We start from the raw sequence: 72,089 nt of genomic DNA, 5'->3' as shown, positions 1-72,089 counted from the left end.
TGACCGCTGCCCTATACTGCAGCAGTCCTTCAGCGGTATAGGGACTGACGCACAGTCTGCTAAACACTAACACACAACCTGCTTGGTCCACAAAAGTTTTTATAAGGACTGGTAACTTGGTATAGGGTGCTACGGTACATAGGCCTGAGTGCGTTACAGTCTGCTGTTCTGTAAGGACCGCTATCGGTCCACAATACATAGGGTTGCCGTGCACTACTGCTGACCGCTGCCCTATACTGCAGCAGTCCTTCATTGGTATAGGGACTGACGTACAGTCTGCTAATCACTAACACACAACCTGCTTGGTCCACAAAAGTTCTTATAAGGACTGGTAACTTGGTATAGGGTGCTACGGTACATAGGCCTGAGTGCGTTACAGTCTGCTGTTCTGTAAGGACCGCTATCGGTCCACAATACATAGGGTTGCCGTGCACTACTGCTGACCGCTGCCCTATACTGCAGCAGTCCTTCAGCGGTATAGGGACTGACGCACAGTCTGCTAAACACTAACACACAACCTGCTTGGTCCACAAAAGTTCTTATAAGGACTGGTAACTTGGTATAGGGTGCTACGGTACATAGGCCTGAGTGCAGTACAGTCTGCTGTTCTGTAAGGACCGCTATCGGTCCACAATACATAGGGTTGCCGTGCACTACTGCTGACCGCTGCCCTATACTGCAGCAGTCCTTCATTGGTATAGGGACTGACGTACAGTCTGCTAATCACTAACACACAACCTGCTTGTTCCACAAAAGTTCTTATAAGGACTGGTAACTTGGTATAGGGTGCTACGGTACATAGGCTTGAGTGCGGTACAGTCTGCTGTTCTGTAAGGACCGCTATCGGTCCACAATAGATAGGGTTGACGTGCACCACTGCTGACCGCTGCCCTATACTGCAGCAGTCCTTCAGCGGTATAGGGACTGACGTACAGTCTGCTAAACACTAATACACAACCTGCTTGGTCCACAAAAGTTCTTATAAGGACTGGTAACTTGGTATAGGGTGCTACGGTACATAGGCTTGAGTGCGGTACAGTCTGCTGTTCTGTAAGGACCGCTATCGGTCCACAATAGATAGGGTTGACGTGCACCACTGCTGACCGCTGCCCTATACTGCAGCAGTCCTTCAGCGGTATAGGGACTGACGCACAGTCTGCTAAACACTAACACACAACCTGCTTGGTCCACAAAAGTTTTTATAAGGACTGGTAACTTGGTATAGGGTGCTACGGTACATAGGCCTGAGTGCGTTACAGTCTGCTGTTCTGTAAGGACCGCTATCGGTCCACAATACATAGGGTTGCCGTGCACTACTGCTGACCGCTGCCCTATACTGCAGCAGTCCTTCATTGGTATAGGGACTGACGTACAGTCTGCTAATCACTAACACACAACCTGCTTGGTCCACAAAAGTTCTTATAAGGACTGGTAACTTGGTATAGGGTGCTACGGTACATAGGCCTGAGTGCGTTACAGTCTGCTGTTCTGTAAGGACCGCTATCGGTCCACAATACATAGGGTTGCCGTGCACTACTGCTGACCGCTGCCCTATACTGCAGCAGTCCTTCAGCGGTATAGGGACTGACGCACAGTCTGCTAAACACTAACACACAACCTGCTTGGTCCACAAAAGTTCTTATAAGGACTGGTAACTTGGTATAGGGTGCTACGGTACATAGGCTTGAGTGCGGTACAGTCTGCTGTTCTGTAAGGACCGCTATCGGTCCACAATAGATAGGGTTGACGTGCACCACTGCTGACCGCTGCCCTATACTGCAGCAGTCCTTCAGCGGTATAGGGACTGACGTACAGTCTGCTAAACACTAATACACAACCTGCTTGGTCCACAAAAGTTCTTATAAGGACTGGTAACTTGGTATAGGGTGCTACGGTACATAGGCTTGAGTGCGGTACAGTCTGCTGTTCTGTAAGGACCGCTATAGGTCCACAATAGATAGGGTTGACGTGCACCACTGCTGACCGCTCACCTATACTGCAGCAGTCCTTCAGCGGTATAGGGACTAAGAGTTTTGTCACAGGGTCATTTAAAAAATGACATGCAGAGGAAGAGGCAGGCCCTTCCGCAGGGGTGGTAGGGGTAGGGCAGGAGCAACAGGCTTGAGCCAAAGTGGGAAGTTGCAGAAGGTGCGTTCAATTACTTTAAAGGATGCACCAGACTTGGTTGAGTGGCTCGCTCAGCCTTACTCTTCTGCACCCTCCTCATCCTCTCGATCTGCACCCTCTTCTTCACTCTCTGCTATGTGCACCCCCAAAGACACTACCACCAACAACACGACCACCACCACCACCACCACATACCTTCCGCTTGAGTCACTGGAATTATTTTCCGATCCATATCAAGAGGACATTTCTGATGCGCAGCCACTCTTGGTATTGGATCAGGAAGAGGAGGTAGCAACAAGCGCTACTCAGCAGTCTGACGCCAGTACCCAGATCAGCCCAAGGAGGAGGTTGGTCCCCGGTGTTGCTGCCTACTCTACTTATAGCGGTGGGGAAGGTGACGTTGATGATGACGTGTCTAGTGATGTCACGTGGGTGCCCACAAGAGAGGAAGAGGAGGGGAGTTCAGAGGGAGATATGGACCAGCAGATAGGGAGGAGAAGCAGCAATGACTTACATTGCACAGCAGGGACAAAGCAGACTGCAAATGTATCAGGAGCGAGTCATCGACCATGTACGGTCACATCTGGCGCTCCCAGGACACCGGCACATGGCTCCGCAGTGTGGGCTTTTTTTAACGTGTCCGCTGCTGACAATAGCGTTGCCATCTGCAATCTTTGCAGTCAACGCGTTAGTCGCGGTAAGCCCAATACTCACCTAGGGACGACCGCCTTAAGAAGGCACATGAGCAGCCATCACCGAGCCCAGTGGGAGCAACGGAACACACAAAGCCACACTGCAGGCTCTCACCGTCCAGCCTCGTCTTCTACTTCTCCTTCTCCTCTCTCCTCACAATTGTCCTCCACTCCACCTTCCATCACGCCAAGCTCACATTTTTCTGCAAAAAGGCAGGCTTCCGTGGGCCTAATGTTTGAGCGTAAAAAAATGATGACGCCGGATAACCCTCTTGCCCAACGGTTGGCGGCTGGCTTGTCAGAACTCATAGCCCGCCAACTACTGCCATATAAACTGGTGGACTCGGAGGCCTTTCGCAAATTTGTGGCCATTGGAACACCACAATGGAAGGTCCCAGGAAGGAAGTATTTCTCAGAGAAGGGCATCCCAGAGCTATATGGCCATGTTCAGCGGCAAGTGAATGTATCTCTGGCACACAGTGTCGGTGCCAAGATACATCTGACCACAGACACGTGGTCTAGCAAACACGGGCAGGGAAGGTATATCAGTTTTACTGCCCACTGGGTGAACCTTCTGACGGCCGTCAAGCATGTAACCCGTGGCACCCGTGTAGATTTGGTTTTACCGCCACGGATTGCATGCAGGCCTGACTCTTCTTCTCCTCCTCCTACTCCATCCTCCTCCCTCTCCTCCTCAGCTGCCTCCTCCTTTTCCGCTGCTAGCGTCTCTTCCACTGCACCGCCCAAGCTCCCCAGAACCTATTCCACATGCCAGGTGAGACGTTGCCATGCCGTGCTGCGTCTGTTGTGCCTGGAAGCAAAGAGCCACACTGGCCCGGCACTCCTTTCAGCTTTGCGTTCACAGGCAGATGAGTGGCTAACACCGCTCAATTTGACAGTTGGTAAAGTGGTGTGTGACAACGGTGCCAATCTGCTTAGCGCATTGAAACAGGGCAAAATCACGCACGTGCCGTGCATGGCACACGTCTTAAACTTGGTCGTGCAGCGATTCCTTGTCAAATACCCTGGGGTCCAGGACATCTTGCGGCAGGCAAGGAAAATCTCGGCCCATTTCAGAAGATCTTACACGGCCATGGCTCGCCTTGCTGACATTCAGCGGCGACACCATCTGCCGGTCAGACGTCTTATTTGCGATTGCCCGACGCGATGGAACTCAACCTTCTATATGCTTGATAGGCTGCTCCAGCAGAAACGTGCAGTTAACGTCTACCTGTATGAACTCTGCGAAAGAAACGGTTCTGGGGAGCTGGGTTTTTTTTCACCGCGCCAGTGGCTGCTCATGCGCGACACATGCAGACTTCTGCGGCCATTTGAGGAGATCACCAAACTGGTCAGTCGCAGCCATGGCGCCATCAGTGACATGGTACCTTATGCCTTCTTTCTGGAGCGTGCATTGCGTCGTGTCATTGATCAGGCTGTGGAGGAGCAGGAGCGGGAAGATGAGGAAGTCGCAATGCTGGATGAATTCCCAGGGGGGGCTACTCTATCTGAGACAAGTCAACAACAGGAGTCTGATGAGGAGTCAGAGGAGGATGGTGCCGGGGCGGATGAGCAGGAGCAAGAAGAGCATGCTTTAAACCTTTCTGGGATCCCTGTTGTGCGAGGATGGGGAGAGGAGAATGAAGAGGACGACATTATCCTGGATGATGAGCAGGAGCCAGGCCACCACACCGCTTCCACTTTAGTGCAAATGGGGGCCTTCATGCTCCAGTGTTTTAATAGGGACCCCCGTATAAAAAGCATGAGGGTCAAGGACCAGTACTGGGTGGCAACGTACTTAGACCCCCGGTACAAACACAAAATGGCGGAAATGTTACCGCCGTCGCAGAGGGCTGTCAGAATGCAGCACTTCCAGGCCTTGCTTCGAGAAATGCTGCATTCTGCTTTTGCGTGCGCTGGCAGAGGAGCAATTCCCACTCCCAGAGAAGGATTTGCGGGTACCAATCCAACAGCGCCTGCAAGAAGAGGCCGGTTTGAAGATGTGTTGGTGACTTCGGATATGAGGTCATTCTTTCAGCCGACCCATCGACAGGTGTCATCCGGATCCAGCATCAGGGAACGCCTAGACCGTCAGGTGTCCGACTACATTGGGTTAACGGCCGATGTGGACGCTCTGAGGAGTGATGAACCCCTAGACTACTGGGTGGGCAGGCTTGACCTCTGGCCAGAGCTTGCCCAATTTGCAATCGAACTGTTGGCTTGCCCCTCATCCAGTGTCCTGTCCGAAAGGACGTTCAGCGCAGCAGGGGGGATTGTGACCGATAAGCGTACTCGCCTAGCTCACCACAGTGTTAACTACCTCACATTTCTAAAAATGAATGAGGCATGGATCTCGGAGGAATTCAACACATGTGATCAGTAGACCATGTATATGTCTATAAACAATTTTTGGAATCAAGCACACAGACCTTCTTAATTCATTTGGCTCACTTCCCTGACCCAAAAAAGCACACCGTACTATATGCCCCTACCCTCCTCTTTGAAGAGGTTGAGCGGTGTCATATTTCTACTGGGGCTGCTTATTATGAGGGGTTCCCACCATCCCTGTGCTGTGCTGACTTCCTCCTGGGTGTTCTTATTATGAGGGGCTCCCACCATCCCTGTGCTGTGCTGACTTCCTCCTGGGGGTTCTTATTATGAGGGGATCACACCATCCCTGTGCTGTGCTGACTTCCTCCTGGGGCTGCTTACGGTGCTGCTGTCAGCGCTGTATGTCACGGAGCTGCTGTCAGCGCTGTATGTCACGGAGCTGCTGTCAGCGCTGTATGTCACGGAGCTGCTGTCAGCGCTGTATGTCACGGAGCTGCTGTCAGCGCTGTATGTCACGGAGCTGCTGTCAGCGCTGTATGTCACGGAGCTGCTGTCAGCGCTGTATGTCACGGAGCTGCTGTCAGCGCTGTATGTCACGGAGCTGCTGTCAGCGCTGTATGTCACGGAGCTGCTGTCAGCGCTGTATGTCACGGAGCTGCTGTCAGCGCTGTATGTCACGGTGCTGCTGTCAGCGCTGTATGTCACGGAGCTGCTGTCAGCGCTGTATGTCACGGAGCTGCTGTCAGTGCTGTATGTCACGGAGCTGCTGTCAGCGCTGTATGTCACGGAGCTGCTGTCAGCGCTGTATGTCACGGAGCTGCTGTCAGCGCTGTATGTCACGGTGCTGCTGTCAGCGCTGTATGTCACGGAGCTGCTGTCAGCGCTGTATGTCACGGAGCTGCTGTCAGCGCTGTATGTCACGGAGCTGCTGTCAGCGCTGTATGTCACGGAGCTGCTGTCAGCGCTGTATGTCACGGAGCTGCTGTCAGCGCTGTATGTCACGGTGCTGATGTCAGTGCTCTGTATTACGGTGCTGCTGTCAGTGCTCTGTATCTCCTGCACCCTCTTGTTTGCCTACCCTGGTCCCTGACCTTCCCTCTCCTCCATTGCCTTCATTAGCTCCATAGTCCTGAATTGTCAGAACAATTTCCCAAATAAAAAAAAAATGCTTGTAGTTATCGATCCCAAATTCACCTCATACATGTATTATGCTATTGTCCAGGTGGTGGGACTACGTGCTACCCCCTAATAATTACCCCGTGGCCGCAAATTCGACCTAAAGGTTTGCGAAATTCGCCTCCCATTGAAGTCAATGGAGCCCGCGGCGAACGGTCGTTTTCGCGAACGTTTGTGTCCGTTCGCGTTTCGCGTTCGCGAAACGTCCCGTCGGAAGTTCGTCCATCACTAATCCTTTCAGGTTCAAGTAGTATTCTACTGTACATATGTGTATATAATATACTGTTTATCTACACATTATCTTGCCTTGTTCTAGGGAGGGATGAGGGATTCCTCTGTTGAGCTATTACCCAAAGCTCAGTAGATCTGTTGCCTCATCTGTGTAACAATATCCTCTTTGAATTGTTCCAGTAAATGTTAATAGAATATAAACACACTGAGTTGTTTGCTTTATTACTTTAAGGTGGTGCAAAGATGTCTGAACCCAGAGTGTCAGGTGGGTTGGAATGTTCACAAGGTCATGGGGGTGTAGATGAGCAGGTAAATACAAACAGTCCCCAAGGGGGCCATGCTACAATACAATTTTATTGTACAATCTTCCTTAGATCTACCAACAGTTATGTAGTATAAGGGCCTACATGTTTGGATGCCATATGAATATTGTCTAGGTTTGTCCTTATATAACATAGTTTTGATAAATTTAAAGCAAATTGTATAAATATTGCATAATCCGATAGTAAGGTGTATATTCATCCTAAAAGAGCTTGTCTAATCAGATTGCAATGTGTGTGGTCAGCTTTGGAAATGTCTCAGACCCACAATTCAGAATCAAATCAGTCTTATTGTGCAATCTACTGTATATACAGTCTCTTTTAAATTTACCAGAACTGTAAACTCCTATCCTCATATGTAATATGAGGATAAACTTAAACAATCCATTCAATTTATATCCAACTAAAACGGTCCTTATGTTTCATAGTTGATGGTAGATCTAAAGGAGATTGTACAATCAGATTGTAGATGTATAGTCAGTCTTAGAAAGTTGAACCTAACTCACACAAGGGAGCAGAGAAGGAAGAAATCTCCAGGAAGAAGATGTGCTCACTTCACAGGTAAGGGGGTCTATAAAATCTGGTTGCGGTGGATTTCATAGCAAAGAAAATAAAGTAGAACTATGGTCAGGCTATGGGCATTTGGATATTTAAGGGCTATGTGTGGGCAGCACAGTGAACTAAGTGGATAATACTTCCGCCTGGCAGCAATAGGGTTGCTGGTTTGAACCAACATTGCATGAAGTTTGCATGTTCTCCCTGTGCCTGTACTCCAGTTTTCTCCCACAGTCCAAAGACATGCTGGCTATGTTGATTGGCCCCTGTCTAAATTGGCCCTAGTATGTGTATGTACGAATATAAGTTAGGGAACTTAGACTGTAAGCTCGATGATGGCAGGGACTGATGTGAGAGTATAATATGTAAAGTGCTACGTAAATTGACAAGGCTATATAAAAAATATTCTTAACAGGGAGCAACTGAGCTTTGCTTCATTACATATTCTTACAAGCTGTAAAAACCCTCACTGGCCTCTGTAGCTGATGGCAATGTGGAGCAATTCATTCTCAAAACTTACAAGTGATGGATTGAGGTCATTCAAGTTGGGCGCTGGAAGCACTCAACTCTCCCCTTCAAGCACAACTGCTCTGTGATTATACTAGATCAGCCTTTCTCAACTGGGCTCATCAGGGGTGCCAAGTGATCACGGGTGCCCGCACACAATACCTGTTGTCATGAATGTCAGCAAATCGCAGGCAAAGGGCACAGAGCCAATAACAGCAATCACAAATGTAAACCCAGCATGGGTTTATATTTAAATACACTTCCCGCCCTCCTTTGCCTATGCTTCCTCCTAATACTGTGGGTAAAACTGCTTCCAATGACCACCAATGAAAAAGGGGTTCACTGAGTGGCAAGGAGGATTGACAGTGATCATCAATAAGCAGCAAGGAGGTACACACATCAGCCACCAATGTAAGGGGCACAAACACTAAACACCAATTTTAGAGTACAACACTGACCACTAATGTAAGGGGTACAACACTGACCATGTAAGAGGCACAGACACTGACCACACATGAAAGAGCACAATGCTGACTTCCAATTTAAGGGGCACAAAACAAACCACCAAAGTAGGAGAACAATGCTGATAACTATTGTATGTGGCACAGACACTGAACACCAATGTAACAACACAATGCTGCCCAGAAATGTAAGTGTACCCAAAGCTCAGTAGATCTGTTGCCTCATCTGTGAACACAGACCACCAAAGTAAGGGGCATAGACACTGACCAACAATGTAACACAACGTTGACTGCAAATGTAAGGGACACAACAATGACCACCAATGTAAGGGATTCAGACACTGATCACCAATGTAAGGGGGAACAGACACTGACTACCAATGTAAGGAGGCACAGACACTGAGCACCAATGTAAGGGAGTATGGACACTGAGCACCAATGTAAGGGGCACAACGCTGACCACCAATGTAAGGGGCACAGACATTGACCATCAAATTAAGAGGCACAGAGCTGACCGCCAATGTAAGGGTAACAACTATGACCAGCAAAGTAAGAGCACAGACACTGGCCATAAGACTGACAACCAATCTAAGGGACTAACTACCAATGTAAGGGGGCACATACACTGGCCACCAAATTAAGTGGCACAATGCTGACCACCAAAGTAAGGGCCACAGACATTGGCCACAACACTGACCACTTAGTGCAAGGGGCACAGACACTAACTGTCAGAGTAAAAAGCACAGACACTGACCACCAATGTATGAGCACAATGCTGACCGCCAATGTAAAGGGCACAACACGTACCACCAAATAAGGGACACAGACAGTGATTACCAATACAAGGGACACAACACCAACCATCAATATAAGTGGACACGGACACATTGACCACCAAAGAAGGGGGAACAGTCACTGACCAGCAATGTAAGTGGACAACAGTGATCACCATAGTATAAGCACAATGCCAACCACCAATGTATGGGCACACTTACTGCCCACCAATGGAAGAGCACAACGCTGACCACCAATATAAGTGGGCATAAACACATTGACCACCAAAGAAAGGGGCACAGACACTGACTGAGCATGTGAGCAGTTCAGGGCTATGTGCTGCTGAATTTCACATGCCAACATTTGTGTGCTTCACCCCAGGCTCAGGTTTCCCCGTTGATAGTAATATTTAACATTTTACATTTTTGGACTAATGTGCCACAAGATTTTGCATACTTTTAAAGCGTGCTGTGGCTGAACAAGAGTTGCCAAACACTGCGCTGGAGATTAGAAGACTGAAAGGCTCCAGCTAAGAGAATTTGAAAGTGAAAGTAATTCTGCTGTAAATTTGAGGACTAATTACTCCACAGTACCTGTAACTACTACTAGTTCAATGAAGGCTTGTTTTAAAGCTTATTGACTGTAAATATTTTAATTTCAATGCCTTGCCACAGTTGTATGTTAAAGTGGGCCTGAACTCAAAAAGTGAATTGCGATGGCTGCAAAGAAATTTTAATCAGAGAGCTTGTTCCTGTGATAGTGGGAGTGGGCAGTAACGTCAGGGATCATCTTCGCAATCTTCAAGAAACAAGGCGGGATGGGGGACACCATCTCAGAGTTTTTCAACCAGGCTCTGAGAGATATATAAATGTCTAGACATACAGAAAGAGCATTATTCAGTTTTAAACAACGTTGCACAGTTGGATTTCATCTACATGTGCCCCTTACCTGTGTAGGCAATATTTTGTGAATGGTGAAATAACCCTTTAAGAGATTTGGATAGCCAGGATAGAGATCATTACAATACATACAATACAAGTCTGTTTGTAGCAGTTAGTTACTTAGAAAGTTAAAAATAAATTGAGTTTATATACATAGAAATTTGACTCAAACTCAAGCTTCATTTTTTTTATTGTTTATTTTTTTTTTTTATCAAGAAATACATAGAAAATACATTTCTTCTGAGGGTAGCCTTCTGAATTAACAAAGTATCTTATCCATCTTTTTTGGAGTAAAAAGTTTTTCCTTTTTTTTTGTACAAGCCCCATGGAAGACCAACACTGAATATTTTGAAACTCTTCTTAACTTTTTTTGCATCAGAGGTAAAAATTACGCCAATGAAATCAGAAAGAATTTGGAAGAAGGAAACATTTTAGCACTTATACAATATTGTCACTGAGGAAGATACAGAGGCAGTTTTGTCTTTCTATTCCCCACAATCCATCCCCATGTGTTTCTCAAAAATCCTGAGGGATCATGTCATAGGAAAGTATTGGACTTGAACTTCCTGCCTGTGAAACTTTTAACAGATGTAAACATTTTTTTCCTGGGATAGTTTTTTCGCTCTGGAGGAAATTTGTGATGGATGCAATCCAGGATACACACTTTGCCAGGATTGTATTATTACCATCAGCTTTGTATCATGCAATGGATCAATGATGATCAATACCTTTATGAGAGACAGTACTTGCCAGTCGCAAGGTCTTCCTATCTGGTTTTGCAGTTCTGGGCTTCATATGACCACACTGAGATCAAATAAATTATATTCTGGGGAGAAGATTTTGGCGTTGGGCATCCCCTCCATGTAAAGATGAGCGTGTGCAAAGTTTGGACAGTTGTAGATATAGAACCAGCAGAAATGGCACTACTAGATCCCAGCGATGCCTGCTCCTAGGCAGTAGTATGGCAGAAGTCATTTAGAAGTAGAACATAGACCTAGTCTTGGTACAAAATCTAAGCAGGAACCATTTTTACCTCCTTACCTGGCATAAATTATTCTTCCTTACAGCAAGGACCATTGCCTTATTAGAGGCTCACTTAGTAGATGTGAATAAAGTATGTGATAGACTGTTAAATGATCAATGTAATGAATTGTGGCATTGGCCCTTTCTCCCATAGGTGGTTCAGCCTACACATACTTGAGTTGAAGGCTAGATTTTGTGTCCATAGCCACTAGCCGCCTTTGGTAAGCCAAGTTCAAGGATTATGTACGGTGCAGTTTATGTTTATGATAGAGATGAGTGGTTGTCAACTTACAACATATAGGTGGCCTCAAATATGTCCCCTGATTTCTCCAAAGAGCTGCATATAATATTTACTATATATAGTGCTACAGAAGACAGTCATAGTCTGAAGACTTAATAAAGTAAATGGTCAGAGACTGTTCTACAGGACTGATTGGTGACTGAAGTCATGCTGTAGGGACAGTCAGTGGCTATGGACATTACATCAAACTGTTAGAGATTATTGTTTTTCAGGGCCCCTTTGCAAATCAGTTCTCCCACTGACTGCTGGGAACCTGAAGGTCGCATATAGGCTGGAATATTTCTGCCCCACCAATCATTGTAGTTCACAAATATGCCCAGGATGTGGGGGACACCTGAACCCATTTGCCCAATCAGACAAATGGCCATTAAAATTGAATTCCAGGCAGAATCATTTATATACTCAGACAGGAAAGTAACCTTGCTGCATTACATAACTGCAGCAGAGAAACTTCAGGCAGGTAACCAACCTTGCTAATTTTCTTACCATTGCTTGGCATTGCAAGTGTCTGGTTCTTGCAGCACACAGGTAAATGTCTACCAACCTCAAGACAAGTTGCATGGGGAAAGTCAGAAATATTTGTAAAGAGTTGCCTATCTTTAGAAACCAACACAAGTGAGGGTATTTCTATTGGCTTCTCTATGTCACTGTTAGTTTTATTCTTTGTTGTGCTCCTCCTGTTTATCGTCGGCGATCCTACAGTGCTTCCTGTATATATAATATATACATATGTAGTGCTGGCTCCTGACGAGCATACACTATATGTTTTTTGAAAATTAATATTCCTGAAACCACAGTTGGGTTTTAGGGCTAATTTTACCAAATTATGATTTCAGTACCAGTCCAGCTGGGTTGCACTGGGTTCTCCTTGGTCGCAGGCGTCGCTGTCACTGCCGGCAAGTGGTAGAACGCAGTTTAGCTGGGTGTATTGAGTGCCATGGTTTCTTGGAACCAGCCCAGTGGGAGTGTTCCCCTGCTGTGCACTCTGGGAGGTGGTATTTAAGGTGCTGACATCAGGTATTACTGGGTTCCCGTGCCAGAGGAGTTTTCTGTCTGTTTGGTTCTGGTCCTCCTGACCAGTCCCCATGACCTTCCTGGCCTGAGGTGCGGTTCCATGCATTTCTGAGTCTCGGGCTGGATAGCCCTAGGCAAAGCAACTGCAGGGACAGACCTGAATGGATGTCAAGGCCTGGTGATTCAAGGGTGGTCCGGTGCAGTCTCATCTAAGGAGAGGCCCAGCAACTGGAGAAGCATCCAGGGGAGGACTCTTCTGGAGAAGACCATGCACAAGGCTGGTTTCTCTGAAGGAGCCTGGAGGCTCAGTTGAAGGACACTTCATGGATCCACACTCATACGTTATCCCCCAATCGGCTGAGAGATACTGGTACCATATGATAGCTCTATAAATGTGTCTATGTCCCTCAGTTATGCTCAAGTCTGTGGCAGAGACTTTTCCTTAAGTATTCTACGCTCAAGTGTGCAGAGACTTTTCCTTAAGTATTCTACTCTCAAGTCTGTGGCAGAGACTTTACTTTACTTAACACCCTACCGGCTGCTAGGCCTAGTGAGAGGAGGTCTATCCGAGGGCTGTAAAAATCCAGCTGTGAAACGGTTATTCTCTGGATTCCTTCTATAAAGACTTTCCATTTTTGACCGTCCAAAGTACCTGAACTTCCTCCTAACCCTCTACCCTAAACTGAGAGATCTTGCTCCTGTTCTAAATAAATACCCAAAAGAAAGATCCATTGTGAGTTTATGCATTTCTTTGGGCAATCTACCACGGGAAACCCTAGACGGAGACGAGGTCAAGAAGGTAATGGTAAGCCCAATAATAAAACCAGCAGCTCCTTCGGGGGTCAGTGCTACATATATTTATAATATATTTATATATATGGTTAGTATTTCAGCCTAACAGCACTAGGGTCTTCGGTTCGAATTATAACCATGGCACTACCTGCCTGGAGTTTGCATGTTCTCTCTGTTCCTGCATGGGTTTCCTCCCACACTCCAAAGACATACTGATTTCACTTTAATATACATTGGAGTGTCATAGGAGCATAGTTCTTGAGCGCTAGGAACAAAGTCAGTGCTGAAAGACTTTCCCTATGCCAGAAAATGTGATTGTGGATCTAAACAGGAATCAGGTAGCTATGTAACGCCTACTGTGCGCCTCTGTTTGTTGGTGCCATTCTGCTTGAATAATAGTGAAGTATCTGCACTCAAGGCCAATGGCCTATCCCATCTTCTTATACACCCCCTAGTCCAGTCCTGCCCTAAAGCCCAGGGTCGTATTTATCATAAGGCACCCAAGTCCACAGGTCTAGGATAGCAAGATAAAATGGGGCTCAACTAAACCACAACGAAGGCAAGCTTTCTTAAAATTTTTATGAATTTCCTTATGGGAATCTTTGAGCATTTTGGCTGACTCAAGCCAAAGAGCAGAAGCAATAAAGAGTGTCCCAAGTCAGCAACCAATTAGCAATTGCCTTTAACTAATCCAACTTATGAAAAGTGAAATCTGATTGGTAGCTATGAATTATTGTACTTTGCACCTCTTCATTATTTTTTCCACTTTCGTGTTTTATATATCAATATCTTTGGAACAAAACTAGCAAGGGTCACAAACACATTCTATATTCATTTTAAACACCAGAATGTGCTTTGGTTCTTAATCTGATCGTTTACAGCATGGGTGAACTCAGAATGCTAATGGATCTGCCTTATGTAAAAATAATTCTGTGGTTAGTGTAAGCTGGTTAAGACTGGAAATCTTCCTCTACCCAGGAGGGTGCTGTGCTATCAGAGGGCGTAAAACTACAGGAGAGCCATGGCTGGCATTAAACCATGAGCATTTGGAAAAAGCAACGTACACTGAGTCACATAACACAGGGGTGGGCTGCCTGAAGGGTCTGTATGACTAAACAGTGGCCCAGATAAAATGCCATCACTTTAAAGGGTAAATGACAACAAAAACACAGTGACTGTGAAATTGTTCTGTTGAAAATGTAGGTTAAATAGGACGACACATATATAAAACTGTCAGATCCCTTGGATTTAATGTGCAATTTTACTAAATAGAGGCACTCATTTTATGCTCTAGGCCACTATCTAGCCTATCAATTCACCAGAAACATTTGGTATCTTTCAAAGTAAATCATTCTTTCACTGTATATCTATAGTGGTCTCCAAACTTTGGACCTTTGCTTGCTTTTATCTGGCCCTTGGGGCACTATTTCTTTCACTGACACCAATGATGAGGCACCATTCCTTCCACCAACACCAACAGTAGGGCTTAATTCCTCCCATTGACACTAATTATTTGGCACTATTGCTTCAATTGACACCAGTGATGGGGCACTATTCCTCTCACTGATATCAACAATGGGGCACTCTTCCTCCCACTGATACCAACAATGGGGCACTATTCCTCTCACTAATACCAACAATGGGGCACTGTTCCACCTACTGATGCCAACAATGGGGCACCATTCTTCCCCTTGACATAGATGATGGGGCACTATATCTCCAATGAGTGTGCACTATACGTTCTCCTACTGACCAAGGCGCTATGTAATATTTTTTACTCCTACTGACCAAGTCTGAAACATTTTTACTCCCACTAATGCTGGGGCTCTCTCTTCTCCCACTGGTCACAGTTTGCCCCCCCCCCCCCCAATTCTGAGGGACAGTAAATTGGCCTTTTATTTTAAAAGTTTGGAGACCCCTGCTATATATTCCACAATTTAGATCAGTCTTGCTCAGGGAACATTTGAAATAATTGTTAGCTCTCAGAATACCCTGCTAAAAATTATTATACCTACAGCTCAAGGTATGCTACTGTAATTAGTAACTTTTAATAACAATTTTGAAATTTAAATAAATAATGATGTCAGAAAAGAAATTCAAACAGTGAAAATTAGTGTCCCCTAAGGTTAGTGGTCAGTGTAGAAGTACATTAATCTCCTACATTGGTGTTGGATGGAAAACTGCCCCCTAGTTATGGTGGTCATTGTAGTGGGGAGGATTAATTCAACCATTGCAGACTGTTCAAGGAATTTAACTATCCCTGGTTGAGAAAGGCTGATTTAGATGGACAACTTACTATAGATGGATTAATTCAACCATTACAGACTGTTCAAGGACTTTAATTATCCCTGGTTGAGAAAGGCTGATTTAGATGGACAACTTACTATAGATGACAAAGATGGACTTCTTAAAGCCCCGTACACAGGGGCCAAATGCTGGTCAACATTGGCCAGTTAAAAAAAAAAAAAGAAAAACAGTCGACATTCGGTCCCTGTGTTTGCCAGCCGGTCCGACGGATGTTGGCCGTTTCTACGACTTCTGTTGGACGAGCATGCTGGAAAACCAGCAGATAACCAGCTCCCAATAAACGCTCTCAGCCAATGGCAGCTTGGCCTCCCTGTTGGCCATGGAGATGGCTTGTCACATTGAATGGACGATGGGCAGCTTGAAAGGTGGGAGGGGACGATGCTAAGGTTGACTCTTAGAGAAAACTTCTTGATTTTCGTATAAATTCAGTTTGCCTATTGATTCTTTTGTTTTTCACTAAAGCTTACCTAATGCTTCTTCATATACTAGCTTGTAATGTAGTTATACTTTAACAAGCATAGGAAAACATCACTTTAGCTATCAACAAACCTCCGACTATACTATGGAGGGCTGCTGGAATTAGCATGAAGATGCAACAGCTTTAAGTACATGATGCCTTAGGAGGCCTTATTGCTGGAGCTATAGTGGAGGATCATTTAAATTGCTAAATTGGAAGGTTTTGGCTTTAAACTATTTTCCTTCAAGATGCTGTGTAGATGAATGATCTTATGTATATATATATATATATATATATATATATATATATATATATATATATATATATAAATATATAATCAGCTTGCATGCCTTTAATCTCTTTTCATAACATCCATAATGCGAGGCCTACACATTCACATGGTTGAATAGATGGTGGTTCTACCCCACCAAATGGGAAGCAAGAAGATCATTTTAAAGCTTAACTCCAGGATCTCTGAAAGGAAACCTGTACTGAATGAAGCCCACAATTTCTGATTTCCATCTGAAAATGCTCACCGCATGAAATAGGATAAATCTGCAGCCATTGAAATCAGAATAAAGTAGGAACTCCTCATCGATATACATCAGTGAACCACAAGCAACAGTACTGCTCAAGCAACTGCTTATAAATCTTTCTGTAATTAGTGTGCAAAGGTTTTCATGGGTGGGACAGCCATAGTATACATTCCTTGACTCTCCTCACCAGCATCATAGTAGGGTGCGTACACATTTCTGAACTGCTTTACACAGGCAGCCAATGGACTTGTGGGCCAGACCGAAAATGGCTTAGAGGGAACAAGGCACAATCTGGTTCACCAGCTCATAGATAAAATGGTGAATCAGGTAAGCCACATACTTCAACATTACAAGTGACTTACACTTTTAATTGGTGGGTTTTCATTTTTGCCTGGATTTCAGTTTTAAAGAGTATGTACAGCCAACATTTCATATTCGTGATATGTGCTCGATGTGCCAAGTACTTGTATGAAAAAATATTCTGTTCTCTTTGTATTGCTTCCTTTGGGTGAAATCCCTGGTGATCCTGCCAGCCCCTCTGTGTTCCATTAAAAATTGTCCACATTAAGCAGGAAAACACGCTGTGGTCAGTTCTCTAGCTGTGCTGGAAACTTAGCCTACTCTCCTCCAATGATCAGACTTGACCTGACATGCCCCTCTCTGCACAGCCTTTCACTGGAAAGACCAGTGTGCTGCTGCTTCTCCTCCCCCCCCCCCCCCCCCCAACTCTTATGCAGCCGAGAACAGAGGGAATTTGATTACTTATAAAAAAGGAAAAAAAGGCATTTATAATTTTTTTTATATCTATACATAAAAGTTTTGCCTGGGTTGTTTTACAAGGTGATCGTTTACAATCACTTTAATAAACAGGGAGAAATGTTGCATTATACCTAGGCCTTGATTGAAAAACCAAAGCCCTGGGCAGTCTGTTTCTGGCATACCCTGGTTTAAAGGGAATTTGGCACATGGGAGGCAAGATCCCAGCTTTGTAGTGCAGTATGAGGCACTGCAAAAGTCACTCTAAGGCTCCATACACACTGGAGCTCATAAACGGTTGTTTTTTGGAGTTTGGGTGTTTTTTTTAACAGCCCATAAACTCCACTCTATGTTATCCTATGTGTCCATGTGCACACAGACGTTTTTGAACTTTTATCAGCAGTGGAGTTCATGGGCTGTTTTCTGAACTCCATAAAATCGCATTCAGGAGTTGTTTTTCTGACCACAAAAACCGCCAAACGCTCATAAACGCTAATGAACGTCAATAAACGCTCAAACACGTGGCTCATCAGTGTTTTTTTTTTTACGTTTTTGATCCATTGGAAAAAAAATACGCTAAAAACACTTACCGGGGAAAAACACAAAAAAACACTAATAAACGTTAATGCAAAAACGTTAAAAAACGTTGAAAGACTGACTGCAAAGCTACTGGCGTTTTTATAACCTTACTTTAACGTCCCGTGTGCATGGAGCCACACTTTTGAAATTCCAGCTGCTGTTGCTGAGTAATCAGAAGTGTGCATCTGTATAGACACTGCATGAATTATTCAGCATGGAAGCACCCACAGTAAATGTATTTCTGCCCAGTACATTAATCCAGATGATAACGGACACAGGCAAAGAATATTCTTATATATAATGAAATAATTGTACCATATGCAAACGTTTCTTTTGTTGGTGACAGATTCTCTTCAGTTTTTAACTTTTCTGTATCGTAGATTTATTAATAAAGTTTTAAATACATTATTTAAAATAGAACTAAAGGCAAAACTTTATTTATTTATTCATTTTGGATAGAGTAAGGGAAGGTTATAACCCATTATTTTTCTGATGTCTGTATCCTATGTGGGGGAGTGTTCTCTTCACTTTCTGTCCTATAGCCAAGACAAGAAGTAAGAGAAAATATTTCCAAAGTGAGGGAATCCCTGTTTGTCCCCAGGGTCACCAGAACTAGTATCCCCATTGGAAGATTTCCCCTCTTTTACTGTTCTGGAGATAACCCAAAATGTGTGATTTGTTTACTTTTTTTATCTTTATTTTTGATGATACAGGCATTCTCCAAGTTACAAACATCCGATTTACATATTACCTCTGTTTAATCTTCAACTGCCATGATGCTGCACATGTAATCAGTTATGACACCAGCCATTGGATGGTTTGACAGTTTGGATGAGAGCACAACCAATGTGTCAGTTATATTCCCGGTGTGTCCCGGAAATGTAACTGTTTTTTTAAACTGTTGAATAGATGAGTTTACTTCCGCTTTAAAAACGGAGATGCTGGTCCTAGAAACCATGAGACGGCCATCTTGCTGCTCACCTACCGTTCTGCGGACCTGCCAGCAATCCCACATTACTGCATGGCCAGTTAACCCTTCCCTATGCTATCCAAAATGTAAAAATATTTTTTGGCTGGAATTATACTTAAAAAAAGTACCTGTTCCAACTTGCATACAAATTTAACTTAAGAACAAACCTTCTTATTCGTAGCCCGGGGACTGCCTGTAATGGTAAACATGACAAACAGGCTGAGCCTCCCTCACGGGGACACAAAAAGCAATAAAATCCCAACAGGTGTTCTAATCCCTCTCCATTCTGTCCTATACTAATAAAAAGGTTTGCCTTCAGTTATACTTTAATCTAGCAAACTCTGCTTGGTTCCATGTTTTCTTGAATTGTAAACTGCAGTTGTCAGGAGCCTGCTACAAACAAAAGTTATATATGACTCACAAGCCAATTAACTTGACCAACACTAAGACCTTTTACATTGTATTAATTCTCTTGAGTGGGACATTCATTAAACTAGAGGAACCAGAATAAATAGTGTTTTTAGGTGATAAATAGGTTCAGATGAATGTGGAAGAAGCAGAAAATTCTCACCTAGAGTTCCCCATAATTCCTTGGTTTTGTCACTGTCAGTGACTCTTGCTGCTAAATGTTCAGGGAGAGGCATCACCACCGGGTGGTACTGTGGATGCAAAACAATGATCACCAGTGCCACATCCTAAATTGGAGATAAGTTAGGTGAAGTGAACTCTAAATGGACTTGCTGCCATTGTATTAGATTTCATAAATGCTTAGTGCCAGGAGGGCTAGGTGAGCCTACACCTTAGTAAAGAGAATATTATTAAGCAACTGCTTCTTCTTTTTAATCACACATTTTCCCTGCAATAGGTAAAATGTTTTGTTGACTTTAATCCTAGTAAAATAAAGGTTATAAAATGGAGTTCTGAAGTTGTTCTGAAATATATAATGTGGCTGGGGGGATGGACGATACACCATTGGGGGACCAGGATGTACCTCTTCAAATAACTGTAAAAAATATCTTTCCTTCGCCTTTTTGTTAGAAATTTCACTTTTTTTCTGAATTCATATCCAATCTGTATGAGACCTTTGATACTGACATTTCTAAATCCGAGGTTACCACTTCATATTTCATTAATGTGAGCCTTCTAATCTCCATTAAATATATTATATACCTTAGCTTCTTGTCCCAAATCGGTTGTATGGTGAGGCTTGAAATAAAAATCTCCAAGCAATGTAGACAAAATGTATATATGCCTTGGACAATAACTCGATCTCTCTATTATGAAGCTTTTGGTGTAAATGATGTGAACCAACTCACGTAGACCATTTTCTGCCATCTCAATGTAAGCTCACATCTGTGTAGTTAAGACGTCCCGGTTTTTATCTCGTTGGTTAGGAGACTCCGCATGGCTTGATGATGGAGTCCATGAGACTCTGCTGACTGGTCCTCTATACCATAAAACAGCAGACTGAGGGCATATTGCAGCAAAATGTTTTGCCCCAGAGTAAAGGCAGGTAACTTCAGCTGAATGGCAGTAGGCTGCATTTTCCATCCTACGTGTGCTTGTACGTGTTACCTATAGTATTAAAACTATGCTGTATACAAAAAGTGCATTATGGGCCTTATTTTGCAGCACCATTCCATAAACTCATCGGGTTTTTTTAATCCAGTATTATAGAGGAACATGGTAGATACCAAACTTCTTCATAAAAAGGATTTGACAATGAAATTGTCCCCTCATTGCTACCAGTTGTATAGTTGGGGGGGGGGGGGGTAAATAAGTGCTTTTGGTTCTATATGGTAGTATATATGTACACAAAGATGACAACTAGCAAGTTTAAGATGGTTCCAATAATGCCCAGCATGGCTAAAATTCGTTCCTCGCGGTCTTCCTTGGATTCTGATGACCTTCCAGGATTCATTCCTTCTCGTCGGCCCCCTGGAATCATTTTCACATTGGTCTGTTCCTCGTATGAGCTGACCTATCCCTGGAGAGGAAGGGAAGAATAATTAGACCATTTACATAACTTGTGTGTATATATATATAGGTAACACTGCCACATTAATATCTGTGTGTGCGTGCAGAATGTCAAAAACATAACAATGTATTCTACATCATTTATCATTTGTCTTTTAACCCACCATAGCTTCCTTAGTGTGTTTAGGCATATCAAGCAGATATGACCTTTCAACTTTTCCCTTTCCCCTTCTGTCCCCCGAGAGCTGTACTGAAATCCCCAACTGTCAAACAGTTCAGATTTCATGCCTGAAGGCTGCTAAAGATCTTTGCTCGGCTTAAAGAACTGCCACAAATTGATGCATCACATGCACGGATTCATTTTATTAGATACAGTATATCTTTCATTATATATTCCATATATCGTACCCTTCTATAATGACATAGACTTATGTATGTGCAAATTTATTTTTGTTCACTTATCATGTAGGGCTTAAAGAGGAGGTAAACCCTGATGAGTTTACTTCCTCTTTCCCTGCAAAGGTAAAGCATAATGGACTACTATGCATCGCATAGTAGTCCATTATGTGTCACTTACCTGACACAGGAGCCAGCGAAGTCACCGCTGTCCCCTGTAGTCCGGCACATCCATCTTCTCGTGGGTCTCGCTGCATTCGGCGAAGCCGCGATGACATCACACCTGCGCATGCGCACGGGAGCCACCACGCGCGGCATATCGCCGTTGACGGTGGCACGCTCAGTGCGCATGCGTCATAGACAGCAGTGCCTGTCTTTCGGCAAATATCTCCTAAACCGTGAAGGTTTAGGAGATATTTCTTGGACCTACAGGTAAGCCTTAATCTAGGCTTACCTGTAGGTCAAAGTGTGTTGTAAGGGTTTACAACCACTTTAAAAGAAAGGCCCAGAGCCAAAGGGAATGCATAGAGCACAGGGCCTGCATGACTGGACGGAAGGGGAACCAGGGAGCACAGGGTTAATGTTTTAAAGTTTTTGTAGGAAGGTTGTACTTACATGATTGGGTGAGCAGACAGGTGATGGGGAGGAGCGTAGAAGTTTTGACTGCAGAGAGGGGTGGATCTGTAACTGGTGGAGTCTGGAAGCTATCGTATGAACGTCCCTCCCTCCCTGGTATTTTGCCATCATTTTTTTGGTGCAGAGATTGGGACCCCTTGAAGGGGTTAAAAATCTGTTGTGATAGTGGGGACCCATTAGTTGGTATGGTTCCTCTGATGGGTGTGGTCCAATAACAGGGACGAGGCAGTGTCTTTCGGCTGGGGGCATATTTATGTGTTTAGAAAATGCTGCCACAGACAAAAATTTCTTGGTGATTTATAATGTAATGTTAAATTTGTTATTTACGGCTATTTATTGTTATGTTTTGTTAATAAAGCCTTTTGGCCATTTAACCCCACTTCAGGCTTAGTGTGTATTGTTTGATTGATAAGTGGGGGATGGAGTTTTGGAGGGTAGGTAAGTATATTGGGGTGGTTACATCTGAACTACCCTAGTTATGGAATGTCTAGTCATTGGATGTTTTTTGCAAGCAGAGCTATGACCCCTCAGGACAAAAAGTAATTACTTTTCACCTGCAGCACGGTCCCCTAGAGGACTGCTTAGTATTACCTGCTCATCTCTGACACTCTGGGTTCAGACATCCTTGTATCACTGTAGACAACTCTGCGTATTTAGATTCTATGATTATTTTACTTGAACCAATAAAGGGGAACGTTATCAAATAGAGGAGGTAATAGATCTCTTGAGTTCTAGGTGACAGCGCCAACTCAGCAAAAGAATTCTTCCAAAAGGCACAAGACAAATATTAACAATGACAATACTATGTACACACTTTCTTAAGAAATAATGTTTCCCCCTAGATTCAGCTAACTGATTATACTGACACTCTGTGAGATCAAGAGATGGGACCTAGCCAGCCTATAATGCTATCCTAAGAAGGGAGAGCAGATCTAGAAATGATAATATGGGGGCCTTTCTATCAGTAATGGCAATAAAGTCCACGTTGCAGATCTGATGTTCTTCATCAGTGCGTAGGAGCTTGTTAAGTGTAATCCGATTAGGTGTAGTGGGAAACAGTAGATTTCTTGTAGTGAGGAAGACTAAAAATGTCTAAGTAGTGTTCAGATAAATTCAGTAAAGTATTTCTGGAGTAGAGATGTCTGTGCAAAGTATCTCAATGTAACTGTGACAAAGAATGGATAAAGGTTGAGCGATTTGCCCTCTCACCAACAACCAGACCTCCCCGATGTCTCCCAGACAGGAACTCGTGTAGCAACACTCATGCAGCGGATCCGCTGTCTCGATCTCCCGACGTGAAGCTTGACACACACTGAATGGCAGGCGTCTGGAGTGGTGCTGGAAGGATGTCTGATAGCAAACGGCAGAGCTAGGCCTAGCATGTTATGGGTTGGAAGGTGGTACGTGATAGGCCGCGACCTCTCTCTCCTTGTTGCACAGAGAGCTCCACCTTGTGTCAGGCCTGGGCGAAAGAGAGCTCTGCGCAGGCTTTTGCTTCTTTTATAGCTACTCCCAGCAATCTCCTGATGGCAGCAAAGATCCCTGGGATATGTAGTCCTGGCACATAATCATGCAAAGCAATTATCGGACAGGAGGACTATTCATCCCACAATCCCTTTGGCAAACACATATGATGTCGCCTGATACACTGATTACTAGAGGGACAGACGATGCTTTGAGATACTGGAAGGTACAGTGCTTTATGATTGTAGTCCAGATTGTTACACACCATAAAAACTAAATAATAGGATTTTGGACTTACCTGTAAAATACTTTTCTTGGTGTACAGTACAAATAGGCACACGGGATCTTTAGCTATAACTATGGGACATATACAGCTACCTTCAAAAAAGGTGCGTTCTATGACCCCGCCCACACCCATCTATCCTCCTTTTTTTAGCAAACAGGGGGATCATAATGAACAGACAGAAGGGACCTATATCCTGAACTGTACTCCAAAAAAGCGATTTTTACAGGTAAGTGGAAATCCTATTTTCATAATCAAACAGTGCAGGACACTGGATCCTTAGACATAATCATGGGACGTCTCAAAGCAATCTAACTGATCGGTGGGCAACACAGAAAAAACCCCAACAGGTCCACATAACCACAGGGTTAGGAAATAGATAGATAGATAGATGTGAATGATGACTTAGCAAGCAAGGGTGGAGCTAGAGGCAGGGAGCCCCCTGTGGAAACCTTGGCACAAACTCTTGCACACTCCTTCCCTCTGCGCCAACTCCCCCTGTGTCTTCCTACTCTTTTTCTTTTATATTTCTTTTATATTCTCCCTCCCCTTGGCAATTTCTCATGGGCTCTGTAGTTTAAATTCAGCTTTACTGTGAGGGAAGTTCTGCTTTTAGCCCACTACTCTCTGATAAATCTCTGAACACCTGTATTAAAGTGTTTAACCCCAAAAAATTAAATAATGGATCCTGCTCCTTTAAACCATGTTATACAGCACAGTGCTTGTGCCGTGTCATTTGGCCCCCTGTAACACCTGAAATACCTGCCTGGCTATACCCTCCCCTTTGTAAACTGACCACGGTTCATCATGGCTGCTGAGCTTTGACACCATGGTCAGTTTACATGCCTCAGTCACCTGCTCTCTCCTCTGTCCTCCTATGTGGTCCTCTGTACTCCTCCCCCCTCCCCTCCCTGCCTGTCTGCCCCTGTGTCAGTGCCCACCCCTTCCGTTTCTCATGCTTTCATAACTGTTTAAAATGTATATAATCCTGCTGGTTCCCTAATGCCAGCTGCTTCTGTCTCTGTTTTATTAAAAAAATGCCTCCTTTACCGGGTTTCAGAGTGGCTCCCCGCAATCACGTGATCAGCCGGCTCTCTCTCTCCTCTCCTCCTCATGTCCCAGCTGACATCAGCGAGGGAATCTCTGCCCCTGCATTTGTCAGCCGGGCAGAGGAGAGAGATGGTCAGTGACGTGATTGCAAGGAAGCGGTCTGAAATTCGGTAAAGGATTAAGGCCATTTTTTGCGATACGGCACTGTGTCGATTTAACTGACAATTGCGCAGTCATGCGATGCTGTACACAAACAAAATTGATGTCCTTTTTTTCCCCACAAAGAGAGCTTTCTTTTTGTGGTATTTGATCTCCTCTGCGTTTTTTTTTTTTTGCGCTATAAACAAAAGACCATCAATTTTGAAAAAAAAAACTATATTTTTTTGCTATAATAAATATCTCAAAAAATAAATAGGACAATAGGTATTCTTCTACATATTTTAGGTTAAAAAAAAAATCACAATAAGCGTACAATGCCCTGTTTTTTTACCTATTTTGTTACATTACAGCCTTTAGTTCAATGTTTTTTTAATCTTAATTATATGTGATGGATCAGGACACAATAGTCTAAGTTGGTGAAGTAAAATTAGAAAAATACATACATAAAACTATTTTTCAGAAATAAAAAACTGATAATTGGCATGTGCGTATGTATTCACCCATTTTGTTATGAAGCCCATAAAAAATCTCTGGTGCAACCAATTACCTTCAGAAGTCACATAATTAGTGAAATGATGTCCACCTGTGTGCAATCTAAGGGTCAGATGATCTGTCATTACATATACACATCTTTTTGAAAGGCCCCAGAGGCTGCAATGCCTAAACAAGAGGCACTACTAACCAAACACTGCCATGAAGACCAAGGAACTGTCCAAACAAAGTAAGGGGCAATTTTGTTGAGAAGTACAAGTCAGGGATAGGTTATAAAAAAATCCAAATCTTTGATGATCCCTAGGAGCACCATCAAATCTATCATAACCAAATGGAAAGAACATGGCACAACAGCAAACCTGCCAAGAGACGGCCGCACACCAAAATTCATGGACCGGGCAAGGAGGGCATTAATCAGAGAGGCATCACAGAGACCTAAGGTAACCCTGGAGTTCCACAGCAGAGACTGGAGTATCTGTATATAGGACGACAATAAGCTGTATGCTCCATGCAGTTGGGCTTTATGGCAGAGTAGCCAGAAGAAAGACATTACTTTCAGCAAAAAGAAAAATGGCAGGTTTTGAGTTTGCGAAAAGACATGTAGGAGATTCCCAAAATGTATGGAGGAAGGTCTGATGAGACTAAAATTGAACTTTTTGGCCATCAAAGAAAACTCTATTTCTGGTGCAAACCCAACACATCACATCACCCAAAGAACACCATCCCCACAGTGAAACATGGTGGTGGCAGCCTCATGCTCGGGGGATGTTTTTCAGCAGTCGGGACTGGGAAACTGGTGAGAGTTGAAGGAAAGATGGATGGTGCTAAATACAGGGATTTTCTTGAGCAAAATCTGTACCACTCTGTGTGTGATTTGAGGCTAGGGCAGTGGTTCACCTTCCAGCAGGACAATGACTCCAAACAAACTGCTAAAACAAAATTTGAGAGGTTTAAGGGGAAACATGTAAATGTGTTAGAATGGCCTAGTCAAAGCTCAGACCTCAATCCAATAGAAAATCTTTAGTCAGACTTTGCTGTTCACAAGCGCAAACCATCCAACTCGAAGGAGCTGGAGCAGTTTTGCAAGTAGGAATAGGCAAAAATCCCAGTGGTAAGATGTGGCAAGCTCATAGAGACTTATCCAAACAACTTGGAGCTGTGATAGCCACAAAAGGTGGCTCTACAAAGTATTGACTTTAGGGGGGTGAATAGTTATGCACATTGACTTCTTCTGTTATTTTGCCCTGTTTGTTGTTTGCTTCACATTAAAAAAAAAAATTCCACAGTTTTGGGCATGTTCTGTAAATTAAATTATGCAAATCCTCAAACAATCCATGTTAATTCCAGGTTGTGAGGCAACAAAACACAAAAAATACCAGGGGGGGGGGGTGTGAATACTTTTGCAAGGCACTGTATATTGATTGGTTTGCGCAAAAGTTATAGCATCTACAAAATAGGGGATATATTTATGGCATTTTTTATTATTCTTTTTTTTTACTAGTAATGGCGTAATGAGTGATTTTTTTGTGGGACTGCGACATTGCGGCGGACAGATCGGACACTTTTGATACTTTTTTGGGACCGGTGACATTATTACAGTGATCAGAGCCACTGATCACTGTATAAATGGCACTGACAGGGAAGGGGTTAATACTAGGGGAATGATCAAGGGGTTAAGAGTCCCCTAGGGAGGTGTTTCACAGACAGGAGCAGCTGGCATTAGGGAACCAGCAGGATTATGAGGAGTAGTGATATAATTGGATTAACAACCACTTTAAGGCTATGGCAGGAAAAAGTAGTGAATGCTACCATCTTGTGGATAAAGTTCTGCATTCTCAGTAACAATGCATAATGTTACACTGGACAAGGCCGCTAACTCAGATGTGCATTTCAGATAGCAATGAGAAAATCCACCTTGCATGGAAGATCAGATAAGGGAATAATCCTAACAGATTCAAAGAGCAGCCACTGAAGGGCTGAGAGAAGAAGGTTGGGGTCCCATATTGTCAATGGGGATCATACAAGGGAATATGTTTGATGCCTTGCACAAAGGCCTTAACCAAGGAACAAGAGGCAAATCGTCTTGGATATTTAACAGCCAGGGCTGAGTTTTATCCCGGGACAGTACTCAAGCCCAAAATACTGTCTATACCAGACTGAAGAAAAGACAGAATGCCTCCCACAAATACTCACTAAGTTGAAACTTCCTAGAATTGCACCACGTAAAATAGGCCTTCCATGTGATAGACTTTGTGAGAAGTCGACTTCCTAGCATTCAGGAGCATAGGAATAAATAAATCTGAAAGGCCCCGTTCCGCAGAACCTGAACTTCAACAGCCATACCATTCACTACAGCATCCACTGTGTAAACTTAAGGGTACCTAAATCTGGCGACAAACATGTCCAGCTTATTCTTGAACCTAGACACCAGAAGATTGAGGTCCAGTGTCTCCCACTTGTGATAAAGTACTTGGAACTCCTTGGGGTAGAGAGACCATTCCCCTGGAATTAAAAGGCAGATGACTGAGGAAGTCTGCCTATTTTTCACACCTGGGATGTAAATGAAATGTGTGAAACACGCAGTTCTTCCCGGGACAGCATCAGATCTGCTTCTCCTTGAGTGGCACAACTTCTGGTTTCTCTCTAGTGGTTAGTGTAAGCAACTTCAGTGGTATTGTCTAAATGGCTTTTGGTTGAGTGACCTTGCAGCTGCGAGTTTCAACATTGGAAGGACAACTGAATTTCTCTCAATTTCAAGGCATTATTGGCAAGCTTCCTCAGACCACCAAATGACCTGCACAAGATGGCATTCAGGGCTTTCTTGCCCAACAGTCTAGCACAGGGGTAGGGAACCTATGGCTCGCGAGCCAGATGTGGCTCTTTTGATGGCTGCATCTGTCTCTCACCTCTCAATCCACAGATTGCGTGGTGTGACGATCCGTGGATTGAGCCCATAGGAAAGGCTGCAGCTACGGCCTAGCTCCGGAGCTACAGCCATCTTGGTACACCTGGCGGTGGCCTAGGTGAGTGGCACGCTGACGTCATCATCACCCGCCTCAACTGCTCGTGGATCTGCCTGTGTAGTGGTAAGCAAGCAGACAATCTTAGGGGAGATGTGGATATTACAGTGGGGGAGATGACGTGGATATTACTGTTATAATTGAAATTAGTCGATTAATTGATAAAAATAAAAATAAATAGCTTTAAACATATTGTATGGCTCTTGCGGGATTACATTTTAAAATATGTGGCATTCATGATTCTCTCAGCCAAAAAGGTTCCCTACCCCTGGTCTAGCATATATTGTGAAAACTGTCTAAGTCTTTGCAGGAAAGGGTTTCCCTGACTCCAGTGACAGATTGGAAATCTTCCAGTCCAGGGAGAGTCGAATAGGGTGGTCCAGAGTCGGTCACAAACTAGAATATTGAGTTGTAACAGTCTGAAGTAAAAGTGGATATACGGCATCATCTTGAATGAGACGGAAGCTTCATGCATGATCAAATTGGGGGATGGCTTTGGAAGTGGAGGGTGTGAGTACAAGAACAAAAGTGTCAGGAGTTTGTCCTGAGCCAGGAGGATCCTGAATAGGGACATGTCCAATATTAGGACCAGGTACTCCAGTAGAGTAGTCAGTTTCAGAGATGACTTCTGGACAATGTGGAACAATCTGAAGCTCTACACCCAGTCTGCAGTGCTCCCTGAGACAGTGTTTGAGCAGATTTGCTTCTTTTAACAGAAGATTGTCTAGGTAGCCCACAATGTGGATATTCTGAGCGTGAAGAAAAGCAAGGATTGGGCTAGACCTTGGTAAAGATTTAGATTGCTTTGAACAGGCCAAAGGGAAAGGCAACAAATTGGTTGTAGAGCATGCCCACTGCAAACCACAAATAGCATTGGTGAGGCAAAAAATAGGGATGTGTAGATCCCCAACAGGAGGGAGGCAGTGACCGAACTGTCAGTCTTTATGCAAAACTGCTTGACTCATAGAAACAGTTTGAGGGTCTTGAGAGCCAGAATGGGATGAACACCTCCATTTTTTCCTTGGGAACAGTGAACAGGCTGAAGTAAAACCCCTGAAAAAAAATCCCAACTGAAACTGGTGCAATAACTCTCTGTGTGAGGAGCTACTGAACAGCAGATTGTAGATCTGCCTATCTTTGCAGAGAGGAAGGCAAATTGGAAAGCATGCGGGGAGAAGGCTTATAGTTAAAGGAACCCTTCTTAGACATGGAGGTAGGAGACCTACTTGCAGGAGCATGCATGTATTGTTACCCCAGTGATCTCCTTGATGTATTGTACTTGTCCAAAGAGGAATGGAAGAGGCATTCTGCTTCAAAGGGCATCCTCTTGAGGAACTTCTTACATAGATGTTCAGCTAACCAGCATTTATCCTCTTTATATGATCCTCTTTATATGAATGGAAAGGATGCTCATCCTGGATACTTGCCAAAGTATATCCACCAGGCCCTCTGTGAAGTATTGTAAGGCCACAGGCAGAGTTTCTAGGGGGTGGTGGACAACGGGATCCATTAAAATGCACAAAGGGTCATTTATGCCCACATTTAGGCCCAGACAGCCAGGCATAGCTAGATTGCCATGGATCCTACAGCAGGATATATAATGGGACCAATGAGAGCAAACAATGCTTAAAGAGGGTTTCTAACCTCTTGCCCACCAGGTCCTTAAAAGCAGGAACATCCTCAACAGGGACGGTTAAGGTAAGAAGTTTTGTTCAGGTTAGAGATGGCTGCTTCCAGAGCATTTGGGACGTGTAAAAATATTTTCAGTTTGGGGCCAGTCACTATAAAACACTGGCTCTAAGAGTAAGTTGACAGGAAAGGTCTGAGGAAGTCTGGAAAATTCCAGGGAGCCAAGTCAGAGACCTTAGAGTAGTCTAACCCAGGCTGCTCTAAAGCAAGGTAGGAATGTACCTTATCAAGGACTAAAATTATATCTATTAGTTTAGGGGACATGTCAGTAGAGAATGCCTCCTCTAAGTCTGATTCTGCATGCACTGATGACTCCTCTTCCTCGCTCTCCTCCTCACAACAAGAAAAGTCAAAAACTGACACTGGAGGGGAGGCTGAAGGGGTCCATTTTGTTGAAAGAACAACAGCAGAGCTGCTTTGATAAACTGACTTATATATATATATATATATATATATATATATATATATATATATATATATATATATATGCATTATACCTATCTATGCCAGCAGGTAGTGCTGTAGTATTATAGTGTACAGTTCTATGATATGAGAGGAAATACCCTCTGTATCTAAGTATGCACTTGTTTGTGTTATCTTCCTGTCTGTCTCCACAATGATAAAAGACATGTAATATATTTCTCCATAAAAGTAAAGCCGTTTGCTGTATTCAAGAAGCTTCCAAAGCATAATTATTCAATAACCTGCTAATAGGTTAGGGGTCCCAGACACCCAGGCATTGGAGAGGATACTACAGGCACACCCAAGGCACCCAGCACCACCCAGGCACTGGAAAAAAGAATTCTACAAGACAGTGAGTACAGTGAATACTGTATGCAAGCAACTGAAAGATGGCAAATGATTAAAATGTAAAGAATGCCAATTACCAGCTGTGGAAGTTTAAACTGGAAATGTTTCTGAACAAGGATGACTTGTGGCATGTGCTGAATACAGACAGGCCCACAAATGGAAGACTAGATAGTCAGACAAAAGCTACCATAAGCTTATTAGTGGAAGATGGCCAGCTTATCCACATGAGAACAGAGAAAATGGTGAAAGGTATGTGGACTTCATTACAGAAACTGCATGAGCATTCAAGTCTAAACAGTAAGCTATTTTTGCTAAGATGAGACAAGATGAGACCAGAAGAAGGCCAGCATTTTTGTGTGAGATTATAGATAACCATATTGTTGCCCTGCTCCTCTGCAGCCTTCCAGAGACATATACTGCTCTCATTAGCGCTTTAGAAACCAGACCCAAGCAGGAGCCAACACTGGAATATGTCAAAGGCAAATAAATCTATGAATATGCACCATGATCACAAAGCTCTTAAGATGTACAAAGGCACAAAGCACAGCAAAGAAATCAGAGCCAAGATACATCATTGAGTGTGCCACTTTAAAGTAACCCTTTAAAGGTGCCCTTTAAAGTAACACAAAATGGCAAGCCACGTGGCTGGTGCATAGACTCAGGTGCGACAAGCCACATGACTAGCGCTGAGACCTTCTTCAAAAACATTGATTATAGTGCGAAAGACAAAGTTTTCCTAGCAAACGGGAAAAGCATCACATCTGAAGGTAAAGGTCTGGGCTTCCTGAACTGCATTACACCACAAGGAGGCAAGCACAGCATCCTTATAAAGAAAGTGCTGTATGTTCCAGAACTAGAAGGCAGCCTTCTATCAAGTCTTGCAAACAATGGTCTCACAGTTAAGTTCCAGGGTGATGAATGCATAATTCACAGTAATAAGCAATTCCTCGCAAAAGGAAAACTGGATGATCACCTATACAGGCTCATCACCACAGACCAGCAAGCCAATATAATCTCTAATGACCTACACAGCAAATGTAATCACTTATGACATATGAAGGTAGGGCACAGAAGTCCAGAAGCTATACAGGACATTAGAAAAGAGAGACTTATCAGAAGATTTGACAATAATGCCTTGCAAAGTGCTCATCAAATGCAAATGCTGTATTGAAGCAAAAGCCACACGTGCTCCCCTTCCAGAGTCATCTCAAAGAAAAACAACCCACCCCCTCCCATCCTTGGAAGGTGGGGGCACTCCTGGGTGTAGCTACTTATTGTTGACCATATCTATTTGAGAGACTGTCAGATATTTATAGCAAAGGGCATTTTTTCAGATTATTTTGCACATTTGCTATGATGTTTTAATCTCATGGACTCATGTTCGCATATTGTATTGATATTTCTGACCCTTATCCTCAGTAGCAGAATTGCAACAACCGCTGTATTGATATATTTGATCTTCTTCCTCAATTGCTATTACAATTGTATCTGTTGTTTTACATCACATCTTTATGGTTATATATAGGTTTCTATTATCACTATTTTGACAATATATTGTACCTATACTATCCACATATTAATATTGGACCACTTATATTATTAATACTTTTTAGTTCTAGTCCATGCGACATGTTTGCAACTTATTATCGCATCCAAACTTTTTATACACTCAATGTGTTTAGTATTTTTTATATGTTTTTCCTATATCAGAAATGCATTTGTGTATTTTTGGATCGCATTAACTCTAAACGCTTGTTTGGATAGTTTTTTATGACTAAAATACATTATTAGCGCTACACATTTAATGCCCCATACACACGGTCGGACATTCCGTCCACAAAATCCATCTGATTTTTTTTCCAACGGATTTTGCCCAAAATTTGTGTTGCATACACATGTTCACACAAAGCTGTCGGAAAATCCGATCCTTCGGAACGAGGTGACGTACAAAACGTACGAGGGGACTACATAGAGGCCAGTAGCCAATAGCTTTTGTCTCCAAATTTTTTCTGAGCATGCGTGGCACTTTGTGCGTCAGAATTCTCTACACAAGATCGGAAAAAGTCAGATCGGATTTTGTTGTCGGAAAATTTTAGATCCAGCTCTCAAACTTTTTCCGTCAGAAATTCCGACTGAAAAAGAGCCCACACATGATCGGATTTTCCGACAACATAATCCGATCAGACTTTTTCCGTCTGAATTTCCGACCGTGTGTATGGAGCATAACTCACTTATTTGTCCACAATTAGTCTTATTGTTGTGTTGGCTGCTCACAGTTGTTGTTGGTGCAGTATTTTATTTTATTTTTACCCTTGAGAACATTAGCTACTATCTGGTAATCCAAATAGACAGAGAAGAAGATAGAAGTTATCTTCTCAAGCAATCTTAGAAAATCTCAGAAATCTTGGAACAATTCCACATGCATGATGGAAAGGAAGTGAAAACTCCTATGGAACCAGGATATCTAAAGTGCAATGAAGCAGACAACTTGCTACCCAACAATGACATGTATTGCAGAGCAATCGGTAAGCTGCTATATGTTGCCACTGTGACAAGACTAGACATAGCCGCAGCAGTGGGCATACAATGCAGGAAAGTCTCAGCTCCCTGTCAGCGTGACTGGAACGCAGTGAAGAGAGTAATGCAGTACCTCAAAGAAACAATTAAGTGGAAGTTACGGTTACCAGCAACATCAGATCCAAAACTGGTTGGATATGTGGATGCTCATTGGGTTGGGGACTGCACAGACCGCAAATCCACAAGTGGACTCATCTTCCAGTATGGGCAAGGAACCATAAGTTAGTCTAGTTGAAAGCAACTGTTGCTCGATCTTCAACTGAAGCAGAGTACATTGCAGCAGCACAGGTGTGTCAAGAAGCAATATGGATTCGTCAACTTTTTGTGGACATTAGGATAGAGATGTCAAAGCCAATTCCCATTTTTGAAGGCAGTCAGGGTTGTATAAAGCTTACACAATCAGAAAGGGTTTATCCTAGGATCAAACACATCGACATCAAGTATCACCTACTGAGGGACAATTAAGAGCAAGGTGTTATTGACATTCAATACTGTCCATCAGAGGAGATGACTGCTGATGCTCTCACCAAACCTTTATTGAAGGAACATCATAGTTATTTCCAGAAAAAGCTGAATATAATTTGACAAAGCACATGCTGTTGAGAAGGGGTGTTGAAAGAACAACAGCAGAGCTGCTTTGATAAACTGACTATATATATATATATATATATATATATATACATATGCATTATACCCATCTATGCCAGCAGGTGGTGCTGTAGTATTATAGTGTATAGTCCATGTATTCTATGATATGAGAGGAAGTACCCTCTGTATCCAAGTATGCACCCGTTTGTGTTCTCTTCCTGTGTGTCTCCATGATGATAGAAGGCATGTAATATATTTCTCCATAAAATAAAGCTGTTTGCTGTATCCAAGAATCTTCCAAAGCATAATTATTCAATAACCTGCTAATACATTTGTGATTCCTTTTGTCAACAGTATCTAAGAGGACAAAAATCCTACCTATAAAGTCAGACACGGTAGCAGAGAATTCCTCTCTAGACAAAAAGGAGGAATGGTGTGATGAGCGGATAACCCCCAGAGGAGGGAGAAGACTCAGAACGGGGGAGACCAGGATTCTGTGGGGAGAGTCTAACACCCACAACATAGCCTTCAGCTGCATCTGAGCCAGCAAGGCCCTCAGATACCCAATCTCAGCTCTTACAATCTGCCATGTGGGGAGGTAGGTGTCCACAAGAAAGGTACTCATAACCTCCATGTTTCTGTTGGGATAGGGCACTGCAGCCTGCTGGAAAACCCAGGTAGTGTATGGTATGCACATGCACAGTATGTCAGGAAGGCTGGGATAAGACATGTGCAGACTGAAATATTTCTTTTCGGGATTTCGTTTTCATCCGAAAAATAAATTTATTTAGTTACTCCCGAAATTAGTTTTTATTTATTTTGTTTTTCGTAAAAAAATTGCATTCGTCCGAAAATCCAAATGAATTACGGTCGAATCTGTCATTGAAGGCTTATGGTGTCTGTCGGAATGTTTAAAGAAGATTCGAAGGAGCAGCGAAACTCACTTATGATGCTGCAATCATACATTCCCGGTCGAATATTTCGACTACAAGCTATAGTAGGATTCTAATGTTGTATGTCTTCTATGGTTATTTTTAAGGCTATTTGCATTGCACACAAGTCATTAGCATTAGCATTAAAAAAAAAATGCGTGGGGGTCCCCCGAAATTCCATACCCGGCCCTTCGGGTCTGGTATGGATATTAAGGGGAACCCCGTGGCAAAAAAAAAATGGCGTGGGGGCCACCCCCAAAATCCATACCAGGCCCTTCAGGTCTGGAATGGATTTTAAGGGGAACACCGTGCCAAAAAAAATGGTGTGAGGGTCCCCCTCAAAATCCATATCAGACCCTTATCCGAGCACGCAACCTGGCAGGCCACAGGAAAAGAGGGGGGGGGCGATAGAGCGTCCCCCCCCCTTCTGAACCGTACCAGGCCACATGCCCTCAACATTGGGAGGGTGCTTTGAGGTAGCCCCTCAAAGCACCTTGTCCCCATGTTGATGAGGACAAGGGCCTCATCCCCACAACCACCAGGGTTGTGGGGGTCTGCGGGCAGGGAGCTTATCGGAATCTGGAAGCCCCCTTTAACAAGGGGACCCCCAGATCCCGGCCTCCCCCCTGTGTGAAATGGTAAGGGGGTACAAAAGTACCCCTACCATTTCACAAAAAAAGTGACAAAAAAAGTGTTAAAAATTACAGGAGACGGTCTTTGACAATTCCTTTATTAAAGTCTTCTTTCATCTTCTTTCTTCTGGTCTTCTTACTTCTTCTTTTCTTCATCCTTCGGTTTCTTCCTCCATCTTCTTCTTCCTCCGATCTTCTTCTTCCTCCAATACGCTTTTTCTTGGTCCGGTGTTCTCGTCCGGCATCTTCCTCCACGGCGTCTTTTCTTGGTTCACGGGCTGCTCCGCGCAATGGGAGGCTCCCGCTGTGTGACGCTTCTCTTCTTCTGACAGTTCTTTTATAATGGAGGGAGGGGCCACCGGGTGACTCCTCCCCCTCTGATGCACGGTTCCATGGGGACCCCCACGCCATTTTTTTTTGGCGCGGGGTTCCCCTTAAAATCCATGCCAGACCTGAAGGGCCTGGTATGGATTTTGAGGGGGACCCCCACGTCATTTTTTTTTTTTTTGGCGTGGGGTTCCCCTTAAAATCCATGCCAGACCTGAAGGGCCTGGTATGGATTTTGAGGGGGACCCCCAGGGTTTGTAATTTTTTGGTGCGGGGTTCCCCTTAATATCCATACCAGACCCAAAGGGCCTGGTATGCTCTTGAAGGGGAACCCGTGTAGTTTTTTTTTTAACATTAAAACATTTTAGATTAATGTCGTGTTGTAAGTCACGCTGTGATTCACACTCAAGTCGTGTCCAAGTTGCTTTGCCTCCCAAAGTCGTGCTGGAAGTCGTGTTGCCTCTGTGTGAATGAATGGACTGTTATGATACAAGTTCAATAAACACAGATTGTTATTGTTAGTCACGTTGAATCTCCTATCTGTATCGAACTGTGTCAAAACAAAAACGAAAATAAAGCATTTATTTATGTCGGATCTTTCATTTTTCGAACTCTGTGCTTTCGTTATCGTTGAAATTCGGACAAAAAATGCATTCGGACGAAAACGGATGCACGTCTAGCTGGGACTCTGCAGCTAACTCAACGTAATGCCCGTCATGCTAAGGTGAGCTCCCACACAGGATCAAGTGCCTGAAGCAACATTACAGGTAGTCAAAACAGAAGAGGAATTGGTAGGTGTATGTTAAAGACCTGGTCTGTCCAATCCAATATGGAACGACAGAAAAAAAGGTAGTCACTCCTCCTTCTTCCAGGCAGGGTCCAGGATACGGTCCCTCAAGGCTCAGCTGAGGAGTCAACCGATTTGGAAAGCTGCAGGAGAAGCTGCAGTGGCTGGGGAGCAGCTAAATTGTGATAGAAGAATCTTACAGAAACATTTCTGAAAAAATTCCAGCAAAAAAAAAGAGGGAGTAAGTTCCCCTTAGGACAGGGAGAATGCCCATCACCTAAGGACACTAGCAAAAAAATTAGGTTAGTTGGAAGTGGGAGGGGTTATAAAAGGAATGTCCCTGCAGATTATTTTTGCCATTGTCCAACCACCTTAAGGAAGCTACCTCTGGTTATGTCGAAGGGTCCTGTGTCATTGCAAAAAAACAATGACAAATACCTCATTAGATTTATGTGACCACACAGGCGCTGGGCCTTGTTCTTTACTCTCTGGCTGCATACTTGTGATGCTTATAAATTACAGGAGGAAATGAGCAGATGCCCATCACCCATGTAGTACTACCTCAGTGTAAATATAGTGTAGAGAGGGTGAAAAACTGATAAATTCAGAAGTAGTCATACACTGTTGGAATTTTGAACAGTTCCTGATGAACTAAACAAAATGCACTTAGCCCTGATGGTCTATCTATCTATTCTAATCTCAGCCTTTTTACCTTGGAATAACTCTTGAAAAAGTTTTCAGGTCTCAGGGAACCACCAATAAAAATGTAATCTAGCTCATGGTACGTATATGCAAGAGATCAATCTGCTCATGCTCCCTTCTCCAGGGACCCCTAGCCACCTCTAGAGGAACCTAAGGGTTCCATGGATCCCCGGTTGAAAGGCTGATCTATCTATCATTTCACTTCAACACTTTCTTTTCTCTCTCTCTCTCTCTCTCTCTCTCTATTGCTATCTATATTCATAAGTATTTCTGTATATATCTGTCTATCCTATAGTTCAGTGCTGTGAAAAAGTATTTGCCCCTGATTTGTTATTTATTTTTTGTCACACTTAAATCAAACAAATCATTTTTTTTTAATATTACACAAATATAACACAAGTAAATCCAAAATGCAGTTTTTAAATTATGATTTAATTTATTTAAAAAAAGCTGTCCAAAAATGCCTGGCCCTGTGTGAAAAAGTAATTGCCCCTCTCCTTGCTAAATCATGAATCAACTGTGATTAGCCACATTTTTTGGAAAGCTGAGTTAAATTTCACTTGCCACTCCCAAGCCTTATTACTTCCAGACCTGTTGAATCAATAAATCACTTAAATAGGAGCTGTCTAACAAAGTGAAGCACACTAAAAGATCTCACACATAATGTCGCAATTGAAAGAAATTCAAGAAAAGATGAGAAAAATGTTTAACATGTATCAGTCTGGAAAGGGTTACAAAGCCATTTCTAAGGCTTTGGGACTCAAGCAAACAATGGTAAGAGCCATTATCCACAAATGGAGAAAACTTGGAACAGTAGTAAACCTTCCTAGGAGTGGCCAGCCTACCAAAATGACTCCAAAATTACAACGACATCTCATCCAGGAGGTCATAAAAGAGCCCAGAACAACATCTAAAGAACTGTGGGACTCACTCGCCTCAGTTAAAGAGTAACTCCACTTTTGTTGAGAATAAAACATTCCCCTCTGGGTGATCTATGTACATTTCAAGGAGTTTAACAAACTTTGTTTCAGATTCCTACCTTTTGTTATTCTGAAGAAATCACTGTGTTTCTCTGTGTCCATGTGGGAAAGTTAATCTACTGGGAGTGGTGTTCGTGATTCAACAATAAGAAAGAGACTGGGCAAAAATGGCATCCATAGAAGAGTTCCAAGGTGAAAGCCACTGCTGACCAAAAAGAACACTTGGCAAAAAAAAAAATCTTGACTATCCCCAAGACAACTGGTGTAAATCTAACACAGCATTTCATAAAAAGATCATACCAACAGTCACACATGGCGGTGGTAGTGTGATGGTCTGGGGCTGCTTTGCAGCTTCAGGACCTGGACAAATTGCCATAATTGATGGAACCTTGAATTCTGCGTTCTACCAGAAAATCTTGATTTGAATGTCCGGCCATTAGTTTGTGACCTCAAGCTCAAACGCACTTGGGTTATGTAGCAGGACAATGATCTGAAACCCACCAGCAAGTCTACCCCTGAATGGCTCAAAAAACAAAATGAAGGTTTTGGAGTGGCCTAGTCAATGTCCAGACTCAAATCCGATTGAGATGCTGTGGCATGACCTTAAAGTGATTGTAAAGTTGTTTTTTTTTCTATAAAAAGTTTGCCACAAGCCACCTGGGAGACACACCAAACATGTGGAAGAAGGTGCTCTGGTCAGTTGAAACCAAAATCGAACTTTTTGCCCACAATGCAAAACAATATGTTTGGCGTAAAAGCAACACAGCTCATCACCCTCAACACACCATCCCCACTGTCAAACATGGTGGTGGCAGCATCATGGTTTGGGCCTGCTTTTCTTCAGCAGGGACAGGGAAGATGGTTAAAATTGAGGGGAAGATGGATGCAGCCAAATACAGGACCATTCTGGATGAAAACCTGTTGGAGTCTGTAAAAGACCTGAAACTGGGACGGAGATTTATCTTCCAACAAGACAATGATTCCAAACATACAGCAAAATCTACAAAGGAATGGTTCACAAATAAACGTATCCAGGTGTTAGAATGGCCAAGTCAAAGTCCAGACCTGAATCCAATCGAGAATCTGTGGAAAGAGCTGAAAACTGCTGTTCACAAACGCTCTCCATCCAACCTCACTGAGCTTGAGCTGTTTTGCAAGGAAGAATGGGCAAGAATTTCAGTCTCTCGATGTGCAAAACTGATAGAGACATACCCCAAGCGACTTGCAGCTGTAATCGCAGCAAAAGGTGGCTCTACAAAGTATTAACGCAAGGGGGCCGAATAATTGTGTCCCACTTGTTGGTGATTCTTCACAAAAAATAAAAATTTTATATCTTTATGTTTGAAGCCTGAAATGTGGCAAAAGGTTGAAAAGTTCAAGGGGGCCGAATACTTTCGCAAGGCACTGTATCTCCTAAACCTACACGGTTTAGGAGATATTTGCTGAAAGACAGGCACCATAGACAGCGGCGCGCAGGCGCACTGAGCGCGGCACCCGTCAACGGCGATATGCCGCACGTGGCGGCTCCCGTGCGCATGCGTGGGAGTGACGTCATTGCGGCTTCGCCGAATGACAGCGGCGGAGCGGCGGGACCCACCGAGAAGATGGATGTGCCGGACTACAGGGGACAGCGGTGACTTCGCTGGCTCCTGTGTCAGGTAAGTGACACATAATGGGCTACTATGCGATGCATAGTAGTCCATTATGCTTTACCTTTGCAGGGAATGAAAGAGGAAGTAAACCCATCAGGGTTTACTTCCTCTTTAAGCCCTCTTTTAGAATAACTGAATACATGTATGTAGCACTGACCCCCCAAAGGAGCTGCTGATATTATTTGGGTCTTTGCCGTCACCCCTACCCACAGTTCATCTTGCTAGAAATTTTGAGTCTATACCGGGCCTTGCGCCCACCGATGTATGCACCAGTCACTTAATTCTTTTTCGAATGATTTTATTAAACAACTTGAGCAGTAGAAGGGTGGAGGGTTAAGGGAGAATTCAGATACCTTGTGCAGATCATTGAGGAACTTGAGATCCTAAAAACAAGTACAACTTCAGTCAATGGATCTTGCGCACCCGGCTAGGCCTCTCTCCCTGGCCTAGCAGCCGGAATGATGCACGGATGAAAGTCTCTACCACAGACTTGATGAGAACAATAATTGTTAAACAATAGTCTGCCAGGATTCAGTATTAGTTGAACAATCCTCTGCCACAGGATTCAGTATTGGTTGAACAATCCTCTGCCACAGGATTCAGTATTAGTTGAACAAAGCAACACAGTACCAAAGTTTCTTTAGCCATCCGACAGTACTGTGAGGTAAATTGGTTTGGATGTGTCCTCCAATTGAGTCACCAGGCTCCTCTTGAGATACCAGCCTTTCGCTCGGTCCTCTCCAAGATGAGTCCTCCCCTGGATCTTTCAATTGTTCGGCTTCTTCCCACAGGACAGACAGCGCAGGACCACCTCTTAACCAGTAGGTCCCAGTCAGCTTCTGGGCCTACTTGCAATAACGTAACCTTGGGCCAACAAGGTCCCGAGGCAGAAGAGAAGTTGTCACATACCTTAGGCCAGGTGGGCCATGAGGTGAGAGAGACAAAAAAATTGCGTCTGCCCCTTAAGTATCCTTTCCCAGAATGCACAGCGGTGAACCACTCCCACTGGGCTATTTCTGGGGAAAGAAGGACACTTAAAGCGGGGTTCCACCGCCGTTTTTTTTTTTTTCCCGCAATAATGTTTTAAATTAAGTTTACTAAATATTTCACATACCTCTATGTGCTGTCCGATTCTCTTCCAAGTCTTTTTCATTCCTCCAAACTGCCTAGGAAAACGTCTCCAGGCGTTTTCCATTTTGCCTGTAGGCATGTGAAGCCCACAGGCATTGTCTTCCGGCTTCCGGGGCACAGTCCTCTAAACTCCCATCATGCACCGCCCCTATGAGCTGCGATCTCGCGCATGCGCAGATCAATCCGCTCGAGCGAACACAACAACTCAGCCTGGGCGCCGCACAGACTCCTGGGAAAAAAAAAAACGATCCCAGGAGCCCCTGCGGCAGACAGGAAGAAGTGACCTGCCGCTAAAGCCCCGCCCATTTCCGCATCGGCTCCGCCCCTTTCCGCAATCTCCAGAGGCAGAACATTTAAAACAAGAAGAAAACAGAAGAGGACAGCAGAAAGGTAAGGGGGTTACCTAGCGATTAGGGAAGGGGGGATCACATAGACCTAGTACTGTTATTTAGGGTGGACCTCCGCTTTAATACACCTTAGCCTGTTGCCCTTCCAACACTGGCCTATGGTGACAACGACACCTACAGACGACAGCGTGGAACTACACACAACGCAGCCAATGCTGGAACAGAAGCTAATTTAGCCATAATATTAAATCTGAACTATTTACAGAACAGACAACCCACTAAATTTACATGCAAGAGCCTGATCAACAGGAGCAGGGCGCTACATGTATTACCATGCTTTGATAATTGTTTCAAATGTTTATGAAGGGCTCAGTTTGAACTGACTTGACAAAAAAATGCACCAAAAATACAGCAAGCAGAATTCTTTTTATCAATACACACAATGTAGCACATTAATGTGAAGTGGAAAAAATGTATTGTTTTATATTCTTGTGTCTTTCCTTCAGTGGAAAATGCAGCAAAATGCATGACAGTGAATGTCACCGAATGAGCCCTAAGAGAGAATCTGCATATAGACTACAATGATGGAGCTGGTGAAATCTCTAATTATAATTGCGTCTCATTTCTTTTTGTTTTCCTGGTCCCAGGAAAGCTGATGAGGAGCAAACGATCAGCTCTCCGACTCTCAGCATTCTGACAGATGAGGTGTTTGTGTCACCATGTCCATGTGTCAGCATGATTACGCAGTATACACAACACAGCACAGGGAATTCTGGGTTTTGTGAAATTCAGCATCATAAGCATCTTGTTACATATAACAGTTCAGCTAATATCTAGTAGTGCTTTGGCTGTCAAAGCTTTAAAAGTCATCGGAGTGAATATACACTACATAGCCAAGGTTTGTAGACACCTGATCATCTAAATGAGCTTGTTGGATATCTTATTTGAAAACCACGGGCATTAAAATCGAGGTACCCCCTATTCCTCCCTCTTTTCCTTTGTGGCTATAACAGCCTCCACTCTTCTGGGAAGGCTTTCCAAAGGATTGTGGAGCATCTGTTGACATTGTGTCAGTTCAGCCAAAAGACCAATTGGCAGTCCAATTATCCCAAAGGTGATTGGTAGGGTTGAGGTCAGGACTCTGCGTAAGCCATTCCACCTCAAACTCTTCTAACTACGTCTCTATGGACCTGATTTTTATGCACAAGGGCACAGTCCAGATGAACCAGAAAAAGACCTTCACCAAACTGGTACCACAAGGTTGGAAGCACACCGTTTTTTAAATGTCTTTGTATGATGTGTTATCCATCACTAGAAACACCTGAACTCCCTAATTTTTTTAAGTGGTTATAAAGGTTTGTGTTTTTTACTTTTTAAATACCAAACATGTCATACTTACCTGCTCTGTGCAAGGGTTTTGCACAGAGCAGCCTCCAGGGCGCTCCTGTCTACTCCACTTCATCGGGTGACCCCACGGAGAGCTGCTTTCACTGGGGGCACCCGTGTCCAGGCTCGCTCACGAGTCATGCTGCTGCCTCAATTGACACAGACAGCAGGACTCGGACTCGCACCTGGCTCCCGTGTCACTGGATTTGATTGACAGCAGAGGGAGCCAATGGTTCCTGCTGCTATTCATCTATCCAATTAGGACCGAAGACAGCAGCTGGAGTTACGGGTCTCATGCGCATCGCTGGAACGATCGGGTTCAGGTAAGAAAAAAAGGGGGGTGGGGCTCTGGGGGGCAGCTGCAGCACAGAAATTTTTTCACCTTAGTGCATAGAATGTATTAAGGTGAAAAACCATGAGACTTTACAACCCCTTTAAGATATGTACACATACTTTTGGCTATATAGTCTAAATAAGCCCTCTTTAGGGGGTGTCACATCATTCGGCTACCCATCACATTTTTCTACCCGCTGGAGTGCGCATGCCCAACGCCGCCATATGCGTTCCAACACAGGGCCCCTTGCGGGCTCGCTTCATTCGACATGCTTCGGGCACAGCCTTGCTTCGCTTAGCATAATTATAATCTATCTCTATGTCCACTTGGATGGTGGGGCTTGAACCTGGACTCGGGTGGAACGCATATGGCATGCGCAGTCCAGCGGGTAGCCAAATGTGATGGGTCGCCATATGTGACAAAACAGGGGCATACGTGGAACAGGTTTGTGCACATCTGCAGGAAGGAATGCTAGAGATACAGTATTTCAGCAAACCCCTGAGGTCTAGAGTTGTTATCCTATGAAATGTAGCGAGAGTTGCAGTTGTACGTGTCTGCTGTTTAGTCAAATCCATAGAAAATCCCATTAGAAATCACAGGTGATCATCTGCATTAAAATTAGATTTACAGTATGTATATTATCAATTTATCCAATATTCTAAGTGATTACTTAAAAAAAAAAATCCTATTAAAAAAAAAAATCAACATTTTTTTAATCCTATATTTCCATTTTGATATAGCTCGAATCCAAAAGGTCAAAATGAATTGCTAAAATGCCCTTACTTAACCCTTTAATGTTCTGCTCCACCGTTCGGTGGAGCACATTTTGAATCACGCTAACTTATTGAAAAATGTGGACTTTGAAGGGTTAAGCCAGTCATAGACAGTTCGAATGCTGCTGAACCAGCCGAGATTGGAAACATGTATGGGCAAGGCTGAATGTACCCAATTTGATTGATTAATTTTGGTAAATCAGCCAGTCAAATTTTACAAGAGAATAATGCTAGGGGCTATTACAGATGCTAGCAGTAGGGTATGCTCCATGGCTCCCACCACCCCTCTGCTAGGAGGGATTTCCCCATTAACACTGACTGACCCATGGTTGCAGGGAAGAAAACCAGTCCGTCTATGGCCAGCTTTAGATGTTTCATAGATTTGACTGGAATATTGGAAATGTAGCAAAACTGAATAGATGGATCAAAAAACAGATGGACATCTTAAAAGGCCTAGAGACCCCTAAAATATTATGTTATGCTGTCATTTTAAATAACTATAGTGCTTCTTATGCCGCGTACACACGATCAGACTGTCCGCCAGACTTTATAGCGGAGGTCCGCTGGACTTTCCGTGCGCCCCCACCCCACAGCACCTTGTCCTCATGTTGATGAGGACAAGGGCCTCTTCCCAACAACCCTGGTCGTTGGTTGTTGGGGTCTGCGGGCGGGGGGCTTATCCGAATCCGGGATATACCGGTCCCCTCACCCTATGTGAATGAGTATGGGGTACAATGTACCGCTACCCATTCACCTGGTAAAAAAATGTAAAAAAAAAAAAACACCACACAAGGGTTTAAAATAATTTATTGCACAGCTCTAGGGGTCTTCTTCCGTCTTGGGTGGTCTTCTCGCCGGACTCCTCCGCTATCTTCTGCTAGCTCTTTTACTAGCAGAGGAGCCCGGCTTTCTTCTACGTCTCCGCCCGGGGGTCTTCTTCTGACATCGGGGGTCTTGTCCCCCTCTTCGGGGGTCTTTCCCCCCTCTTCGGTTCTTCTTGCCGGGCCTCCGCTTTCTTCCTTTAGCTCTTTTACTAGCGGTGGCCCGATCTTCTGTAGCCGCCGCCTCTTCTTCCAACTTCGGGGGTCTTGTCCCCCTCTTCGGTTCTTCTTGCCGGGCCTCCGCTCCTTCTTCCAGCTCTTTTACTAGCGGTGGCCCAGTCTTCTGTCACCACCACCGTCGCCGCCGCCTTCTCTTCTTCTCTTGTTCTTCCTTGAGATGTTGACTCAACGCTCTCTCTGGCCGCAATGACAGGGACGTGTTGTGCGGCGACTTATATAGGGACAATAGGCGGGGTCACTGGGAGATGTCCCCTCCCATTATGATGTCACAGTCCCAGCATCCTCTGGGACTGTGACATCATAAGGGGCGGGGACATCACCCGTTGACATTGATCATGGTACATTGCTGTGATGGTCACTGGGAAGAATGCTTCTTACATCTGTGGTAATTGGGAAGGACCCCACCTTAAAGATATCTAAAAAGATAAGTGATCATCACTCAAGGAACCCCTAGCAACCTCTCGAGGAACCCAAGGATTCCATCCATGGTATCTTGGATAAGAAAGGCTGCTTCAATCTATTGACTTGACCATTTATCTGTATCCAAAGTCTTCCCTTTGTGCTTTACAACTACACTCACCGGCCACTTTATCAGGTGCACTTTGCTAGTACCGGTTTGGACCCCCTTTTGCCTTCAGAACTGCCTTAATTCTTCATGGCATAAATTCAACAAAGTGTTGGAAACATTCCTCAGAGGTTTTGGTTCATATTAGCATCACGCAGTTGTTGCAGATTTGTCGGCTGCACTTCCATGATGCAAATTTCTCTATTGGATGAAATCTGGTGACTGTGGAGGCTATTGGAGTACAGTGACCTCATTGTCATGTTCAAGAAACCAGTGGTGAGATGACTGGAGCTTTGTGACATGGTGCATTATCCTGCTGGAAGGAGCCATCAGAAGATGGGTACACTGTAGTCATAAAGGGATGGACATGGTCAGCAACAATACTCAGGTAGGCCATTGCGATCTTAACCGATGCTCAATTGGTACTAATGGGCTCAAAGTGTGCCAAGAAAATAGCCCCCACACCATTACACCACCAGCCTGAACCGTTACAAGGCAGGATGGATCCATGCTTTCATGTTGTTTACGCCAAATTCTGACCCGACCATCTGAATGTCGCAGCTGAAATTGAGACTCATCAGACCAGGCAACAGTTTTCCAATCTTCTATTGTCCAATTTTGGTGATCCTGTGTGAATTGTAGCCTCAGTTTCCTGTTCTTAGCTGACAGTAGTGGCATCTGGTGTGGCCTTCTGCTGCTGTAGCCCATCTGCTTCAAGGTTCCATGTGTTGTGCATTCAGAGATGGTATTCTGCATATCTTGGTTGTAATGAGTGGTTATTTGAGTTACTGTTGCCTTTCTATCATTTCGAACGAGTATGCCAATTCTCAACTGACATCAACAAGGCTTTTTCCTCCACAAAACCTCTGCACACTGGATATTTTCTCTTTTTGGACCATTCTCTGTAAACCCTAGAGATGGTTGTGCGTGAAAATCCCAGGAAATCAGCAGTTTTTGAAATGCTCAGATCATCCCGTCAGGCACCAACAACCATGCTACATTCAAAGTCCCTTAAATCCCCATTCTTCCCCATTCTGATGCTCGGTATGAACTTCAGAAAGTTGTCTTCACCGCGTTTAGATACCAAAGTGCATTGCGTTGATGCCATGTGATTGGCTGATTAGCAATTTTTGTTACCAAGCAGTTGAACGGGTGTGCCTAATTAAGTGGCCGATGAGTGTTCCTCCACCCAAAACTCGCTCATCCATGTCTTTATGGAACTTGCATTGTGCACTGGTCCAAATCATTTGGTGGAGGGGCGATTATGGTGCGGGATTGTTTTTTAGGGGTTTGGGCCTGGCTGGTTAGTTCCAGTGAAGGGAACTCTAAGGCCCCTTTCACACGGACGATCCGTTCAGGTCCGCCTGTCAGTTTTTCAGGCGGACCTGAACAGATGCTCCATAGAGGTCTATGGAGCGTCGGATGTCAGCGGTGACAGGTCCTCTGACATCCGAGCCGCTCCGATCCGAAAAAGTGTGACGGAGGAAAAAGTTATTTTTCCATCCGTCACCCGATCTCCCATACAGGAGAGCGGCGCTGTGACAGGTCTGTCCCTGCGCAGTGTGCAGAGACAGACCTGTCATCTTCCTGCTCAGTGGAGATCGCTCCGGCGATCCCCACTGAGCAAGCGGATATCCACGGGGCGGATCAGCACTGATCCACCCCGTGTGAAAGGACCCTTAAGGTGTCAGCATACAAAGACATTTTGGACAATTTCATGCTCCCAACTTTGTGGGAACAGTTTGGGGATGGCCCCTTCCAGTTCCAACATGACTACGCACCAGTGCACAAAGCAAGGTCCATAAAGACATTCATGAGCGAGTTTGGGGTGGAGGAACTTGACTGGCCTGCACAGAGTCCTGACCTCAACCCAATAGAACACCTTTGGGATGAATAAGAGTGGAGACTGCGAGCCAGGCCTTGTTGTCCAACATCTGTGCCTGACCTCGCAAATGCGCTTCTGGAAGAAAGGTCAAACATTCCCATAGACACACCCATAAACCTTGTGGACAGCCTTCCCAGAAGAGTTGAAGCTGTTATAGCTGCAAAGGGTGGGTCAACTCAATATTGAACCCTACGGACTAAGACTGGGATGTCATTAAAGTTCATGTGCGTGTAAAGGCAGGCGCCCCAATACTTTTGACAATATAGTGTATCTACAGTATACTGTATGTATATAAAGTCTTCCCTTGTGCTTTATAGTTGTGTACATGATCATGTCATCAGTTGCAGGTCTTTGCAGTGTAATGGAAAAGGTGGGTGCAATCACAACATTTTCCAGGCTGTCAGATACTGGCATAAATTATCTTCTCCTCCACTGCAAGGCGTCTATATAAAATTGTTAAACGGTTAGCAATTTTAACATGTCCTAAAACAATATCCTGCTTTTTAATTAGAGCAGATTTCTAATTGCAAGAGCTTCATTAAAACCTGGACTCCAGGCAAACAGTTCAATTTAATGTCATTTTAGCCAATCTTATGACGACCACACCTCTTCCACGCTGTGCAGCCAGGCAGGGAACACGCGCTTTTTCTGGCTTTACAGCATCCCTTCCCATCTTCCTTTACTTCAGCGTGCTCTATCAATAAAAGAGCGTGCAAAAAGCAGGACAGTGACACGGGAGGCTGTAAAGCCCAACAGAGAAATATCAGAGTCGTCTTTCTGGCTACGCAGTGTGTAAATCAGCTGCTGATGCAGATGAGCTGAATAAAAAAGCATTTGGCAGGTAAAATATTTCACATTGTACACGTGTACATGTGTTTTCATTGGCATATCTACTGTATATAATACGCTGTAGTGTTGTTCCGAAAGCAGACTTTTAGTGCCCGTTCACACTACTGCGACTTGTCAGGCGACTTGTCAGGCGACTTAGCCGCCTGACAAGTCGCGCTCCGTTCTGTACTATGGAACCGTTCTAATAGGAGCGACTCAAGTCGCTCCGACTTAGAAAAAGGTTCCTGTACTATTTTCGGGGCGACTTCAGGCGACTTGCATTGACTTCTATACAGAAATCATTTTGCAAGTCGCCGCTGAAGTCGTGTGCAGGTCGCGTCTGTAAATCGCGCTGCAAGTCGCGTCGCCCCTGTGTGAACGGGCACTTAGGGTCCATGCACACTGGCTTAAAAAAAATAAAAATAAAATAAAAATCGCAGCTTCTAGAGGAGTTTAGCATTTTGCCTGCAGAAGCAGCCAATGTTCTCTTATGTCCATGCACATTTAGGCCTCGCACACACGAGCGGATTGTTGGCAGATGGAGCCTCAGACTTTTGTCCGTAGGGCATGTGCCTGGATTTTGTCTTGCATACTAACGGCACACAATTGTCAGCCAACAAACACGAACATAGTGATGTACTACGTGGAATTTCAGCTCTTGAGCGCCGGCCTTTGGGCACCTCCTGCTAATGTCGTATTTGGTGAGCATTGATTCCGAGCATGTGTGTGTGTGAACTTTGGACTTTTGTGTGATGGACTTGTGTACACACGATACGAAAATCTGACAACAGACCGTTGTCCGCCGAAAATTTACTAGCCTGCCATCCAACATTTGTTGGCGAAAAGATTGACAACAATTGTCTGATGATGGAACGTACTAAAGGTTGGATTTTAGGCAAACAGTCTGTCATCACACAATTCCCAGCCGAAAACCCGATCGCGCGTACGAGGCTTGAGCCTCCATTCACATCTCCGCTTTCCAAATTGCAATTCGCAATATCGGCAAATTGCAGGACGCCCATGTGTTCCCGGTGCCTGCCCGTTTATTTTAATAGCACCCCAAATGCAGTGCAATTTTCCCGTGCAAACAGAATCGTGGGACGCCCGTCGCCCAAAAGAAATACAGGAGCTTCTTGTGGGCGACAGGCGTCTTGTGATTCTACTTGCGCGTTTTTACCGCAATTTTTATACGCGGAGATGTGAATGGAGCCTTAGACATTTAGAGGTGTATTTTAAGCTCAGCGTTTAGAGCCAGGGAAAAAAAAAACCTTCTTGGTTATGTTTTTGAGAGCAGTTTTCTGGCAGAAGCTGGGCTTTTTTTCAGCGGGAACGCAGTTCTGGCACCTCCATCGCTGACGGTATGTAATGCCAAGAGGTCCTGGGGTGTACTGCAGGGTCTATTGATACTCGCTGCTGGGGAATCTATTCTAGCTGGAGGGGATCTGTTTTTTGTAGGGGGGGTCTATTGTTGCTGAATAGTTCTATGGTTGCTGGGGATGAGTCTTATATTGCTGGGGGGTCAGTTGTTGATGGGAGAGATCTACTGTTGAGGGAGGGGGGTCTATTGTTGCTGGCTCTGGGGAGATCTGTTGTTGCTGCCATGGGCCTATTGTTGCTGGGGGGGGCGATTTTGTGGTGGGTGGTCCATTCTTGTTAGGGGGATCTATTGTTGCTGATGGGGGCTCTATTATTATTGGCTGCAGGGGGATCTATTTTACTACTTTTCTTGTTATAATTACCAAATTCCATACAAATGACTTAGCACCACAAAACAGTGGTACCTTGGATTATGAGCATAATCCATTCCAGAAGAATGCTTGTAATCCAAAGCACTCGTATATCAAAGCGAGTTTCCGCATAGAAATCAAATGGAAACTCAGATAATTCGTTCCACAGCCGCTGCTTGTCAATGCAGTACCGCATGTGGCCAGAGGTGGGGGGGGCACCGGAGACACTCGGAAACACTCAGAGAAGATCGGAGACGATTGGAGACCACTCGGAGACACTTGGAAATTAAGCATTTTTATTCTGCCAAAAGAACTAGCGTTTTTTAAATCCCAGTGTGCATGGACCCTAAATTTTGCAAAACCAACTGCCTTTATACCATTGCATCAAATAAATATAACACATCAGAGCATCGGTTACCCCAGCAAAATGGAAATCAACAAATAATGTAAAGTATGCAATTTGGGGCACAAAATAACAGAATGCATCTGATTGTTTGACTTGGACTACAAAGACGCATTCATTTCCTCTGGTTTCTATTAATGGTGACCATTGAAGAAATGTTTTAGGGTGCGCCTCAAAAATGTCAATAACGGTAATATACACCTAAATGGGATGACCATCGCCCTATACAAGCAGCTCTATTTTCTTACAGCTGAACTGCATGCAGATATAAACTGCATAAATCAATTCAGCTCTGTAATTATTAATACATAATTAAAATCATTTTTTGCGAGCGTTGTAAGTAAATCAATTTGATTTGTTATCAGCCTCTTACAGTCTACTGCAGTTTTTCTCAATCTTTTTCCAGTCACCTTTAAAAAGTATTTTGAGTCCTGATGCACCCCAATCTTGGTTCACATTACCGCGTGTCGGGGGAACGTGTGCAAAATCGCACGTGTTCCCGATGCGCAGACAAACGCGCTGCTCTTTTGCAGGAGCGTAGGGGTCTGATTCATTCTTAATGGTATGGTGTGGCGCTATTTTAAAATAGAACTTCTTTTCCCGTATTTCTGCAGGTGGGGAAGCTCGTTGAAATGAATGGGCTGCCCCAGACACAGCCGCACAGATGTGAACCAAGGGTTCGTTCACACGTGGGATTGGGGGACAGTAAAATCACACAGTTGAGTCGTGTTTTTATTTCCCCCAGCTGTTTGTTATGAGAAAGTATCATGTTCTACTAATTTCTTCCTTTGTGTGAAATGTCAGGTGTTCCTGCTAGTCCCCTTGCTTTCCTATTAAAAAATGACCACGCTAGGCAGGAGAGCACAGCGTAGTTAGTTCTATAGCTATGCTGGGAACTCAGCCTGCTCCCCTCCAATGATCAGACCTGTCCTGACACACCCCCCGCTGCACAGTCATTCACTGGCTGCTTTTCCGTCCCCAGGTTCTTATTAACCGAAGGACTGTGATCACTTATAAAAAAGGAAAAAATGTATTTATAATGTTTTTTTTTATATCTATACAAAAATGTTTTGCATTCAATTTCTATTTTAAACTGAATAGGTTGGGTTACAAGGTGATCTTTTACAATCACTTTAAGTACGCCCATGTGAACGAGGCTTAAGTGAACGTGTGACCACGGAAGAGAAAGATCAGGTTCCCCTCCCCTACCAGACAGGGTTGTGCAGTATGGTAGAGCTTTGTAAATCGTAGGACTGGATGGACAGAAATACAAATCCCTTGGCAGGTAAAACAGCTAATATATATAAAATGCGTGTGTTTAGCCGGTTGCAGAGGTTGGAGTTCAGCTTTAAATTGAATTAGAGCCTGTGCATACTGTGGAGTATAATATTGTACCCTGGCCTTAAATTGAAATGCATATCAATGTTTCTAAAATCACCAAAAGGGTATGTACACGTTAACAGGGTAATGCCAACACCATGTACTATACTATATATGCCAAAATGATGGATGGTTTCTTAAGCAATTTATGGTTAATTTTATTGGGGACAACGTCATGTTTATACATATCCATGGTTGAGATCCATTTTGGTGCAGTCAGTGTTGCTTACCACATTAATTTTACAAATCATGCAGGCCCTACTAATGCTGACTGCACCTGGTTCAGAAAATCCTTTGATCTGTAGTTTTATGTTTTATTTGGTCGTACATTAATGCATTACATTACACACTAGGGCAGGGCTGGACTGGGACAGAAATTTGGCCCTGGACTTCATCCAGGCCGGCCCACTTACATTTTGTGTGTCCCATCAGCACCCCCTTACATCAGAGTCCCATCAGCACCCCCTTACATCAGAGTCCCATCACCAGCCCCTTACATCAGAGTCCCATCACCAGCCCCTTACATCAGAGTGTCCCCCTCCCACGTGTACTCATAGTTCTGAAGGCAGCTTCTCTTCTTCAAGTGATAAGAGGAGAGAGGAAGGCAGGACTGGACTGGGACAGAAATTTGTCCCATCAGCACTCCCTTACATCAGAGTGTCCCATCACCAGCCCCCTTACATCAGAGTGTCCCATCAGCACCCCCTTACATCAGAATGTCCCATCAGCAGCCCCCTTACATCAGTGTGTCCCATCAGCAGCCCCCTTACATCAGAGTGGCCCACTGAGCCATCGGCCCACCGGGAAACTCCCGGTAGTCCCAATGGCCAGTACATACCTGCACTAGGGAAAATATCAGAACCTAGACCAGGGGTCTCCAAACTTTCTAAACAAAGGGCCAGTTTATTATCCTTCAGACTTTAGAGTGGCCAGGCTGTGGCCAGTAGGAGTAGAAAATGTCTTGGTGTCGATAACATCACTGGTGTCAGTGAGAGGACTAGTACCCCATCATTGGTGTCAGTGAAAGGAATAGTACCCCATCATTGGTGTCAATGAGAGGACTAGTACCCCATCATTGGTGTCAGTGAAAGGAATAGTACCCCATCATTGGTGTCAGTGAAAGGAATAGTACCCCATCATTGATTTCAGTGAAAGGAATAGTACCCCATCAATGGTGTGCATAAGAGGAATAGTACCCCATCAATGGTGTCCGTGAGAGGAATAGTACCCCATCATTTGTGTCAGTAAGAGGTATAGTACCCTATCAATGGTGTCTGTGAGAGGAACAGTGGCCCATCATTGGTGTCAGTGAAAGGAATAGTACCCCATCATTGGTGTCAGTGAAAGGAATAGTACCCCATCATTGGTGTCAGTGAAAGGAATAGTACCCCATCATTGGTGTCAGTGAAAGGAATAGTACCCCATCAATGGTGTCCATAAGAGGAATAGTACCCCATCAATGGTGTCTGTGAGAGGAATACCCCATCATTTGTGTCACTGAGAGGAATAGTACCCTATCAATGGTGTCTGTGAGAGGAATACCCCATCATTTGTGTCACTGAGAGGAATAGTACCCTATCAATGGTGTCTGTGAGAGGAACAGTGGCCATCATTGATGTCAGTGAAAGGAATAGGACCCCATCAATGGTGTCCATAAGAGAAATAGTACCCCATCAATGGTGTCCATAAGAGGAATAGTACCCCATCAATGGTGTCCATAAGAGGAATTGTACCCCATCAATGGTATCCGTGAGAGGAATAGTATCCCATCATTTGTGTCAGTGAGAGGAATCGTACCCCATCAATGGTGTCTGTGAGAGGAATAGTGCCCTATTATTGGTGTCAGTGAGAGGAATAGTACCCCATCATTTGTGCCAGTGAGAGGAATAGTGTGCCACCATTGGTGTCAGTGAGAGAAATAATGCCCCATTATTGGTGTCAGTGAAAGGAATAGTACCCCATCAATAGTGTCCATGAGAGGAATAGTGGCCCATCATTGGTGAAAGTGAGAGGAATAGTGCCCCACTGTTGATGTCAGTGACAGGAATTATGCCCTATTGTTAATGTCGGTGGGAGAAATAATACCCCGCAGGCCAGATAAAGGCAAGCAAGGGGCGGCCCCTGGGCCACAGTTTAGGGACCACTGACCTAGACAAAGGGCTCACTTGGGAAAGAGTGACAAAGGTCGGGGCCTAGGTAAGCAAGATTTTATGGAGTTGGTAGGCTTGCTTCGCCTTTTCCCCTTACTCTTTCACATGGCTTTGTTATATATGTCTTCAAGAAGAAAAATGCATGGTATATACCGTTATTTTAGCTGAGGTCTATGGAAAATGTGTGGTGACAAATATCTGCGGTTTTAAAGTACAACAAAGTAAAACTTAGACTTGGTTGGGCAACATTTGGCCTGCAAGTAGTCAAGCCGCAACACCCATTGTGTTAGCGGTAACCAATAATACATACATGTTACTTCCGAACCTCCCATTGCCACTTTTGGCAACAATATCAGGACACAAGCCTGATTAATTGAAAAACAAAAAAAAACATTGTGGTAAATATTGAATAATTAAATTGTTACCTTACATTTCTCAATCAAGTACTGAGGCCCACTGGAGTATAGACATTCTCCAGGGTAGGGAAGGCCCAAACATGATGGCTACTTATGTTTTACCAGCTATGAACCTTACAATATGGAAATCTTTTCTTTATCTGGCTTTTTCTATGTCAGTTATATGCAGGTAGGCTTAAACGAATGTTATACTTTGCCACATTTAATGAACATTGCCACCTTAGCGGCCAAATGGGACAGTTAAAGGTTTTTGTATGACAGGGCCCTAGTATGAATCGTGAAAGTTATACCTCAGATTTGAGTCTCACTTTTCCTCATATAACACATACACATGCCAAGGTAGTGAGAGATCAGAATAAGGGTCAAATACAACATAAATGCTTCTCATATAAAGTGTGAGCACTGACTACCTACCATGCGCAGCTTCACTTTCTGGGAACAGATACCACTGGGAGCAGCTGGTCTCCTCTCCTCCTCCTTTTCTCTCAGGCAAAATGTGGCCAGGAAAACTTCACCAATCCTCTTCTTTTTTTTCAGAAACTCCACGGAATACAAAGATAATCTCCTAATACTGAGCCAGATATCACAACATCTGGAGAGGGGGGTGGGGGGATGTGCAAGGTATCTCCATTATGAGGGTCCTCTTTGTGATATGAAAACTGAGCTCATACCATTTCCTCCAGATGTGATGCAGTAGAAGACGCTCTACTTTCAAGCCTGGAAGCGTTCAGCATATCTGGTCAGACGGTGGAGGATCAGTCGTGCAAAAGAAGATTTACTAAATGTAAACAAATTTGACATTAAACCTGCTAATCCCTTGTCAAGGTAAACAGTTTAACTGTAATCTCTCATAAATCAAATACAAACAGAGGTGCAGCCATGTCTTCCTGCAGATGCACTGACGACCTCTGGAAAATGGCTAAAAATCTTCAGCTGGAACTCCGTTGGCTGTGTCTTATGGATCAGTAAAATCGATTTATAGAAAAGTTACAAAATCGTTGTCACAATGTTGGTGTAGGATAAAGGGATGCTCACTAAAACTGGTAAGAAATACAGGGGGAAGTACCACTAAGGGGCAAAGGTAAAAGGGATGCAAGATGACTAGCTCTTCAGAGAAGAAGGATATAGCTGGATTTTGAATTGCTCCTGACAAAAAAAAGCAAGACAGGTACAGAAAGAGGTGTTACAGAAAGCAAAAATGTAGTAGAGGTGCAGGATGAAGCAGCTCTCCTGACCAAAGAAGGTAATAGATGTTGGATGAAGCTCTCCAGACATTGGAAGATAAACAGGTTCAGAACAAAGTTTTCTTGACCCAAGGAAGGTAAAATAGGTTCTGCATGAAGCTCTCTTGACAAATGAAGGTAAAACAATTTCAAGATTAAGCTCTCCTGATAAATGAAGGTGAAACAGGTTCAGGCTGAAGCTCTCCTGACAAATGAAGGTGAAACAGGTTCAGGCTGAAGCTCTTCCAACAAATGAAGGCAAGACAGGTTCAGGATGAAGCTCTCTTTACAAGTTAAGGCAAGACAGGTTCAGGATGAATCTCTCCTTACAAATAAAGGTAAGACAGGTTCAGAAAAAGCTCTTTTTACCATGAAGGTAAAACAGGTTCGGGATTGAAGTTCTCCCAACAAATAAAGGTAAGACAGGTTTAGGATGAAGCACTCTTTACGACAAAGGTAAAACAGGTTCAGGACGAAGCTCTCCCAACAAATGAAGGAAGACGGGTTCAGGATGAAGCTCTCTTTGCAGTGAAGGTAAAAACAGGTTCAGGATGAAGCTGCCCCAACAAATGAACGTAAAACAGGTTCAGGATTAAGTTCTCCTGACAAAGGAAGGTAAAATAAGTTGAGGACAAAGCTCTTCTTACAAGTGAAGGTAAAACAGGTTCAGGACAAAGCTCTCCCAACAAATGAAGGAAGACGGGTTCAGGATGAAGCTCTCTTTACAGTAAAGGTAAAACAGGTTCAGGATGAAGCTCCCCCAAGAAATGAACGTAAAACAGGTTCAGGATCAAGTTCTCCTGACAAAGGAAGGTAAAATAAGTTGAGGACAAAGCTCTTCTTACAAGTGAAGGTAAAACAGGTTCAGGATGAAGCTCTCTGGACAAATTAAGGTAAAACAAGCTCACAGCAAAGTTCTCCTGCCAAAAGAAGATAAAACAGAAGCACAATGAAGTGTGCAAGTGTCCAATATCTCAAAGACCATCAGAAATCTCTAATACGCAACAGAGTCAAGTGACACTGTCCCTTTGCACAGGCAGCCCAAGTTATTGAAGTATTGTACACGCTTAGGGTCAGAATCTTCCTGCAAGCACGTAGGAGGCAGAGAGGGCCACGCAAACTCCATACAACATAACAGTCATGGATTTGTTTTGGTTTCCGCTCACAGGCCAGGTTTTCGGATTGCTGCATGCACGTAACGCTTTCAGTGCAACACATCCAGGGTATGAATCCATGTATTATTCAAGCTACCTACTCTTGCATGTCCTATTTGACACTCCAGCCGTATACCCTTGAATGTCTATGTGAATAAAAGCACGCTCCGTCTGATCGTTTTTCCTGGTTTAAGGATAATTGATTCCTCTTGAGCGATCCAGACAGAGAGCGTTGTACGAAGCGTTATCAGTCCCAACGCTTAAAATTTAGGTACCCAGGACAGCTCCAAGCTCCACAGTCACACAGGTGGTCGTGTCTCTAGTCGACTGCAATTAGATCGTTTCACCGTCTGAGCAGAAGACGACAAATGCTCTGTGATTGCTTTCACTGGTCTCCAGAACAAGCCATCCTTGTCACATCTACATTCAGCAGGCTGTATCTTCTGCTTTGCTGTCCATGCTGTCTTCTTCTTCTCGAAATGTCTCCCTCTTCATTAATAAATGCTTCCCATTCCTTTTCTTTCTCTTTCTTCAGATAATTCCCCCTTTCCTCAGTCTGTTAGCTCACATACTGCCCACCCCTTTCACCCTTTCCCCAAATCTCCTCTTCCTCCTTCTCATCCTCTTCTGTATTGTACCTCTCTCTCCTTCTTCTCCAACCTGGAAAGTGCGGCTCCCCTCCCCTCCTCTCCTTAATATCCTCCTCCCTTCTCCGTCCTCCTCCTCTGTCTCTTCCACCCACCTCGCTGCCCTTCTTACCACAATTACTACTTATTATATGTTGTTCTCCATCCCCCCTATTATCTGTGCATGATACACCCAACTCCCTTGTCTGCAGGGAGCCTCATCCATCTATTGTGCCTTTACCCTTGTGCTGGCGTATGTGCCCTGACCACAAACCTGGCTGCTGCCCCTGCTTTCCAAATACCTAGAGATCTGTGTCCTGTAGCAAATACACAGCTAGCAGTGCAGAGGTAAAACCAAGGCTACATTCACATTTGAGTATAATGTATAAAGGCAATTTTAAAGGCATTTTTTGTCTTTAGAATCAATGTGCCGTACTGAAGCCTTCTTTTGGGCGGGTCATGCATTTTTGGCCCCATGGATTTTTATTATTTTATTATTTTTATTTATCTGAAATTGCGCGTAAACATGCATTTTCACTTTTTTTTTTTTCAGGCGCTCCCATTGAAGTCTGCGGGTCCAAATCTGCCTGAATAGATGCTCCTGTGCTTTTTTTTGTGGAACAGGCACCATGTATGAACAAGCACCTTTTAAAACAATGTGATTGTTTAAAAAAAAAAAAAAATTGATATTTAATGTTTAGCATTTTGTAACTTCAAGCAACAAAATGCTCAGGTGTGAATAAGGCTAATGCCTTGTACACATAGTTGGACATTCTGATGGAAAAAGTCAGATCGTATTATGTTATCGGAAAATCCGATCGTGTGTGGGCTCTATCAGACTTTTTCCGTTTGAATTTCCAACAGAAAAAGTTTGAGAGCTGGATCTAAAATTTTCCGACAACAAAATCCGATCAGACTTTTTTCGATCGTGTGTAGAGAATTCCGACGCACAAAGTGCCACGCATGGTCAGAAAAAATTATGAGATGAAAGCTATTGGCTACTGGCCTCTACGTAGTCCCGTTGTACGTTTTGTACATCACCTCGTTCCGAACGATCAGATTTTCCGACAACTTTGTGCGACCATGTGTATGCAAGACAAGTTTCGGTCAGAATCCGTCTGAAAAAATCAGACGGATTTTGTGGTCGAAATGTCCGGTGTGTATGGGGCATTAAAGTGGTAGTAAAGTCCCTGTTGTTTACTTGTATTTACAGGTAAGCCTTACCTTACCTGTAGGTACAGTAAATATCTCCTAACCACCTGACCTCTGGAAGATTTACCCCTTTCATGACCAGGCCATTTTTTGCGATACGGCACTGCATTACTGTAACTGACAATTGCGTGGTCATGTGACACTGTACCCAACTGAAATGCATTTCATTTTTTCCCACAAGTCGAGCGTTCTTTTGGTTGTATTTGATCACCACTGAGTTTTTTTATTTTTTGCGCTATAAACAAAAAACTATTTTGAAAAAAAACAATATTTTTTACTTTCTGCTATGTAATAAATAAATTGTAAAAATCGAATTTCTTCATAAATTTAGGCCAATATGTTTTCTGCTACATATTTTTGGTAAAAACAAATCCCAATAAGTATGTATTAATTGTTTTTCTCAAAAGTTATAGCATCTACAAACTATGGGATATTTTTTTTTATTATTTAGTAATGGAGGCGATCAGCAACGGGACTGCGATATTGTGGGCGGACATTCTGACACTAACCGACACTTTTGACACTTTTTGGGGACCAGTGACACTAAAGCCTGGTACACCTGGTTAGATTTTTCGGACGACTGAATGTCCGTTTTTTTGTGGCATGCTAGTCTAATGTCGAAAGTGAAGAGGTTACTCTCACAATATAAAAATTTTCGTACCACAGTGATGTGTTGAAAAGTTCTGTATGTATTCTTTCGTTTCTGAGCATGCGTAGTCTTGCTCTTACGATTTTTTTGTACGAAAACTGTACTAATGAAACGAAAATCGAACGTTGAGTTCACATCCGACAAAAATTTTATAGTCTGCACATCCAGCTTTTGTCTGACGAAAAAGCAAAATCGGCTGTCGGAAGCACCGCACTAACGATCTGAAAATCGCCAGACAGCTTGCCGTATACATTTTTTCCTTCCGATTTTCATATTATGTGTATGAGCCTTAAGGCTTCATGTACATGGGACGTTTTAAAACCTCTCCTGAACGATGGAACTTGACAGCATGTAACCAACATTTTAAAACGCCTGTTGTGCCGTGTATACATGCTACGTTTAGCCACGTTTAGCTGCGTTTGCATTTAGAAGCGTTTTTTCCATTTCAAATGGTCAGAAATGTATTTCCATTAAAAATGCCTGTAAACAAAACACGGCTAAACGCCAGTTACCACGTTTCCATGTTTACAAGCTGTTTCCAGTGCCTATGAACATCCGTCCTGAACGCATTTTTTTGCTTTCCAAAAAATGCTTATAACCTCAACTGCCTAGAAATGACTATAAACGACCCTGTGTACATGTACTGATAAGATAACATTGAGGAGAGTTCAGGGGCAGCTGAAAAAAAAATGCTTAACTGCTCCTATACGTTCATTTAGCAGCAGCAGTGTACATGAAGAATAATACAGTAATCAGTGCTAAAACTTAATATACAATACAATACAATATACACTGTCACTGTACTAATGACACTGGCTGGGAAGGGGTTAACATCAGGGACAATCAAAGGGTTAACTGTGTGCCTAGCCAGTGTTTGTGTGTACTTTGGGAGTTGCTCTTACTAGGAGAAGCCATGGATCTCTATCCCTGATTTGCAGAGACACAGGATCCATGCCTTCCCTCCTGTCAGAACGGTGATCTGCCTTGTTTACATAAACAGACCACCGTTCTGCCTCTCTGCTCGATGACTGGAGGGGGTCAGCAGACATCAAGTCCGCAGTACCCAACGTTGGGCTCCCACTGTACGTAAAACTGTTATAGGGCGGACCTTTAGCGGTTAAACATGCATTGTTTTTGAGATATCTACTATAGTAGCAGACGGTGACGTCAGCGGCGCATGCACACTGCGTTCTCAAGGAACAGCAGTGGCCGTGGCTCCTGCGTGCTTGCGTGGGAGTAACGTCACCATGGCTCGGCCAGTCAAACAGCTGAAGCCCGCGAACCCAAAATGAAGACTGGGTGGAAAAATTAAGTTGGAAGCCCTGTCAGTGGTGACAGGGCGCTGCTGGAGGGCTTTGTTCTATGGTAAGTCTTTCATAATGTGCTAGTATGCGATGCACGTTATTCTGCAGGGAAATATTTTGTTGGAATATTTTTTTTGACATTTATTACCACTTTAAAAGCCACTAAATGCTGATGGACAAGCTGACCAGGGGACCTCTTTATAGCAGATAACCACCAACATAGCAAATAACCACAACAATTCCGCTGAGCTAACAAGGTACACTTTGCATTTCATTAAGGGCTCTTTCACACTCATGGTGGGGTGCATTTCCCTCGGAAGGGCGATCTGCGTTCAGATTGCTTTTCGGAGGGAAGTTGACAGGCGGTGAGAAAGTGTTATATCACTTCCTCACCACCTTATTTACCACATTAATGCCACACTACCATGCTGTAATTGCATGTATTTGCAGTGCTGCCCCAACTCAATGAGCAAGTTTGACAAGCAGTGCCATGGCTCAGCCATTCATTTTTACTGCTCCCTAATGACCCAGCTGAATGAGACCTAGAGTTGTCCATATACACACATATTTCATCTATTCAGCCTGCAGCCAACAGATTCCTTCCTCCATATTAAAAACGGATTAACAACCTTCTGACAGCTGGCACCCGTGGCTGTCAGAATACCGGAACAGTGCCTGCATATGATTGGATGCTGTGCAGCTGAGAATTTTCCCACACAACTGCTTCAACAAAAGCCAATTGAAAAATTTACTTTTGTTGAGCCCGGTGACGTTGAGCAGTCTTCTGAAATTCTATCAGTGTATGGCCAGCTTTTAGTCTTACAAACCTGCAAGAGGCAGAAGCAGCAAAAATGGTACGAAAGAGGACATGGTAGAGGGAGAGTCATTGATTTATCCTGTGTAGGATAGATAATTTGATCACAATATTGGTGAATAAAGCACAGTGGAAGTTAAGCTGGCACTCATGCTAAAAACAAATTGATGATCAATTAGGTTTAGATGGAGCTCTAGTAGGATAAGGCTGGCCATACATTATACAATTCTCTTATTCAATTTCCTTTAGATTTACCTTCAACTATGTGTCTTCTGATTACATACAAACTGAAAGTCTTTAGGACTGACCTCATATTATATGATTTTAGTAAATCTAAAGGAAAATTATACAAGACAATTGCTTAATGTATGGCCAGCCTAAGTGATTAGATTAGTTGATTTTTTTTCTATTTGATCTAAAGCAACTGTAAAGCTTGCCACAAACATTGCAGTCTATTTTTCAATTTCAAAGTCTTAAATCGTCCATACATGAGTCAAATTCCGAAAGAATTTTCTTTCAAACATCATATCTTAGAATTTTCGTTCGTATTTTGTACCATTAGTGGGCTGCGGCAATTTTCATGCGGCTATCGAATTCGAGTGATCGAGCATGTTGGAAATTTTTGGAAAAATCTAACGATTTTCTAATTAATGATAGAATTATGCAATAAATATACAGTATATGGAAGTGTGATTTAGCAAAAACTCAGGGGGACCAGCAGGAATCAGATGCAATGTGGGTGGGCAATCCATGATGACACCCAAAGTAGTTGCATGAACAGGGCCGGTGCTACCACTAGGCAAACTAGGCAGCCGCAAGCAAACATTCATTGATGGGCGTCGGTAGGCTGCATTGTTGTACACTGGTAGGCTGCATTGATGGGTGCTGGTAGGCTGCAATGATGGGCGCTGGTGAGGCTGCATTGATGGGTGCTGGTAGGCTGCATTGATGGGCGCTGGTGAGGCTGCATTGATGGGTGCTGGTGGGCTGCATTGATGGGTGCTGGCTGCATTGATGGGCGCTGGTAGGCTGCATTGATGGGTACAGGTTGGCTGCATTGATGGGTGCCGGTAGGCTGCATTGATGGGTGCAGGTAGGCTGCATTAATGGGTGCTGGAAGGCTGCATTGTTGTACACTGGTAGGCTGCATTGATGGGTGCTGGTAGGCTGGAATGATGGGCACTGGTGAGGCTGCATTGATGGGTACTGGTAGGCTGCATTGATGGGTGCTCGTAGGCTGCATTGATGGGTGCTGGTAGGCTGCATTGTTGTACACTGGTAGGCTGCATTGATGGGTGCTGGTAGGCTTCATTGATGGGTGCTGGTTGGCTGCATTGATGGGTGATGGTAGGCTGCATCGTTGTACGCTGATAGGCTGCATTGATGGGTGCTGGTGAGGGGCTGCATTGATGGGTGCTGGTAGGCTGCATTGATGGGCACTGGCGAGGCCGCATTTGATGGGTGCTGGTGGGCTGCATTTAAAGGGCGCTTCATTAAAAAGGTGGGGTATACATGGGTAGGGAAAAGGTGGTGGGGTGAGCCAGTGGGGTGGGGTGAGTCAGGGAGGGGTGGAGCCAGGGGGCGGCAAAATGAGGTTTGCCTAGGGCAGTGATGGCGAACCTTGGCACCCCAGATGTTTTGGAACTACATTTCCCATGATTCTCATGCACTCTGCAGTGTAGTTGAGCATCATGGGAAATGTAGTTCCAAAACATCTGGGGTGCCAAGGTTCGCCATCACTGGCCTAGGGTGTCAAAAATTATTGAACCAGCCCTGTGCATGAATCAAGAGCTATGAGCCAAATGTTGCTTCTCAGAAGCTCATAGTTTATGGATGCAATTTTTGTTTTAATCATGTATTGCCAGTTGGATTGTATATGGTCAACATTATATTCAATTATGTATGAAATGCATTAACATGTATTCATTCCAGAATCCCAGGACAAATAAATTGGTTGTATAAACCTCAGACATGAAATACTGTACGATTAAATCATATCCTTCTATAGTGTGTACTTGTGTCAATCCAAAGGGCTGTATCATTTGTCTGCTGCTTCATTCCTCTGCTATCAGCATGAGTCACTTCTGACGAGTTTTCCTGACACCAAGAGAAAAATGGTGACAGAGGAGGAACCTCCAGCAGATTGACAGCCTCAACTCTGTTCCTGTGTGCTGTGTAAAGGGGGTGTCCCTTCCCTCCAACCAGCTCTCAGAGCTCTCCTCACTGATGTAACTTTAACTCTCTGCCCCCTGCTTTTTCAGAGCCGAAAGATCCTGTGTAAATTCTGCACTTTGGATGTAGGGTTAAGACAGCTGTAGATAAACAGGTACAACCTCTGTAAGAGGATTTGTTTCATCTCTGTGTATCACATGAGACCAGACACTTCACTGGGTATATGGAAGGGTTTACAACCACTTTAACCACTTCAGCCCCAGCACCCCTGCTCAAAGACCAGGCCATTTTTTGCGATACGGCACTGCGTCCCTTTAACTGACAATTGCACGGTCGTGCGATATTGTACCAAACAAAATTGACGTCCTTTTTTTCCACAAATAGAGCTTTCTTTTGGTGGTATTCGATCATCTCAGCGGTTTTTATTTTTTGCTCTATAAACAAAAAAACAGCGACAATTTTAAAAATACAATATTTTGTACATTTTGCTATAATAAACATCCCCAATTTTTTTTTTAAAAAGCACTTTTTTTTCCTCAGTTTAGGCTGATTTGCATTCTTCTACATATTTTTGGCAATAAAAATCTTGATAAGCGTATATTGATTGGTTTGCGCAAAAGTTAAAGCATCTACAAAATAGGGGAAAGATTTATAGCATTTTTATTTATTTACTTGCAAATTGTACTTGCAGCGTTCAGTGATTTTTAGCCTTTATCTTTAGGACTGCGACATTGTGGGGGACAGATGGTACCATTGCCATTTTTACAGTGATCAGTGCTATAAAAATGCACTGATTACTGTGTAAATATCACCGGCAGGGAAGGGATTAACACTTGGGGTGATCAAGGGATTAATTGTGTGTCCTAGGGAGTGATTCTTACTGTGGGGGGGTGGGACTGCCTGAGTGAGATTGATCGTTGTTCCTACTTAATATGAACAACAGATCCCTGACAGGAGATTGGTCTGTTTACGTTGCCACATTTTGCCTCTGTGTGCAGCGATTGCAGGTGCCCGGCGGTCGTGCGTGCATCAGCTACGGTATTGCGGGCAGGTGCGGCATAAGGTAATGTTGTTTCGCCCACCTGTGCCATTCTGCCATAGTTAAACTGCAGCAGCTGGTCGGGAACCAGTTAAAGGCTGCCATAGACAGCTCAAATTTTGACCAATGCTAAATTGGTTGAAAATCATAACCTGAAGAAATCACAAAGGGGCCGCATGTAGATAAAGTTCTTTACCGAAGAACGACAGTACACAACGGTCACTCAGGCCACCTAGTGAGTCCCACCTTAACCTGCCTACACACCCAGAAACTGGGAGGAAAATTGTATGCTGAGCATTGACTGTGTCCAATCAGACGTGGTCACTGCTTGGTTATTCTCAAATGTCATCCAAAGGCTTTATTGCAAAAAGATCACATCACAAGAACAAGTGCAATGTTTTAGACGCCGCACAGGACCCCTTTTGTCACCAGCCTGAGTTTTTTTTAAAATATATATTAAGGCAGTGATCAGTGACTTATAGTGGGACTGTAATGGTAACACTAAGGCTCGGTTCACACCGTGCGCGCACGACTTGCCGCGCCGCGACCTGCCGCGACCTCAGCGGCGACTTGCAAAACGACTTCTGTATAGAAGTCAATGCAAGTCGCCCGAGGTCGCCGCAAAAGTAGTACAGGAACCTTTTTTCTAAGTCGGAGCGACTCGAGTCGCTCCTATTAGAACGGTTCCGTAGTACAGAACGGGGGCGACTTGTCAGGCGGTGAAGTCGCCTAGACAAGTCGCCCCTGTGTGAACCGAGCCTAACTGCCACTGACATCATTAGTGACACTAATACAGTGATCAGTGCTAATAATGTGCACTGTCACTGTACTAATGACACTGGCTGGGAAGGGGTTAACATCTAGGAGCAACTAAGATGTTAATTGTGTGCCTAACAATGTGTATTGTGTGTAATATGTGATGATTTTTACCACAGATTTATTTGTTTTACCACTGATTTTTTTTGTTTATTTTGCAGGGAAAAGAAACAAAGTGATCGTTCTCTCTGCTGTTGATTGTCAATACAGGGCTCTGGGCTGTGATTGGACAGACTCCCGCTGTGTCAAATCAGTAGGCGGGTGGGGGCACGTGTACGAAACAGGCAGCGATGTACGGGTATGTTGCGGTACCTGTAGCTGCCGCCCCGTCACAGTAGATGTACTGCCGCGGGTCAGCAAATGGTTAATTATGAATGGTATTTGTAATATGCAGCAAGAAGGGGGTTAATGTACTGCCACTGGTCACCGATACATTAGTAACCAGTGGCAGTTAGTTAACCCCATTGTGGTGCATTAGTGGCCCCAGTGTCAGTGTTTGTAAACCCCTTTATGCAGCAGCATACAGGGTTTAATTAACATAACATTGACAATGTATCAGTGACCAGTGGCAGTACATTAAACTCCTTCTTGCTGCATATTACAAATACCATTCATAATTAATTAGCCCCCCTCAGCTCCCATCCCCCTGAGAGTTAACTATTTCTTCTGCATATGCCTGCTTACTTGTTCGATGCACTGCACGGTTGGTTCCTCCTCTAGATCGCATTCTATGGTCCTTTCCAGCAGCAATGTATGGTCCTCTCCATCCCATCTCCCGGCGGGCCTCTGTGACATTGCGCCTTGCCCTGACTAGGAAGCTCCTGTTGGGCGGAGATTACTCAGCGGCTCCGCCAGACAGGGAAGTGAAGGGCTGGTTCTACACTTGTGCCGGGTGTCACCATCAGGAAACCCGCCCTGAGAAATGCCATGCGGCCATCACTATAATGCATGAAGACCAGAATTGGTTGCAAAGAGGCTTTAGGAGATCTCCAGCACTAACGTGCAACAAAGGATGAAAAAAAAAAGAAATTAAGTATTTTATTTAAAAAGCTGCCAGATGGAAAGAAACTTAGTAGACTGGCAAAAGTCATTCTACTTTACGCCCAAATCCTCAATATCCTGTTACTCGCAAGAGAAAAACTTTAAACTTCTCTCTCGGTGGTACAGAGACCCTCAAGACGGTGACGGTGAAGATGGTGGTGGGTTAGTGCCTATAACGGAAATGTTTCCAATGATAAACGAAAAGTGAGCCTTGCACTGTATTACCCAGGGCTGGGACAAAGGGTGGGCAGGAGGGGTGGCTGCCCTGGGCACTGTGGTATCATGTGAGATAGGGGGGCACCACAAGGAGGATGGGGGAGGGGGATTTGTGTTACGAAAGGGAGTCGGGGGGGCGTCAGGGGGTAAGAATTGTTCTAGGAGGGCAAATTTGGGAGGTGTGCTAGGAGTGGTGATTTGGGGGGATTTGTGTTGGGAAGAGGGATGGGAGAAGAGGATTTGTGCTAGAAGGGGGGATTTTGGGGGTTTGTGCTATAAAAGTAATATCGTAGAGTGGCAATATTTTTTATTTTATTTTTTGTGTGGGGAGGGGTGGGGGGGGGGGGGGCACAATTTGGCAGGTTTGCCCTAGGCTTTGGATGGCCTTGTCCCACCACTGGTATTACCCTATGTTATGGTCATCTGAAAGATATCTGTATTGTATTATTTTATTTGGTTAAAAACAATAAAAACATATTTGACTCTAAAAAGCTGGCAGATGTTTATGGTTCTCAGTGCTTTCGTGAACTAAATATCAGGGAGGGTTTACATATACTTTATTTAGCCATACAACAATAAGGGCCTATTCATGCCATGCCACGAATGAGCTGCTAGTGCACTACAAAAGACTGAAATAATCCCCCACAGTTATTACCTTTTGTATCACTTGACCCACCCTTCTAGATTGTAAGCTCTAAGGAGCAGGGCCCTCTGATTCCTCCCGTATTGAATTGTATTGTAATCGTTCTGTCTGCCCTCACTTTGTAAAGCTCTGCGCAAACTGTTGGCACTATATAAATCCTGTATAATAATAAAATAATAAAGGAATCACACATGCAGTATTTTTGACAATGCAGTGCGCCACAAGGCTTGGTCATGCATTACTGTGCACTGCAATTTGGGGTGCTATTCAAAAAAAAATATGGCGTGAATGAGTCTTAAAGCCCCAGTTTTAGGTGGCATTGGCCTTTAAATCATGACTACAAGACTACTGTTTACTTGCATTGTCTTACTCAAGAAATCAGTTTGTGTCAGGTACACTTTAAAGCAATGCTAGGGGCTAGTAGGAGGAGAATGGCAATGAGCTTGGTTACTAAGAGAGTAGGGCACTGGCAGCCAACTGGTTATAAACAATCCTCCTGCTGCAAAAGGCAATGGGGTTAATTTACTAAAGGCAAATAGACTATTCACTTTCCAAGGGAATTTTTCCCAGAGCTTGGTGAATGTGTTGAAGCTCTACTAACTTTCCATCATCCAATCATGTACAAGCAAAAATGCTGTTTTTTTATTTTCCTTGTACGTGGTTGGGTATTCTTTGCAAAGTGAAGCTTCACCATATTCACTAAGCTAAGGGCCAAATTCCTTCACAATTTAAACGGTATATTTGCCTTTAGTAAACCAACCCCAATCAGTCTTACAGCCAAGGTCAACAAAACAGGAATCATCTAAAATAATGGTCTCCATTGTGTCATGTGCACTGCCATATGATGGCTGTACCAAAAGTATAATACAAAAGTGGGCATCATTTTTTATTTACTAACAGGTCGTTCAAATCTCACATGTTGGTAAAGTAACTCTTCCTCTATAGCGAGGGTCTCCAAAAGTTCTAAAGAAAGGGCTAATTCATTGTCCTTTGGATTATAGGGGGGGCCAGACTGGAATTGGAAATTTTCCTGGCATCAGTCGGTATTAGGGGGAGGAATAGTGCCCCATCGTTGGTATCATTTGGAGGAATAGTGCCTCATCGTTGGTATCATTGGGAAGAATAGTGTCCCATCGTTGGTGTCAGTGGGAGGAATAGTGTTCCATCATTGGTGTCAGTGGGAGGAATAGTGTCCCATTGTTGGTGTCAGTGGGAAGAATAGTGTCCCATTGTTGGTGTCAGTGGGAAGAATAGTGTCCCATTGTTGGTGTGAATGGGAAGAATAGTGCCCCATTGTTGGTGTCAGTGGGAGGAATAGTGCCTCGTCATTCGCCTCAGTGGGAAGAATAGTGACCCATTGTTGGTGTCAGTAGGAAAATGGTGCTTCATTGCTGATGTCAGTTGGCAGAATAGTGTCTCGTATCAGTGGGAGGAATAGTGCCCCAAAGGCCGGATAAAGGCAAGCAAAGGGCCACATCCGACCCACGGGTGGCAGTTTGGAGAGCAGTGCTATATAGTAACTTTTCCTCTTATTTTCCATTGCAAGTAACTAATAGTTTCCATGCAGCAGGAACATGCCATCATTAAGTTATTGGCAAAGGAGAGGTGCAGACTGTCTGACATCCACATAGGGCTGGAAAAATAGGCCATTGGTGGCCCATGGGTACCCTATATGAAAAACTGCATCCTATAAATTGGAACACTGTGTTGAAAGCTCACAAATCATGGACTTTGAAGGCACATATACATAAGATAAAATATTTCCAATTTTTTTTTTTCTGCATTAAATATTATTTATTTATTTTTTTTACACAAAGCCAGGGGCATTTTAGGAGTGGTGTCCCGCAACATCCCAAAAATACTGCTAGCAGGACTTTTTTTTCCCATCCTGCAAGCGCACCGCTCCAGTGTGAAAACACTCGGGCTTTTACACTGGAGAGGCAGGGGAGGCATTTTGTTTTTTTGAAAAGCACCTCAGTGTGAAAGTAGCCTTAGCCCTTGTACACACGGTCGGACATTCCGACAACAAAATCCGTCGGATTTCTTCCAATGGATTTTGTCCGAAACTGGTGTTGAATACACACGGTCGGACAAAGTTGTCGTTCAGAACGTGATGACGTTCGTTCGTTATGACGGGACTACATTCAGGCTAGTAGCCAATAGCTTTGGTCTTGTAATTTGATCTGAGCATGTATGGCACTTTGGCCAATTGGAATTCTCTACAAACAATCGGACAAAGTCCAATCGGATCATGTTGTCGGAAAATTTTATATCCAGCTCTCAAACATTGTTGGTTGGACATTCCGACGGAAAAACTCCGATGGAGCCCACACACGGTCGGATTATCCAACAACACGGTCTGATCGGATATTTTCCGTCGGAATTTCCAACCATGTGTACAAGGGCTTAGAGGTGTAAACCGCACACATGGAGACCATGAGCGTAGGGAAAAATGTACACTAAAGTGTTTACGTTTGCGCCAGGGCTAGTGAGTGTTTACGGAGATGACTCCATTGACAAGAGCAATGTCTTTTCAATGGTGACTCGTGTCAATGGTGTCATCTCCATCTTCATGTTCATTTCCATCCCCATCAGCACTTTTGGTACAGCCCTCGTACAACTGCATGTGAATGAGAAACACTTTGGCTACTTGGAACTAGGTGATATGTAGATGGTTTGTTTTCACCATTGATAAGACTGGTGTAACTATCTCTTATTATAAGGATTACATTAGTGTACTCACATTGCTTAAATTCTTTTTTTTTTTTTTAAAGCTGTGGCCCTGTTTTTCAGTAAACCATTGTTGTACGGCTCCACTATTTCTAACAGAAGCCAACAGAATGCCAAATCACTAACCCCCAATTTGATTCTCCTATTAAGAGCTTGCACATCTCTTCCCCGGACCTAAGCATTTATCTGAGTGCAGTGATTTCATATTGAAAAGACTAGCAAAAACGGAGGAAATCAATCTAAATTGGTTTATAAAGAGGTAGTTCTTTATAACATACGTAACAATAGTATAAACCACACAATGCAGCTACTCTGACCAATGAATGTGTTACAGGGAAGATATGTGCAAAGACAATAGACCACATGTACCTGGCGTCTTCGCTTTACTACAAGAAGCAGATGTACAGAAATACGAATAAATGACACCATAATCCGGTGAACACGAAGGCATTCATTTATTTTAGCCCACATTCAATAAAAGCTGGCAATGAAAGAGTTATACTACTCCAAAGGATGGCATTCTATAAATGGGTTAATGACACGTTTTCTAGGAATTGGTAATATAGATGGGGGGGTGTCAATATGGCAAGGGCAATAATAACTTGCTAGAGCGTACAAAACACTGGGATTCCCTTGTCCTGCTGGACACCCCCGGCCCTTTACAGCATTCCCTCCCCCCCATCCCATCCATGTCAGCTTATTGCATCTGGCTGGGATGTGATGAGGGGACCTTGTTGCTTAGCAACCGCCTCCTGGGAACAATGCTCTGAATTTCAACTAGGCCTCAAACCGCGCAAAAGCCACCAGCACATTGAAAACATATAATGCATGCATGAACAAGGGAAATCCTACATAAACATACGTAATACGTATGTTTCCTCAGTTTTAACTATTTAAAATGCCAGTTGTATGAATTTACATATATTTATACTATACCCCTATAACATATGCATGTAAGATTCATTAATAGCATTCTAAAATGCAGTCTATACAAAACCACTCAATCAGACCAAGCTTTGTATATGACTGGTTCCAATTAAAGTCTAATTCAATTCTTAATTCTAGCATATTTATGCAAACATAATGATTTTCACATGACATTAATATCATTTTTTTACGAGAACGGAAATTAGCTCATTATATATATATTCAATTTAAATGTACTGCCCTGACTACAAACTATCTTAGCTCCAATCAGTCATTTTGGGCTGAGTGCAATCTCTATGTAAGCAGATGCTGAGCTACACTGCGCAAATTTATAAACGCAACACTTTTGTGTTTGCCCCTATTTATCATGAGCTGAACTCAGATCTATGACTTTTTCTATGTACGGTACACAAAAGGCCTATGTCTCTCAAATATTGTTCACAAGTCTATCTAAATCTGTGTTAGTGAGCACTTCTCCTTTGCCAAGATGATTATTGCACAGGTGTGCCTTAGGCTGCTCACAATAAAAAAGCCACTGTAAAATGTGCAGTTTTACTGTATGGGGGGGGGGGGGGGGGCTCCGAAAACCAGTCAGGATCTGGTGTGACCACTATTTGCCTTACGCAGTGCAGAGCATCTCCTTTCGCATAGAATTGATCAGGTTGTTGATTGTGGTCTGTGCAATGTTGGTCCATTCCTCTTCAATGACTGTGCAAAGTTGCTGGATATTGCCAGGAACTGGAACATGCTGTCGTATACGCTGATCCAGAGCATATCAAACATGCTCAATGGGTAACATCTCAAGCACAACAGTAAGCGGATCCCAAATAAATGAGTGTCACACTTCATTTGATCCATATGCAGCATGATATCTAAAAGGAGCCTTGCCTTAGCTGGTGTAGCACCCTCTTGCTAGTATGCTAGGTGTATATAGTTAGCTGTTAGTGTAGATAAACTGGTTTGTCTGAGAGCCAGGGCTGGGTTGAATCTGGGTCAGGGTTAAGTGACTCAGTGAGGCTGGATGACTCAGCAGACAGTTCTTCTGCCTCCTCCTGTTTTCTGGAACCTTGGAGAAGGTTCTAGATGTAGTGGGTGAAAGCTAGGGGGGGCTGTTTGGCATATTTATGAGATCCC

General features: G+C 43.8%; 1 long non-coding RNA gene across 1 annotated transcript; it reads right to left on the bottom strand.

The window, feature by feature from the left end:
• Positions 1-20,492: 20,492 nt before the first annotated feature.
• LOC143983188 (uncharacterized) lies at positions 20,493-57,415 on the bottom strand. The gene is made up of 2 exons (XR_013274581.1): positions 54,804-57,415; positions 20,493-20,837 (listed from the first exon to the last, which is right to left on the bottom strand). It is a non-coding gene; the product is annotated as an uncharacterized LOC143983188 (long non-coding RNA).
• Positions 57,416-72,089: the final 14,674 nt, after the last annotated feature.

This window comes from Lithobates pipiens, unplaced genomic scaffold (assembly GCF_037356315.1).
Source record: "Lithobates pipiens isolate NorthernLeopardFrog02 unplaced genomic scaffold, aLitPip1_a1.2 Scaffold_1, whole genome shotgun sequence".
NCBI classification, from domain to species: Eukaryota; Metazoa; Chordata; class Amphibia; order Anura; family Ranidae; genus Lithobates; species Lithobates pipiens.
The sequence above is the reverse complement of the archived record's forward strand: the minus strand, read 5'-3'. Positions and strand labels throughout refer to the sequence as shown.